The sequence below is a fragment of the Hippopotamus amphibius genome, chromosome 10 (genome assembly GCF_030028045.1).
Source record: "Hippopotamus amphibius kiboko isolate mHipAmp2 chromosome 10, mHipAmp2.hap2, whole genome shotgun sequence".
In the NCBI taxonomy this organism is placed as follows: Eukaryota; Metazoa; Chordata; class Mammalia; order Artiodactyla; family Hippopotamidae; genus Hippopotamus; species Hippopotamus amphibius.
Window position 1 is genome coordinate 75,313,956 of NC_080195.1, and position 60,948 is coordinate 75,374,903.

General features: G+C 36.7%; 1 protein-coding gene across 1 annotated transcript; it reads right to left on the bottom strand.

The window, feature by feature from the left end:
• Window positions 1–8,673: 8,673 nt before the first annotated feature.
• Window positions 8,674–60,409, bottom strand: NSUN3 (NOP2/Sun RNA methyltransferase 3). The gene is made up of 6 exons (XM_057697934.1): window positions 60,274–60,409; window positions 59,339–59,448; window positions 49,364–49,707; window positions 39,197–39,351; window positions 38,326–38,447; window positions 8,674–10,438 (listed from the first exon to the last, which is right to left on the bottom strand). Exons 1-6 carry the CDS (start codon window positions 60,286–60,288, stop codon window positions 10,168–10,170), a joined length of 1,017 nt encoding a protein of 338 aa, XP_057553917.1. The 5' UTR covers window positions 60,289–60,409; the 3' UTR covers window positions 8,674–10,167.
• Window positions 60,410–60,948: the final 539 nt, after the last annotated feature.

The window sequence follows — 60,948 nt, forward strand, 5'->3', positions numbered from 1 at the left end:
CTTAATATAAGCTAAGCATTTCTCTAAGTACCTAAAAGTATTATTTTATTTAGCTCACACAAAAAACCTATAACTATAAATATTATTATTATTATTATTGTTGTTATCATTTTTCTGATGAGGAAATTAAGATACAAAGAGGTTAAGTAATTCGCCTAACATCACAAACTCTGCAGTTTGACTCTGGTACATATACTCTTAACCAGTACATCTTCTACAACATGACCATTTTATTAAAAAAGGAGGATAAAGGGAGAATTAAAGCCATGTGGAGAATGGGATAGGTGAAGGGAGATTAAATAGAGATATTTGCTGCAATTGAACATAGAATTTAAATGTTTCTCCACACCAAGGCAAAATGGAAAATAACTCGATTTATAGAGGCTTCCTAATCTGAAAATATTCACTAAAATCTAAGAGAAATTCATAATTAGGGCCTTACATAGGGAGGACTTTGAATGACACAGTACACAATGTCTTATATGAGATTTAAGTGTTCTGAAATTGACTCTTAGTTAAACCAAGAACAAAATAGTAAATTGCAGTTCTGTGAAGGCATGTGAAAATGAATTCACAGGACAGCTGCACAGACTTTTACTCCATAAAGAAGGGAATGGCTGGTTAGCATTGTTTTCAAACTATAGATCACAAACCATTAGTGGGTCATGAAATCAACTAAGTCACAACCAGCTTTTTATATATGTGTGGGGGTGGCGCACATCTCAAGTTTAAAGGTAAAGGTAATAAAAATGTTTGTATGTCTATGGGTTTATACGTGTGTGTCATCTTATAAATGTGATTTTTTTAGAAAATTCAAAAGCCACTGCCTTAGCTTAGACTCTTCATCTTGACTATTAGTTATCTCAGCTGGGATCTTGTCAAAGCTCCATAAAAAATAATATCATATTGAAGTCACTAGAGAGTGTTTGAAGTGTAGCTTGAGTTGTTGATTAAAAGGAGATTCTCATGCTTTAGATTTCAGGCAAGAAAGTGGACAGGAAGTTATTTTGTAACTAAAAAGGCTTTTATTTGTGCTTCGATGGAGGAGCATCTCAGTTCCGCAGAGAGTGGGGACTGAAGGAAAGGGTACAGAAAGAACAGAAGTATTTTTCAATGAAGCGTGAAATCTACTTGATCTATTCAAATGCATGAGTGCCCGCCCTCACCCTGCCCCATGGACAGTTAGGGTGACCATGTGACTGGTGTGTCTGTGATAGTCCTAGTTACATCAGTTGTCCTTGTGTAATTAATAACTTACCCTTCCACTCTCAAAAATGTCCTGGTTGGATGATAAATTAAATGACCACCCTTTCTGTAAGCCAAAAAAAAAAAAAAAAAGTCCCTGGTCTGCAAAGAAATATTTATAGGGAAGGGCTGTGTACTAAAGACATTCTATCCTTTTATTTAAATTATGATTTCCACATGCTTGTCTTTCTCCTGGCAAATTCTCTGAGCCATATTTGTCAGAGGAAGCTCCACCTTCTCCTACTCAAGGATGTTAATAAAGACTGGATAAGTGTTTCTCAGACCAAAGCTCATGACTCTCAGTTAACTGAGAATCTATGAGAATTTGGGTAATTTTATATTTCATTTGAAGCTATTCTAAATTTTTAAAAACATATGTAGGGCTTCCCTGGTGGCGCAGTGGTTAAGAATCCGCCTGCCAATGCAGGGGACACAGGTTCAAGCTGAGCCGGGAAGATCCTACATGCTGTGGAGCAATTAAGCCTGTGTGTCACGACTACTGAGCCTGTGCTCTAGAGCACGCGAGCCACAACTATTGAGCCCAAGCGCTGCAACTACTGAAGCCCTCACATGCCTAGAGCCCATGTTCTGCAATGAGAAGCCACTGCAATAAAAAGCCCGTGCACTGCAATGAAGAGTAGCCCCCACTCTCCACAACTACAGAAAGCCCATGCACAGCAACGAAGACCCAATGCAGCCAATAAATAAAAAATAAAATAAATAAATTAAAACAAACGAAATATGTAGGCATACCCTGCATCATCTGGATGGTTACAATAATACTCCTGTGCTTAACGTGTTTCTGTTATTATTAAGTGAAAACCAAGCTGTACTATTTTAAATATTTGTGAAAAAATTAACCTAAAACGCCCCCAAAGTATTCTTAATAAACAAATTCTGTATTCATGGAAAGCTGGAGACAAAATGGCATCATACGACACCACAAAAATAAAGGTTTTTCTGAAGTCCAAATAGAGAAAATTGGTGGAAGAATGGAGAAATTATGGGATGCATGATAGGCAAGACACTGAACTCCAAAGCCTTACACCTTAATAACAGGAACCATGCCCAGATTTCAAGTAGCAATGCAGTTTCAACAGAACAGCATCATCTGAAATGTTAAATGAACACTACTTATTTTTCAACTTTTAAAATTTTTATAGGGTTTTCTGGATTTTAAAATTGTATAAAGTTATAGGTATACAGAATTTTGCACACAGGTCTGTTTATTTACAGTTAAATAAATAATTAATAAAAACACTGGGGCCCCAGAGAATTTTTTGCTCTTTAAAGGGTTACTTATATTACCAAAGTTTGAAATACATAAGAGTGAAAAATGTCACGCTTGGAAATAAAGACTGGCTTTCTACAAAAAAGCAACAGAAACAGTCAGGCTTCTCTGACACATCAGCTTAACAGACATGTTAGCAAAAATTATAATTGCAAAGAATGTGAACGAGCATGGGCAGTTGTATTCTTCAACTGGACTCTACTGCCTGCTTCTCGCTCCTCAGTTCCATCACCTACTCAGATCTTCCTCTTCTATTTACCAACTCTTAGACTTAAAATTTTGGTTCTTCACTATTGTCTTTCTATTTTCTCCCTAGACTTCTGTACCCAGTATTTAGCCCTTTACTTCAATCTCAATTACAGGTCAGAGCAATCTTTTTAAAAAGCAGAGATTGGATTAAATAAAATAACAATTACATAAAAATACTTAGAACAATGTTATGTGACATAGTAATAGCTTGAAACATATTCACTTCCCTTAGAGATAATCTATTTTACTTTAAAAGTTAGGCAACCAAGGTTTAGAAATTTTGAGACCTATTTACTGTCCAGATCAAGTTAAAGGCAGAAGTAGTTCCAAACAACATTAATTTTCACGTTTCAAAAAAAATTCTGGAGTAACTGATAAGTTTATAGAGAATAAGATTTTTCTATTGTTCTGCAAGTGCTACTTTAATAATCTATTTTTTGGCTGTCCTTGATGTGCTGAAGTACAATTTCTTTTTCTATTTTAAGACATTCTCATCTGCTGTTCTGCCCTTGGATATTCCTTGTAGGTTTGAAGTATCCTCCAGAAGACAATTATGGATTTATCCATTGGCATTCCAATCTTATTATTGAACCTATTTCATTTTGAAATTTTCCCACACTGTATGCGTGCCTAAGCATGCCCATAATATGGTGGATTTTCTATTTAATTTACATCTTTCAGTCCAATGCACAAGCTTTTGAAAATGGTTTGACTATTCTTTCCATTCACTGTAAAAAAAAAAAAAAAGTATTGCAGCCCAAAATATACCTCTATAGTTTTCAGATAGGAGTATAAGAACAAAAAGACTATATTTTAAACTGTCTAGATCACTTTGAAAACAATAACATCAGGTCTTCTAGTAGGACTCTAGCTAATTATAGAGTGGGAAACACAGCAAGTTACTTTAAAGAGTATCATAACCAATAAGCTGGAACACTTTATACACTGTGATAACAGGTTTCCTCAGTAGAAGTATTCAAATTTTTATGAAGTTAAAGAGGATGTAATTGTGTGTGTGTGTGTGTGTGTATGTGTGTGTGTGTGTGTACCTGTGTGAGAGATCTCAAAGTAAGAGGACCTAGTATGAAATATTAAAAGGGCCCGGATTTCATCCTGAAGGCACTGGGGAGTCACTGAAAAATTTTAAACAGGGTAATGACATAATGGGTTTTTACTGTAGGAAGAGCATTTCAGCAACCGTAGAGGGTGTGGATTGTCAGGTGTGAGGCAGCAGGTGGGAAGATGAATTGTGAAGAAAATTCAGTAGCTCAGGGGACCTTAACTAAGGCAATGTCAATGATGCTAAGAGAGAACAACAAAAAAAGGTAAGACTTGGTTATTATCTAGAAGTGAGAGAGAGGAATAGGAAAAAGTTGAACATAACTCCCAGGTTTCTAACTTGAGAGGCCAGATGAATGGTGGTGCTCCTAAATAAAATGAGAGGGAGTACGCACTAGGAAAGACTGTGGACATTCACTCTGATGGCCACAATTTTTCTCAAAGAACTAAGAGGTGGGAGCATCTTCTGAGAGAAAGGAGCAGAGTGTTTATGCAGAAGAGCTGTAGAGAATAGTGGAAGTTGGGAAAAGTCACTAATGAGAATGGAAAAGGAAGCTGGCCAAGCAATAGTTAAAATTATTAAACAATGTAAAAGTCTAAGGAGAGGCAAGTGAGCATGAATTTGTAGTGAAATCATTCTGCACAGGTGTGTGAATTTATAATAACATCAATCTGCACTAGTATACAATTTTCTTTTTATTCAAACAATGATCAGCCATCTCCGTTCATCAGCAGAAGCATGGACTACTGGACTTTATCTAGAGTTGCAGGTTTAAATATCAGATGTAGTGGAATGCAAAGCATGAAGGAGGTAAAAGCACTGTGAGAAAAAAGTTTTAAGTTATCAACCATAGGGTCCCCGATGGGTGAAGAAAGGAGACCAGGAGAGAAAGAACAGAAAGGGTTTAAAAACCAGGGTGTCAAGGAAATTGGACTACAGTTTTAATAAGAAAGAGAGAGTAAGAAAGCTGGAAGAACAGGAGGTACTGGGTTAAATTTTCCTAAATGGAAAAATTCTAGATCTGTGTTGTCCAAAATGGTAGCCACTAGCCACATGTGGCTATTTACATTTAAATTCATTAAAATTAAAAAATTATGTTCCTTGGTCACACTAGCTACATTTGAAGTGATCAACAGCCATGCATGGCTACCATATTGTCCATATTGGACAGAGCAGATAAAACATCACCATCATATACAAAGATCCACCGGAGAGTGTGGCTCCAGATAATGCCAAATTCTAAGAAATTTCCAGGAGTGTGAGTTGAAGACAGAGGGAGACAAAAGCCATTGGGGGAGAGGCAGTAAAGGAATCAGGAATGTGGGCTATTTGATGGGTTTCCCACAGAGATGTTGAATTCAGCCTGTGGCAGGAGTTTCAATGGGGAAGATACAAGCTAGATGCTAAAGTCGTCATTGAATGTAGGGGGTGTGACCAGATAGATGAACGTGTAAACCTCGTTGGCAGTTGTAATGTGCTTCCTAGGAGTGTATCTGAAACCCTTCATGCCTATCACAGCATCCTTTGCGTCTGAAACATGCTTGACTGACTCAATCTAGACCCAACCCGAGTGATGTTCCAGATCCCACATAAACCTCTCCTGAACCATTCTCCTGGTTCAAAAATCACCTCTGTTGAAACTATGTAAAGTTGCTTCAGCCAACTCAATACTGTGGGGTGAAAAGGGAAACTGCTGAGTTTATACTGTCGGGTTAACTAAATAGCTGAAAATAATGCATGTATGGGCATAGCTATAGCTTCAATGCAAGATTTAACAGACTACCTATTAGGATATATGACAAAAGTAATGGTTTTGAAGAACATAGGTAGTTTGTGTACATCTGTTGTGTTTATTAAACACATTTGTTATAATCTAGGACTTACACTTCAGATTTCTTATGATCAAGAGGGATGGCTATCAGTGAAGCTAGTTACGTTGGCTTTTCATAGCTAAAAATATGACATGAAACAATTTCCAGTGGCATCAGAGCTAGGTGACACCAAGCTTACCTTCTCTTAAGAGTTGACAGCTATGAGCTACAAGCCCACAGTAACCCTGCCCTACTAACATCAGTTCACGAGTCAACACAAGTTCTCCGGTCCTCTCAACCCTCCGTCCCTCACCCCAGAGATTACTGTAATACCAGAATGGGGATAAAGTTTGCCATTTTGCAAAGGTCATTACCAGCTTGTTTGGATGAGTAAATGAACAATCCTCTCTATTACTTAGTAATTATAAGCTAAAATAAACCCAGTTCCTCTTTTCTCCTGTTACCATGGCTCATCCCTCTTAACCATTCCCATTCTTGTTAATATCTGCAATTTTACCCTCACTTGTTTTTTTTTTTTTTTTTTTTTTTTTTTTTTAGAATTAACCATTTTATTTTTTTTTTTTTATTTTTTTTTATTATTATTTTATTTTATTTTTTTGGGGGGTACACCAGGTTCAATCAACTGTTTTTATACACATATCCCCACCCTCACTTGTTTTTAAGAACTAGGAAGAAACTGGGTGCTATAGTCCTGTTTCTTATTTTTAATAGGCTATACATTTTTAGTCTGTTGATTCTGCTAGGTTATATAGTTATTTGTGTGTAATGGGCTCTTCTACAGCAATATGCAGCAGAAAATTCCTTTTGACAAGCCATAGCAAGCTTAACTGAGTCATGACACATGCCATCAAATAGCTTCCAATGAGGCAAACAGTCCTTTTCCTAAGGTAGCATATGCTTTTGCTCAGGTTCCAACATGATTATAGGGTCTCACATGACAAAGGAAATTATTTTCTTCATTGTGAAAAGTTACAATAGGGCATGGAGTTAATATTTGATTGAGCTAGTAAGATTTTAAAGAGGTATATGCTCTATCAAACTTTCTTTGTCCTTAGATCTAGCAAAACCTAGTTTTTAAAAAATCTTAGCATTGAATTAACAGGTAAATTTTTAAGTTAGTTTTTTTCACTTTATAGTTTAATTATTCCCTAATGAGAATCCCAAATCAATTCTTTTTAAATTTTCATTTTATTTTAAATGTCATATAATAAGTAATATTAATAGAAATGACTCTGTCAAGATAGTATTTCTGATTTTCTCCCATTGACTTTGCAGCCTGAAGCCATTCCAAATTCTGACATTACTTTTAATGTTTTCAGGACAGATGCTGTTAGGGCTTTCAGCACAAGGAGTAGATGATCAGCAGACATTTAGTTAACTTGTGAACCTTCATCTGAATATCCTTCAGTTACCCAGGGGATCTGGGTGATATTATAGCTCCAATGTCAGCCTGAAGAGTAACATCAGTAATGGGCATCATCTTACTTCCCTCCCCAATGCAGCAATAAGACAAGGAAAAGAAGACTGTAAACCACTGATTTGAACCATATAAATGAGCTGAACATAAACCGTGCTAACTGCTATATTCGTCCCCAAAGCAAAATTTACCTAACATATAATACAAGTAGTCCCATTCAATTGCATCAAAAGACTTCTTGGCATCTAATAAAATTGTTGCCATTGGTTCCGATTTTCTCTTTGTATTCCAAATGAGTTGCATTAGCCTATGCAGATCATCTGATGCTTTTCTCCAGGCCTAAAGTCTTCTTGGAAAAGGGCCTATTAGATTTGTGATTGTTTAGTCATGTAGCAAGTATTCTGGTGTCTATTATTTTATGCCTAATATCCTTTTATCTTTGCACAAAAGGGTATTTTTCATAATACTGTTAAGGGGGGTAATATGCAATCTTCAGTATAAAGCTGTATGGATATGCAATAGGATAAAGAACTGTAGGCTGCCTTGATTCCAAGCCATATCATATCTGATGCTTTAAAAATTCAGTACAAACCATTTAAATGCATTACATTTATTCATAGTCTATTTCTGAAACTAGGGGTTGCTCAGTGTGCTGATGGCAGAGAGAAGTTAATGTGTTGGTAAGCAACCTAAATTTTTATAAAGCTATTTTGAAAGTAACTCAGTGCCATAGAAAGTAATATCAATTACTCCTTGCTTTTCAATTGACATTGCAAGGCTGCTCCAAATTCCTGTTCTTCAGTTTAGCATCTGCAAAGAAAAGGAAGGCATAGAATACCCCTATGGGAGATTTCTGGATATTGCAATCACAAGAGGTACTTCTTTAAACACAGCCTGAAATATTTCAAAATTGGGGTCTTTTCCCCACGAGTATTAATTAACCCTTTCATGCCCTGAGAATAGGGAACTGCATACAAGGGGAAAGCTGAGCAATGGAGAATAAGGATAAAGCCAGTTAATAATCTTGAGGATTCCTATAACCTATATCCTGTGAGACAGCATAGAGTAGTGAGAAGGACCTGGTCTTTGGGACTAGTTTTAAACTTGGTTCTATTCTTTACTTACCAGTGTAGCCTTGGCAAGCTAGGAATAGCAAGAAACTTGGGTTTTCTCATTCATAAAAGGTGGTCACAATACTCACTCCTGGAGTTGTTTTAAAGTTCAAAAAAGATAACATTTATAAAAGAACCTTATCGAATATCTGATGCTCAACAAATGTCAGATGTTTCATTATAATTACTGCTAATAATAAAGTGAGCTATATATGTATCTATATTTGCATTTTTCAGTAATCATAGAAAGGTCTAAGCCAATAGCACTTTGAGTCTTCAGATTAGGCTTCACGGCATTATGCTGGGAAAATAATGACATTCAACAAAGTGCACTGTGAAAATTTACTTTGTGAATAATCTACACAGAATAAATGCACTTTTTAAACCTACAGTATCTGAAGACAGGATTTCAAAGTGAAAAAACAAACCAATAAGCACAAACTAAACACACACACACACACAAAATCTTTTCCACTATTATTAATCTTCTGTATTAACTCAGTATATCTGACTGAGTCGAAGAGATTCAGCTTTTCTTCAAATATCCTGGTTAGGTATAAAGGGGAAAAAAATGGTTAATGCAATGAAGGTACAGAAATAACATTCTTCCTAGGACTTCCCAGTTCCAGGAACTTCCGAGTTACAGTTATACAGGCTTGCAAAACAAAAAAACAGTAAATGAGCAAATAGCCTCTAGTTTAAATGCACAGAATATAATAATTCAAGAGGATTCAGCTTCGGCAGAATTTTGTATTTCTATAGTCAGAGTTTTGTTTTGTTTTTTTAACTAATTTCTAAATAGAATTTTTGAAATATGCTACATAATTTTTCTTAATAGTTGGAAATACATGTTTGGACTCTGAAGCAATTTTTAGAGAAAACACATGATCAAAACCTGAGGCTAAAACCCTAAGTACGTATACAGAAATGTACACAATATTTCCAGGATATGTGTAAATAAGGAGAGCCACTTAGTAAATGGTATTGAGTTTTGGTGATAGTATAATCCACTCCCATTAGGCATCTCCCTCTTGTACATTAATATGTGACATCATACTCTCAGATAACATTTCATAATGGCGTGAAATAAAAAGCCCCTCCAGATTGCAACTGTAAGATAATCATATTCTGTAGTGCTCATTATGACTGCAATTATGTAGCAAAACTCTCCAAATATAGTTCAGTTATTGCGGTTATTAATCATTCTGGTTTTGTTTCAAGTACTTGCTTTATAGCCTGCTGGATAGACTCCATTTTTCTACAAGCTGAATGTCGAAAGTCAAACGTGCATGTGAATCTGCTGTTCTAATGGCCTTTCAACATAATTTACCCTTTCAATTTGTATTTGTGAATACAAAAAAAAAATGGGGAAATAAAGCTGGTGTCAATAGAGTCACTGACCTTTGCAGTAAACATAAGATAGTTCTTAACGAACAACAACTTGGCAAATGAGAAACCTATTTTGCTAGAACTAGAAATAGTGCTGCTTAAGAAGTTAGTCTCAGAATACCAATCCGTTCTTACAGAAAAGGGAGAAAAAAACTCAAAGAATCTATATATTTGGTAACAAAAACAATGATAAGAGGGTCAGAAAGTGTGAGTTTTTAGAGATTCAAAGCACCAACATTATGGATAGAAGGTATTTCTAAACATTTTATGAATAAAACCATATACTATGATTAATTTAACTACAAAATGCCAGGTAAAAGACAGTAGATTTATTATAGAGAACAAACACCATCTGCACCATCTTAAATCATTACTATAGATATATCTCTAGGAAACAAAAAAAAACACACCTGAAAAGTTTGAGATGCTAAAGTATTAACTAAATAGGATTCCAAACAGACCCAGGAAAAGTGACTCCATTATTATCTAAATGTTAACATGTAGAGAGCCTAGAAAAATAATACATTGATGTGTTATCGATGTAATGGTTCACAAAATGCATATCCCCAATTTCAAGCAGTCCATGATTTTTTCAATTTGGCTACATACATTGGGCCCCAGGCTTTGCCCTTATCTGGAATCACCAATAGCCCACATTCCTGGCCAGTGGGAGCAAATGTGAAGTCTTGGGAGCAAGTCCTTGCCATTTCCTTAATGTCCACAGGCATGATGTTACTGTAGGAGTTTAAAACTTCACTGATCACATCTTGATTTTCTGCCTTGGAAAGTGTGCATGTAGAGTACACAAGTAGCCCTCCAGGACGTAAGGCCTTAATTGCAGACCTGCGTGTAATCAGGAAAATGCAGAAGATTGGTTAGATACATTAAAAAGGAACTATGGGAGCTGAGGGCAAGAAAGCTTACATACTTGAAATTAACCCTACTCTGACTCTGACTGTAACAACCTGGGGTATTTTCTAGCCTTATAACTATTTCTTTCTAATGTATCCCTGGATGACTGGGAAAATGGTAATCAGACCAATCAACACAGGAAAGACAGAGTATGTTTGACTGGTTCATTGTTTTGTTCTTCTAAGGACGGAGGATGGAGGTAGGGCATGGAATAATGGGTTTGTCTTTGAATATACTGAGTGGTACTAATGGGTAAGTGGGAAGGAGCATCTGAATTTCAGGAAAGGGGTTAGGGCTCAGTGATAAATAAAGTCATGGGAATAAACAGGATTTCCCAGGAAAGATGATATGCAGAGAGAGGAGTAATAGTGAATGAAGAGAATAGAGACAGGACTACAGCCACAGAGGGCATAATAGGACCTGCAGAACTACAGAGGGGTTTGGGACCTGGAAAAGCTAGATGAAATGTGACAGGAGTAAAAAGTGAAAACAGCAATAGTAGTTCAAAGCATATGTAAGAAACCACAGATTTTAGACCCCCATGTATGGCAAGTTGGGAAGCCAAGTAAAAAGTTGGAAGGTTTTTTTTAATTGAAGTATAGTTGATTTACAGTGTTGTGTTAATTTCTGCTGTGCAGCAAAGTGATTCAGTTATACATTCTTTTCCATATTCTTTTACATTATGGTTTATCACAGGATACTGAATATTGTTCCTGTGCTATACAGTAGGACCTTTTCTATGTAATAGTTTGCATCTGCTACTCCCAAACTCCCAATCCATACCTCCCCCCACCTTCCCTCCCCCTTGGCAACCACAAGTCTGTTCTCTATGTCTGTGAGTCTTTTTCTGTTTCATAGATAAGTTCTTTTGTGTCATGTTTTAGATTCCACATATAAGTGATATCATATGCTATTTGTCTTTCTCTTTCTGACTTACTTAGTATGATAATCTCTAGGTCCATCCATGTTGCTGCAAATGGCATTATTTCATCCCTTTTTATGTCTGAGTAGTAGTCCATTATATATATATATATATATATATATATATATATATATATATATATACACACCACACCTTCTTTCCATTAATCTGTCAATGGACATTTAGGTTGTTTCCATGTCTTAGCTATTGTGAATAGTGTTGCTAGGAACATAGGGGTACATGTATCTTTCTGAATTATAATTTTCTCTGGATATACACCCATAGTGGAATTGCTGAATCATATGGCAACTCTACAGTTTTTGAGGAACCTCCATACTGTTTTCCATAGTGGCTGCACCAAATTACATTCCCACCAACAGTGTAGGAGGGTTCCCTTTTCTCCAAATCCTCTCCAACATTTGTTATTTGTAGACTTTTTAATGACAGCCTTTCTGACTGGTGTGAGGTTCTACCTCATTGTAGTTTTGATTTGCATTTCTCTATAATCAGTGATGTTGAGCATCTTTTCATGTTCCTGTTGCCATTTGTATGTCTTCTTTGGAGAAATATCTATTTAGGTCTTCTGCCCATTTTTCAATTGCGTTGTTTGGTTTTTTGTTGTTGAGTTGTATGAGCTGTTGGTATAATTTGAACATTAAGTCCTTGTCAGTCGCATTGTTTGCAAATATTTTCTCCAAATTTCATAGGCTGTCTTTTCATTTTGTTTATGGTTTCCTTTGCTGTGCAAAAGCTTGTAAATTTGATTAGATCCTGTTACTTTATTTTTGCTTTTAGTTCTATTGCCTTTGGAGACTGACCTAAGAAAACATTGGTACAATTTACGTCAAAGAATGTTTTGCCTATGTTCTCTTCCAGGAGTTTTATGGCATCATTCTTATGTTTAAGTCTTTAAGCCATTTTGAGTTTATTTTTGTGTAGGGTGTGAGGGTGTGTTCTAACTTCACTGATTTACATGTAGCTGTCCAACTTTCCCAACACCACTTGCTGAAGAGACTGTCTTTTTCCAATTATATATTCTTGCTTCCTTCATTGGCGAATAATTGATCATAGGTGTGTGGGTTTATTTCTGGGCTCTCTATTCTTGGTCCACATGTCTGTTTTTGTGCCAATCCCATGCCGTTTTGATTACTATAGCTTTGTAGTATTGCCTGAAGTCTGGGAGGATTATAACTCCTGCTTTGTTTTTGTTCCTCAGGATTACTTTGGCAATTCTGTATCTTTTTTGGTTCCATACAAAGTTTTGGATTATTTGTTCTAGTTCTGTGAAAAATGTCATGAGTAATTTGATATGGATCGGATTAAAACTGTAGATTTCTTTGGGTAGTATGGCCATTTCAATAATATTAACTCTTCCAATCCAAGAGCATGAGATATCTTTCCATTTCTTTGAATCATCTTCAATTTCCTTTATTAATGTTTTATAGTTCTCAGCACATAAGTGTTTCACCTCCTTGGTAAGGTTTATTCCTAAGTATTTTTTAGGGAAGAGTATGATTTTACAAGGTTTTTTTTTTACATTCCATTTCTGATATTTCATTGTTACTATAAAGAAATGCAACCAAATTATGTATGTTAATCTTGTATCCTGCTACCTTGCTGAATTCGTTTATCACTTCTAGTACTTTTTTTGTGGAATCTTTAGTGTTTTCTACATATAGTATCATGTTATCTGCATATAAGGACAATTTTATCTCTTCCCTAAAAATTGGAAGCTTCTTAATCTAAGAAAGTTGAATAAACTGTTTACAGAGACCTAAGGCCAAAGACCTCCAAACCAAAGACCTCTGCATTCAGCAAATCATAAAGCGACATCACCAGGCAAAAAGTGATCACCCCTAAAATAAACATCCTAGTAATTTACTGTCCCATTATTAAGTAAAAATGTACAACGAAGTATAACTAAGAGACAGAAATGCTTACACAATATGTGAGATAAAGAACAAAAGAAACAAACAAAAAATGGCCTACGAAGAAACAGAAAATTCAGGGAACAAAAGAGATATAACAAGACCTAATAAATGCAGAAAGATCAGCAAAAATACAGCACCCACAAAACAATAAGAGAATGCCATGAAACAGGAGTAAGAAGAGGGCTCTTAGGAATGAAATATATGTATATCAAAATAAAGAATATTTTATAGAAGTGTTTGGAAGTTAAGGTTGAAAAATCTTCCAAAAAAGAAGAATACCAGATTGACTGAAAACAAGACGGGGAAAATTAAGGTCCAAATTTAAATTAATAGGCATACTGGAAAGATAGTACAGAGAACTGGGGGAAGAGGGACTTGAAGTAGTGATAAAATAAGAATTTTCTAGAGATGAAGTGTTCAGATTAAAATAACTCATCAAAAGGCTAGAATATTCATTATAATTTATTCAGCATCTATTATGGTGCTGGGCATTGTTCTAGATGTTGGGTATACATTGAAAAACAACAACAACAACAACAACAAAATTCTCACTTTCACGAAGCTTACATTCTAGCTGGGGAAGACAATACAAAAATAAGTAAGTTTGTCATGGACTGAATTGTGTCCCCTCAAAATTCATGTGTTGAAGCCCTAACCCCCAGAACCTCAGAATGTGACTATACTTGGAGATAATATCTTTAAAGAGATAACTGAGTTAAAATGAGGTCATTAGAGTGAGCCCTAATCCAATATGTCTGGTGTCCTTATAAGAAGAGGAAACTTGGACACAAAATTACAGCGGGAAGACCGAGTGAAGACACAGAGAGGTGACTGCTATCCAAGCAGAGAGGCCTCAGAAGAAACCAACCCTGCTGACACCTTGATCTCAGACTTCAAGCTTTCAGAACTATGAGAAATTTCTGTGGTTTAAGCCATTCGGTCTGTGGCACTGTGTTATGGTAGTTCTAGTAAACTAATACAAAGTATTTGCACATATACATATAAACACATACACACACATAATAATATAAACACATACACACACATATATACGTATGTGTACATGTTTGCATGCGTGTAATTCCCCCAAGCAATCCTCCAATTCTCTGTAACCACTGACTGCATGTCCTACAATTTAGTTCAATTCTGACACCATGCACCTGGTCTCACAAGACTGCCCTTTGAATGGCAACTGCCACGTCCAAGTCTTTGGCACTTCTGACCCATTGGCTATAAAATGGGGGTTCCCACAAACCCCTCCTTGGGTTAAACAGTTTTCTAGAATGGTTCTTACTTACTATGCTACTGATTTATTATTAAAAGGTACCATTCAGGAACACCCACATGGAAGTAAGCCCTCTCCAGGCACATCACCCTTCCAGCACCTCTCCTCCACCCTGAAAGCCCTGCAAATCTCTTCAGCCATGGTTTTTTTTATAGAGGCTTCATTAAATAGGTGTAATTGATTCAATCATTGGCCAGTGGTGACTGAGTTCAATCTCCAGCCCTTTTCCCCTCCTTAAAGAGAAGGAGGGGTAGAGCTGAAAGTTCCAACCCTCTAATCACACAGTCAGTTCCCCTGGCAACCTGGCAACCAGCCCCCATCCTTAAGGGCTGCCCCAAAGTCATTAACATAAACTCAGGTATGGGTGAAAAGCGCTTGTTATGAATAACAAAAGTAGCTCCTTTCACCCTTACCAAAGCCAGATATTACAACAAAAAAAGACATTCCTATCACTCTTATCACTTAGGAAATTACAAGGGTTTTAGGAGCTCTGGCCTGGAACCAGGAACAAAGATGAAATATATATCCACAATATCACAGTTTGCATATTTTTTAATTTAGTGATAGGTTCTATGAAGAAAATTAAATCAAGGTAAGAGGATTAGAAGTGCTTGGATGGTAACAGGGATTGCAATTTTAAGTAGAATAATTAGAACAGGATGACACTTCAGGGAGTGATATCTGAACAAAGACCTGAGGAGGTAAGGAAGTGGGCCATGTTGATATTTGAGGGAAAAGCATCCTGCACAAAAGGAATAGCCAGTGCAAAGACCCTCAGACATGTATGAGGAAGGAGAAGGCCAGTGTGGCCGCAGCACAGGGAGGAAAGTGGTGTTAGGAGAAGATGAGATCAGGGAGCTAAGAGGAGAGGGTGCAGAGGGTCTTACATAACACTGTCAAAACACCACCCTTCTCATGAATGAAAAACATCCACACTTACATGCATTATTGTTAAATTTTATAACTTTGAGAACAAAGGAAAAATGCTAAATGCCTCCAGAGAGAAAAATTGGTCACCTCCAGGGTCCAGGAATCAGTCTGGCATCTATGGAATAGTGCACTCCAAATCCTGGGAAAAGAGCAATTTAAAGAGGATGCTATTTACTGCCACACTGTCAAACAAACATATAGGAGGGAGACAGAAACATTCAGATATCTAATGACTCAGAAATTTTACCTCTAGCAAAATGAGGAGGTAAATCAAGAAAGAAAAGAAATGTGACACAGAAAACAGTGAACGCCACATAGGAGGACAGTGAAGGGAGTGAAGTCCCAGAGTGATAACTGCATGGGCTCCCTTAGAGGGTAACTACTCCAGATTAGAAGGAGAGGCAGACTCCGGGGAGAAGTGAGAAGGGAGAGAAGAGATTAAATGACTGAAAACTGAGAAAACCTTGAAGATTTGGTACATGCACCTGGTCGGGGGCGGGGGGGGGGCGGTATGGGGGAGAGAGAGAGGGAGAAGGAGAGGAAGAGAGAGAGAGTCTGTTCCATCTAACCTGATTGAAAGAAAATTTTCTCAGCATCACTCTGATCACAGCATGGAACCAAAAGAGAAGGAAAATTAATTCTAACATGTTAGTCCATTCCGCAGTGAACAATATTTACAGAATTAAACAATATATATTGGTTATTGGTCCTCAATGTTCAGAATCATCCCATAGACTTATCTTAGTAATGTTTCAGAAAAAGTACTGTCAATCTTGACAACATAAATACAAAGCTGCATGTGTAAGACACTGGGAAGTAGAAGGGAGAAATGTAAGACAGGGTGGGGGTGTAAATATTGTAATATTACAAAAAGAGAAACCAAGAGCTACTGCCCTGATTATTTCAAAAAAAGAAAAAAGAGTAAAGCTTGAAGTGTGTTTAGAGATATTTTCCACCACTAATGGAACAAGAACTGTAGATCTAAGTGTCAAGTACTAAGTTTCCGAGCTGACTAAGGGAGAAACTGTAATAGCATGAGAATACAGGCTGCAGAGTGGTGTGAAGAGGTAAGGGAGGTATAAGTGAGATAAGTTCCAGCAAGAAGTCAGTGCAGGAACACCTCAGAGATATTGCAGGTTTGATTCCAGATCACAATAAAGCAAATGCCACAATAAAGTGAGTCACAAATGTTTTGGTTTCCTAATGCATGCAAAAGTTATGTTTACGCTATACTGTAGTATATTAAGTGTGCAATAACATTATCTAGAAAAACAATATACATACCTTAATTAAAAAACACTTTATTGCTGAGAAATGCTAACCATCATCTGAGTCTTCAGCAAGTTGTAATATTTTTGCAATAATAACATCGAAGATCACTGATCACAGAACACCATAACAAATATAATAATGAAAACTTTGATATATTTTTAGAATTACCCAAAAGTGACATAGAGACACAAAGTGAACAAATGCTGTTGGAAGAGTGGTGCCAATAGACTTGCTGGATGCAGGGTTGCCACAAACCTTCAATTTGTAAAAACACAATATCTAAGAAGTGCAATAAAACAAGGTGTACCTGTAGTCAATGCCTAAAGTTGATAAATAAAATAATAAAGGATAAACATATAGGTTTAGGAGTGACCTGCAGAATAAATAAAGTACAAATAATTATAAGTGGTTGCCTCTGAAGAGTGAGGCTAGGGGAAGAGAAGGGAGAGGTAGGGGTCAGTTGCTTTTAACTAGAAGCTCGTTTATATGTTTAATTATTTTACCCATGTCACATATTTCTACAATAATACAAATTAGAAGGTAGCTATGACAGTAGGATAAATATTAGAAAATTTCCCACAGAGGTCAGTTTTTTTTGTTCTTTTGACTATTAAGAGATTAATTCTCTAGAAAACTCATTCCCTGAGATCCAGAAACTAAAATTGTATGGTACCCAGTATTTCTAGTCTTCTAGTATCCATTCATTGATTAAAAAAAAAAATATTTGGGAGGTGACTACCACTGTAGGCCTACTTAATTTTCAGTGTTTGCTGTTAGTTTCCAAAAAAAGTTTTTTAATCTGTCTTCTTGTCAGTCTCCTAAATATTCTCCACAGAAACTTTTTAAAAAGGCTCAGATCTAGACACCAGAGATGTGAACTGTTAATGGGATAACAGCTTATGGGAGGAAGAATGATGGCCCACAAAGATGTCCGTATCCTAATCCCCAGAACCTTTAAACATGTCACATGGCAAAAGGGTATCTGCAGATGTGATGAAATTAAGGATCTTCAAATGGGAAGATTACACTGGATTATCTGAGTGGGCTCAATGTAATTACAAAGATCCTTATAAATAGAAAAGGGAAGCAGGAGAGTCAGAGAAAGAGAAGTGATGACTGAAGCTAAGGTTGGAGTGACAGGAATGCTAGCCAATGGCCACGAGCCAAGGAATATGGGCTGCGTCCAGAAGCTGGAAAAGGTAAGGAAATCATTCTCCCTGTCTTAGTCTGTTTGGGCTGCTATAACAAAAATACCATAGACTAGGTGGTTTAAATAATAAACATCTATTTCTCATAGTTCTGGAGGCTAGGAAGTCCAAGATGAAAGCACTGGCAGGTTCAGCATCTGCTGAGGATACCTGCCTCCTGGTTCACAGATGACCAATTGTGTTCTCACTTGGCAGAAGGGGGTAGGGAGCACTCTGAGATCTCTGTTGTAAGGGCACTAATCCCATCATGAGTGCTCCATCCTCATAACCTAATCATCTCCCAAAGGCCTAACACAATCATCTTTGGGATTAGGATTTCAACATACGAATGTTCGGGCAACACAAACATTCAGTCTACAGCACCCCCCTACAGCCTCCAGAAGAAATCGCAACTCCGCCAACATCTTGATTTTGAACCTACGACCTCTAGAAGTGTAAGATAATAAATGTGTGTTATTTTAAGCCACCAAACTTGTGGTAGTTTGCTATTAATAGCAGCAATAGGAAACTAACACACACCAGGTTATGGCTTTTTAATTTTTTTTACCGTGGCATACTAAGGCATCAGTAGATTTTGCTAAAATTGTATTAGTTACAACTACACTCATATTGGATCCTTTTCTACTGACTATAGCAATAGGTATAAGATTTTCTTTAAAAAAGTTAGGATATATACAACTTGAATGAAGGTATCCTTAAATTCCCATTAAAAGGATTTATTTTGATCCTAGTTTCACAATTAGCAAAGCCAATGCCTAATCAAGTAAGTATGATTCTTATTACAGTTGTACAAAAGTACATAGAAGCCTCATCATTTACAAACAATATGTTCCTGGCTTGATGCAAATTTAAATTAATTTCTATAACGTTGCCAACATTGGCTGATTCTTCTGCTCTGTTTTCATTCCAACATTCATAATTTATCTTTCTAAAATTAGGTTGGTATGACTTAACTGGCCACATGAATTTCTTAACAAGGAAACTATGTGTGGCAACACAAAGGCTTTTTTACAAATTGGGTTAATCTTAACGTCCTAGGGCAAAATGTTAGGGATTCCTATCAAACTGGTTGCTACCGTCTTGCTGACGATGACTGCCGTTCAAACATCATTTTTGTACTTTTGCTTTTAGTAGTTATAGATTTCAAAAATACCATAATTTTGTATTCAAAGATCAAGGAAAACAGGTAATATGAAAAAAAAACAAAACAAAAAACCTCTCACTCGCAGAGTTCATATAGCCAAGACTTTTCTATACTGAGAATTATTTTATTCCATAGTACCTAGGATAAATCATTTGCTTTCATAACCACTTACATATATTTTGAAATAGCCAATAAGAAACAAGTAATTATTATCTTAATTAATTGTTTTGGATAGGTTTTATCCAAGTCATGAAAAGAAGCATTTTTAAAAGCCTTTTTAAAAACTGTCCTTTTTATTAAGGACAGTTAGACAGTAGGGTGTGAAAAAGGTTGTGTTGCTTCAAGAGAGAAATTATAACAATCAGAGTAGAAGAAAGATACTGCTAAGTAAGTCTTAACAAGCTCAGTAAGAAATTTTAAATTCTGGAGGAGGAAAAACATTTAGAAGTTAGAGAGACTTGAATAATACTAATAAACTGGAAAAGTTGTGGCAATGACCACATAAAAACATAAGTCAGAGATACTAGAAACACATATCTGAGTTATCAGATATAGACTTTAAAATGTGATTAATGTGTTCAAGATTGTCGATAACAAGATGGTGGGGGGAGTCTAATATATGTGTAACTAATTACCGAAGGACAGAAAAGAGTGGGGCAGTGACAATATTTGGACACATAATGGCTGAGAGGTTTTAAAAACCATTCATAAGCAGAGGCTACCACAATAGTTCAGACATGAAATACAGAGGGTAAGGGCACTGGGCATAGAAAGAAATGGCAAACTGGTATTTACAAGCTAAAAACACTACACAACCAAAAAAAAAAAAAAAAAAAGTCAGGAATAGAGAAGAAAAGCATAAAAATGTTGGATCTGGGATCTGGAAGAAGGCAAAAAGTTGCTCTATGCTTACGTAAATTTCTGTGCCACGTAGGGGTTTTTTTGGTTATTGTTTTGTTTTGTTGTTTTTTTAATAAGGGGAGGTAAAACTAAACAACTAACTAAGCAACATCCATTTTGGCATAATGGTATCCTCTGCTAACCTTTTCCAAATGAGCTGTGTACCTTGGCTTCTCAAGGACTATAAGTCTCATGGCTTAACAAGATCCTGAATAATAGGGTATTTTTCACTTGTGCTATAACACTATCTATATTGCATGAAATTACAAGCTGAATTAAGACAGGCATTCTTTACTACTGAATTCTAACTGATGGCAGAGAGATGGTCAGCAGTGATTTCTAATATTTATCAGTAGAAGGAAGAAAAAGATGTCATGACTACAGTAGAGGAAGCAAAAATATTATTTTGATCAGATTAGGTGGAAGCCTACTATAACACTTTGAAATGGGAACTAGTATACATTATCTTGGGTTTTATATATTATTCGACACACAATGTCCAGCTATAATGCAGAACTGGGGGAAGTACTTCTATAGGAAGCAGAGTTGCCACATAATACAATCCCTCCAACGTTTCCCCGAAACATATATATTACCCTCAGAACCCTCTCGCCTAAGTGCTGATCAGGCTTAACCCTACTTGAAATATGAAATAAGATTCTATCTCACATCGTACTGTAGGAAATAAAGCTGATCTTGATTAATGGTGTAGGATAAAATACAGTGGTAAAGGCTTTTGTCACAGTACCCCTAACAGAGGAAGAATGATGGCCTTCTTGCCACAGAACGTATGCCACATACCCTGTTGCTTTACGGCAGACACTAGCTGTACAAATTTTTCCAAATCTTTCTCTTTCAGTGTGTTATGGAATAGACTGAAATGCATTTTGTACTTAAACCACCTAGTTAATGAAGCAACTCAAAACAAAACATATTCTTAAAAAAGAAACCATTAAATAGAATATAATGTTAAATTAAATTTTACCCATTTACAGATACAAAACCTTACTTGATATTTGGCAGTTCACAGAGTAGACCTCAATAGTACTTCAGATGTACTATCTCTTACATGTCATCGTGAAATCTAAAAAGTTCTGCAACAGCTTTTTTCTTAAGTTTGTGGCAGATTCATCTGGCCTCAAAATCTGACCTAAATTGATGTAAGGCTATTTATGGTAAAGACGGAGCCCACATAGTATAACTACTCAGTCATTTTGCTGAAACATATTAAAGTTTGATTGCAGGATGCTGCCCCAGATCTTACTAAGGGAAGTGGGTGGTGTGATGTAACAAATACGTACTATATCACCTTAAAAAAAAAAATCACAATTCTGAAACACATCTGGCCTCAAAGATTTTGAGTAAGATTTTGGGCTTATATTCTAGATTCAAATGAGTTACAATGTAAAGCTAAATAAAATATATTCTGTACTGTATCTACATGATAAGCTAGCCACATAGTTATCTGATGAGAATTTAATTTACTTTTTTAAAGTAAATAATTTAAATGTTAACTTTAAAAAGCATCAGATAGGCAAATCTGCAATCTATATGCAGAACCCAACAGTATTTTCTTATTCTAACATAATGTAAGAAAAAAAGCTAGATTATTTTGTGTTCTCTCAATACACCAAGGGTTCTTCTCCATCACCTCCTTCCAAAAGTGTTTGGATTCGTATGCTTGTATTTTTTAAAGAACACGTTACACAATCAATAATAAAGCCATTTTTTTCAGGAGTTCATTTTGTCTTTTTTTTCAGTGCTTTTCAATGAATTTCTCTATCCTTGAAAGATCTTAGAGAAAAACAGAGAATCAAGCCCCAAGAGACATTTAAAATACTGGCTTAGAAACAAGGCAAGAACACCTTGCTTTCCCAGCAAGAAAAAGGGAAACCACCTTTACATTTCCAGACTAGTTCACATCGTCTTCCAACTACCAACTAATAAAGTACAATGACCAAGGGAAAAAAAAGAAAAATGATTACCTGACTTTAACACCTTGAAGAAAAAAAGAGTATTGCCTTACTGAAAACGTAAGTTCAATGACCTTTAAAAACTAAAAACAAACAACAAAACAAAACAAAAAAACCTCTAAAACATGTTGGAACCCTGACAGCCATCAAAGTTCCAAAGCGAGGGTATTTCAAACCTAACCAAAACTGAAAATATGATGCAGCGTGTCCTGTTTTTCTTTTGGCAAGTCTCTGAGTCTCAGAGAATGTTATTTTTACAAATAGCTACTAAAACAACCAAATGCATTTGAAAATATAAATTCCATTTTCTGGTCTATTCTTCTGGTCTTTGATTAGAAATTTGACATTCTGTTGGAAGGGTCAGTGTTAATTAGATCACTAATTTTAACTGTTTTTTTAATTAAAAACAAAACAAACAAACAAACAAAAAAACTGAGGCCAAACTGCAGAAGAAAACAATCAGCACAGCAATACTGCCATCTTTTGACCAAAGCAGAAAAGTGATTTTTCTCTCCTTATATTGATTCTTTATGACTTACCATTAAGGAATAAACATCTTTTTATGTCTTCCTGAAACATGTTTGAAGTTACAGGCACAGTCTCCTCCTACAACAACTTCTGGTACAGAAGTAAAACAATCATAGACGTCTGTATTCTTGAAAAATTCAGATTACCAGTACACACTATTGTGATTAATATATATTTATTCCTCATCTTTCTTCATATCCCTTCTATCACCATTAAAGCATCAAGGCAACATCTATCATCCTTTCAGATGTAAATACGGGGAAGCAATCAAGTGAAATAGACTTAAAAATCCCTTTATTGACACAATATTAGCAAGCTTGTTCCCTTCATCTTAGAAACTCTAGCATTAAACATTTTTTTAAACCAAGTAAGAATATAGTAATTTTTTAAGCTCTTTATTGGAATATAACTGCTTTACACTCTTGTACCAGCTTTTGAGGTACACCAAAGTGAATCAGCTGTATTTATACATATATCCCCATATCCCCTCCCTCCCGCGACTCCCTCCCACCCTCCCTGTCCTGGCCCTCTAAAGCATCACCCATCATCGAGTTGATCTCCCTCTGTTATACAGCAACTTCCCACTAGCGATCTATTTTACATTTGGTAGTGTATCTATGTCTATGCTACTCTCTGACTTTGTCCCAGCTTCCCCTTCACCCCCCCGCCCCCCAACTCCGTGTCCTCAAGTCCATTCTCTACATCTGCATCTTTAAGAATACAGTAATTTTAAAAATTTTAAATGAGCACAGGAGCATCAATCCTACAATTGGTCCCTTGTAACCATTTAGTATTCAAGTAATGTTTCAGAAATTCTATAAAAGGCTACTTTATAAAGTTATTTGCAACTTACGTAAAAAACAGTTATATAATCAATATGAAAAATATATGAAAACTACTGGCAGTCTTTGTATCTTACTGTCCAAATGACAAAAACTAAGTCCAAAACTGAAAAAGGTGAAATGCTTCCAGAGGACACTGTGCACATAGTCTTCCGTGAGGAAATTCTTACTCTTTCTTTAGATAGAATATTCCTGAAGTAATGGGAATGTGGATTTGCTCCAAAAATCAAATGAGATGCTGATTCCTATGTTAACCAAATGAAGAACAAGTGATCAGCCTAATTAATAATGTTACTTATGTTTATTTGGTGCTTAACTTGAAGAGCACTTCACACATGGAGTCTTAATAAAACCTTATGAGTTGTACAGGGTGAATAGTCTGACCCAATTTATCAAATGGAGGGTCACAAAGATTTAGTGACTTGCCTGAAGTTACAAAGCTAATTAATGCAGCACAAAGACTGCCACCTTAATCTAATACCAGGAAAAGGACTGCAAGCTTTACCTCTGCTGTATACCCTGAGGCAAATTATTACGATTGCTAAAATAAGTATGGAATCTGGGGCAATAAGAAAGAGGATGCCACAAGCACACATTTTATCATCCCAACTGTCCCAAACACTCACCGAAGGGAAAGAATACCTGTAGGCCTTTAGGCACTTTTAATAAAAGGGAACTAGGAATTAGTAGGTCTGAAGCTATGACCTGACGATCTTGGCTACCTGCTCCTTTTATAGAGCATGCAACCTTCACCTATTAAGGTGTTATTGTGCTGAGTTTATGATAAGGTAAATGAAAGCAAGTATCTCATACTGAGACAAAATTTGAACCTCTTCATCTTAGACTGACATCAAAATCATAGTTTTAAAGAATTTTAACAAATTAGACTCAATGGTTAGAAACTCAAAGTCAGTTATTCCTTCATTAAAATTCCAAATAATTTGGAATAATTTGGTAGTTATTCCAAATAACCTGGTAAATTCCTTTAACCAAATTTTGTTTCCACAACTCTAAATGATAGATTAAGATATCTGATTTCCTTATAAGCTTATTGATAAAATGAGTACAAAGCCAGCCTAAGTTAAGAGGTTTATTTTCACATTCACCTCACCATACTATTTGATTCTGTCATTCATCCTCAACTTCGAGAAACTTTCTCTCACTTTGTCTTCCTAGACACTACTCTTTCTTTGTTCATCTCCTACTTCTCTGAGGTTCACTTTTAGCCTCCTTATCTACCTTTTCTCTTCTTCCTATCCCTTAAATATCAGTCTGTCCTACAACTTTATCCTTGGTTTATCTTTTTTCCTAAAGTTAGATGTTTTACATGTTATCTCATTCAATCTTTCAATTAGGTTATTATTCTCACTTTGCAGATGAGGTAACTTATGTGAGGCCACTCAGTAAGTATCCAAATCAGGATTTGAATACATGCAGTAGAATTCTACAGCTCATGCTCTTAACTCCAGAGCCAATCGGTCACCAAATCCTATTAATTCTCCACTAAAAATATCTTGCAAATCTGACCATGTATGTATATTCCCCTCCTATTCACTTAGTTAAAACCTTTGTCATATACTTCTTGAATACTGTAAAATCTTTCAAATTGGTTTTCTTGCCAAAGGATTTTCTTATTAATTTTCTTTGCATGCTCCAGTGTTATCTGATCAAGGGATATCCAGCTTGTGACAGACACTTCTATTGTTCTTCAATATCTGTTCTCACTTCCTTCTATAGTAATGGAATTTTTAACTGGGCACAGCTAAGGCTAATTTCCTACACTGCCTTTCACTAAAGGCAGTCATATGCCTAGGTCTGACCTATAAGATGTGAGTGAAAGTAATGTGAGGTGTGCTCTTTTGCTCCTTCCTACTATTTGCAACGCAGATTAAACAGTAAGGGTTGGAACTGTCACTCTGGAGCATGAGGTAGAAGATAGACAGGGCGTGGATCCCTGATGATTGTGCAGCTCCCTGATGATTCTCTGCCCCATCTCTCTAGACACTCAGTAAGTTCTAATGCTTACATAAATTATTTCTCAGTTTCCTTTTGACCAGGAGAACTTTTATTCATTTTTCCAGACCCACTGCAAAGCTCACTTAGTCTTTGAAATTTCACTGATCCCCCATGGAATTCCTCCCTCTTCTGTTTTTCCCTAGCAATAGATTTCCAGCTCCTTGAAAACAGGGTTTATGCTATATTCATTTTGTATTTTTTAATATAGCACAACTGGAAAGTATCTTCTCAAAATATATTTTTTAAAATAAGTGAATGAATGAATGTTACCTTAATCAAGAGGTGGGTCAACAAGAGAACTTTTCAGTGTAAAACAAAGGAATACATTGAGTTGTAACTAATACTCAAAACTTCTGAGTAGGGAACAGCTCGGGCAACCTACAACTCATACATAATAGAACTGATAGATATAATAGAGGCCAGAGGCTTCGTTTCGCAAAAATAATAATAATAAAGCTTTTGCCAACAAGTAATTTATAAAACTGAGAAAAAAAAGATTTTTTTCCTCTTGCCAACAATAAACTCCTACAGAAAGTAAAATAATCTGTTAATGAACGTTACTGCTTAGCAACTGTGCTCTCACTTCTCACTGAGTGGAACGGTTTGGTAACTTTTAGTAGGTGAACTTGACTCTATAGAAAACCATGGTCACTACTTTAAAGTTGAGATATGTGGTACCAAAAATGAAGTTAAGACATATTTAAAAACAAATGTTATCCCTAACACTGCCTTTGTAGTAACAGAAGGGAAATTAACAAAGGAGGTGGTGGGGGAGGGGGAGGACAGGTAGTCTGATCTAAGAGGGGAAAATAAATCTACTTTAAAAAAAACATTAGCCTAATTTTATGTACCAATAGAAACCTTTTAATTACTACAAAATTTAACAAATGGTAAAACTATAACTTTAACCAACTATATGTGCTCCATAAAGCTTTTATCTCTAAGTTGTTCCCTTTCTGTCTGTGCACAACCCTAAATGTTTAGTTCCACAACATTTCATATCTTTTCTTCCTTTAACCATTTTGGGGAGTTCTATTTCATTTATTTTTTTCTTAACATTTCATATATTTTTTCCCATGTTTCACTGTTGGCTTCTAGTATTCCTTTCCAATTCTTCTATTTTTGTTCCTTTTCAGCTATTCCCACTTCTTTCATTTTCCCACTGCGTGTTTCTCATCATATCACTCTGTTTGTATCAGTTTACTACTTCTGCTGGCAAACAGCAGCCTGGGCAAGAAAGCAAATAAAAAATCCCTACCACTATTATGTTCTACAACCAAAGAAAGCATTAAGGTGAAAAGCAGAAGTTCATGTACAATTTTATCAAATAAATGCAGATGCAAAATTAAGTTTCAGGTACTATAAGCATATAAAACACAGCTATTTCTAGGTTGATAGTTACCCAGTGCTATCATGAGTTTTAAATGTATTATTTTACAACCCTTGAGGGTAATCTTCACTGTGATCACAGTAAGTAATCAAATTTCTAGATATCAAAATGTTTATTATCAAAGAAGTTCTGTAAATTCAAGATAAAGAAACATGACTGAGCTTGCTATTTTCAGAGACACCACAGCCAGCAGCTATTCCTCTGTCAACCTAAGAAACAAAACCGTGCTGATAATTATCTTCTCCCTACTGGCAGTAAGTTTTTACCTTGAAGAAGAGATATTTTTTATATAATACTGGTAGAGCAGAGTAATGACACTAGACACTCCTGAAATAGATTATAAATGACAAGTTTTAACATTTATTATCGGTTTCTACTTGTACAAGATGTACAAGTTTAGCACATCTTCCCAACAGTTAATTACCTCATTAAGATGGGTATGGGAGGGTGGGTTAGGAATTAAAAGCTCTCTGTTAAGACTGAACATGAGGAATCCAGTTTTGTGTTGCTTAAATTAGAGAAGAGTGACAATAGATGACTTTAGGCCTGCCAAACTTTAAAAACAGGGTCTTTCATCTACTATCAGATATAGTCTCTTCACTTATACAAAAATTTGACAAACCTCAGGAAAGACTGATTAACAAAAATAAAAAGAAGACATCATTAAAAATCTTACAAATATTAAAAAGATAACAAGGAGCTATTGTGCACAACTCTATGTCAACAAGTTTGCAGGCTTCGATGAAAGGGAAAATTACTAAAACACAACTAAGCAAACAAAAACCCTCCAAACGCATGGAATTGATTCAAGAAGAAAGAGGAAACTTAAGAGTCTTATAACCATTAAAGAAACTATATCAATGGTCAAAATTCATCCCACAAAGAAAACTCTAGGCCCACATGGCTTCAATAGCATGTTCTATCAAACATATAAGGAAAAAAAAATAATTGCAATGTTACATAAACAATTCCAGAATATATAAATGAGAGCCCACTCCTCAATTCATTCTCTGAAGCTAGTAAAACCTTGATTCCAAACTCTAAGAATATTTCTCTCACTTAGGAACATAAATAAAAAAATCCTAAGTAAAATATTATCATACAGATTCTAGAAGTGTTACATATATATATTTTATATATTACATAATTGTGAAAATATTATTGAAAATCCAGATCTATAGATAAATTTTTAGACTTAATAAATTTACCAATATCGTGAAATAATGGAAAATGTCTAAAAACTCTCCAAATTGATAGACTTAATGTAATTCCAATCAAAATCTCAACAAGTTTTTCAGGAAACTGGACAAACTGATTCTAAAATATATATGGAATCTGTATGAAAACACCAAAGACCCTGAATAGCCAAAGCAACCTTGCAGAAGAAAAATGGAGCTGGAGGAATCAGGCTCCCTCACTTCACACTATACTACAAAGCTACAGTAATCAAAACAGTATGGTACTGGCACAAAAACAGAAATATAGATCAATGAAACAGGATAGAAAGCCCAGAGATTAACCTACGCACCTATGGTCACCTAATCTGTGACAAAGAAGGCAAGAATATACTATGGAGAAAAGACAGTGTTTTCAATAAGTGGTGCTGGGAAAACTGGACAGCTACATGTAAAAGAATGAAATTAGAACACTCCCTAACACAATACACAAAAATAAACTCGAAATGGATTAAAGACCTAAATGTAAGGCCAGACCCCTTAAATTCTTAGAGGAAAACATAGGCAGAACACTCTTTGACATAAACCACAGCAAGATCTTTTTTGATCCACCTCCTAGAGTAATGAAAATAAAAACAAAAATAAACAAATATGATCTAATGAAACTTAAAAGCTTTTGCACAGCAAAGGAAACCATAAACAAAACAAAAAGACAACCCTCAGAATGGGAGGCAATGAGGCAACCAACAAGGGATTACTCTCCAAAATATACAAACAGCTCATGCAGCTCAATAACAAAAAAATAAATAACTCAATCAAAAGATGGGTGGAAGATGTAAACAGACATTTCTCCAAAGAAGACATACAGAAAAGCTGCTCAACATCACTAATTATTAGAGAAATGCAAATCAAAACTACAATGAGGCATCACCTCATACCAGCCAGAATGGCTTCATCAAAAAATCTGCAAACAATAGATGCTAGAGAGGGTGTGGAGAAAAGGGAACCCTCCTATACCGTTGGTAGGAATATAAATTGGTATAGCCACTATGGAGAACAGTATGGAGGTTCCTTAAAACACTTAAAATAGACCTACCATATGGTTTTCTCTGGGTATATGCCCAGCAATCCCACTCCTGGGCATATACCCAGAGAAAACCATAACTCAAAAAGATACATGCACCCCAATGTTCATTGCAGCACTATTTACAATAGGCAGGACATGGAAGCAACCTAAATGTCCATCATCAGAGGAATGGATAAAGAAGATGTGGTATATATATATATACAATGGAATGTTAGTCATAAAAAAGAATGAAATAATGCCATTTTCAGCAACATGGATGTGCCTAGAGATTGTCATACTGAATGAAGTAAATCAGATACAGAAACATATATGTGATATCACTTACATGTGGAGTCTAAAAAAAGGGGGGGGTTACAAATGAACTTATTGACAAAGCAGAAGTAGAGTCACAGATGTAGAAAACAAACTTATGGTTACTGGGGGATAAGAAGGGAAAGGGATAAATTGGGAGATTGAGATTGACATATACATGCTACTATATACAAAACAGATAACTAATAAGAACCTGTTGTATAGCACAGGGAACTCTACTCAATATTGTGTAATGGCCTATATGGGAAAGGAATTTAAACAAAAAAAAGTGGATATATGTAAATAAATAAATATATATATACATATATATACACACAGAGAGAGAAATGCAAAGGGTTCAAAAATAGGCAACATACTCTTAACAAAACAAACAAAACAAAATGAAACAAAAAAACAAGGGAAGACTTGTACCTACATATTATGATGCTAATACTATAGTCATTAAGTTAATGTAGCACGAGCTCAAGGATCAATAAAGCAATTAAGTAGAATAAAGTCAGATCCTTGTTAATGTGGACATTTGATTTATAATAGAGGTCACAGTCAAAGTACTAGAAAAAGGACAGACATCTTCAACAGGACACAAAGACAGCATTAATCATAAAGAAAAATATAGGTATAGTAAATTACATAAAAAGTAACAACCTATCTTTGTAAAAAGCAAACACAAACAAACAAAAACCACCAAAAAGAGTAAAAGGGCAAGCCACAATATGGGAGAAGATATTTGTACTACAATGTCAAAAACTGTGAAGGGGCTGATATTTCACCCTGCTTGCAAGCTTTTTAATTAGCCCACCAGTTTCATAGATGTTGGCAGAAGACATGAGACTCCTGAAATAGAAGTGATGGACAGTTAATTATTCACAACAATAACCGTAGCCAAGTCAAACAAGGTTTGAATTTGCCCTGTTTACCACTGGTGTCTGGTGGTACTCAGTAAATACTTATAAAAAGAATAAATGGTTAGAGGAGAGCTATCACCATTCTTGCCTCAAGTTTCTATAAAGGAGGAGATTCCACCTTCCCTACCCACAAGGTGGCGGGTAGGCAGTTTGCTGGAGTGAAAAATTCAAGACTCTCTCCACCTATGTACTTGAGCCTCTTCAAACAAGGAGAGGAGAATGAGCTAATGCAGTCAATGAATGGTATCTATTATTATTATTTCTACTAGTGGATATAGCCAAAATGGAAAAAAAGTCATCATTCATGAGCATCACAACCTCTCTTGTTCTCTTGGACCTGTCTGAGATCTGGCACATTGGCTCCTATCCCTTCGTTCTCCTTTTTTTTAAAAAAGATTACAGCCAAGAATTTTTTTTCTATTTATACAGGATTTTTCCACCTTAAGAAAACTCTTAATAAATTCCCTTCATCCTCTTAATGTGTTTCCATGCAGAGGATATAAGGGGAAGGGCTATTACTTTATAACAGTTGGCTGGATGAGATTGAGTTCCAAGACTTAGATATGGGACTAGAATAAGAGCCTTGTACTTGGGACTCAGGTCCAAATCATGTTCTTCAATTTAGTTTCATCAGAGACAGCTAGATGGGGTTTAGGGATGAGCCTATGCAAAGGACTGAACTGTCAAATCAGATTCTCAGGAACCAGAGATCTTTCCTACTATCAAGCTTTAGTAAACTAATTTCAAGTATATAAGCAATCAAGCAGCACAAAAGAAGCAGGGACATCCAATGTGGCTTCCTAAGTCTTGCTTCTAGCTCAGAATGTTTTCTAGCTCAGAATTACAGATGATTTCTATAAGCAAAGCCAACAGGTCACCGCACACAATGGGGAACATTTAGGTTATGTCACATCTCCAATATACCTTAGGGAGTTGAATAGCTTGCATAACATTCTCCAGAAAGATGTGCCTCATAAATCTATAGATTCTAGGTCGTTTACCATAGGCAATCCTGACCAGGGACACTCTGCTCAAAGTATGCCATGAGTAAGAGTTCTCCTCTTAGCAAAATTCATTGGTCTATTTACCAAGGAGGTCAGTTATCAACATGTTTAACTGGGTCACCTGCCTTTTCTTTTTTCTGTGGGAGTGTCTCCCTGGAAATCAAAAGAGAAATGGATCACAGGCCAGCTACAAATCTTGCCTGGATCATTAAAAAAGCTGATGCTTTAATCTCCACTAGGATATGTTTTTGTAACTATTTCTTACATTAATGAGATCCCATCATGAGAAGGAGCAGTCTTCGATACTCTTAACTACATGAATAAATGAATGAATGAATGCATTCATTATAGGTGATTTAATATGATGTAGCCATTTGAAAAGTATGTCTCCAAAGATTATTTAATAATTAAAGTGTCCCTAATATAATTTGATATTTTTCCATTTAATTTATATCATTATGATTTCCATTATTGTAAATACTGTATGCAAAGGAAAAAAGTCTGAATAATAATAGCTTCTTTCAATGGATGGCTTACTTTCTTCTTTATATTTCTTAGTATATTCCAAAAGTTTTATGAGACCAGGTTAGTTTCGTGATTAGGCAAAATTATTAGAAAAATATCTTCAGCTTAAATATTTATCTGTTGCATATTTTGTAAAATGTACCTTCTTATGCCCACACCTCATCTTTAACCTGGGCAAAGTTAGGAGTCCCTCCTTTTGCACCTTCTGCATCCTTACTATTCCTTCTATTACCAAATTCTTACCATATTTTATGATAAGTGCCCTGAGGACCTTGAGAATAAGAATCATTTAGTATATATTTTAGTATCTTCAGTGCCTAGCAAAGTTTCTGACACAAAGTAGATATTTAATAAATGCTGATGAAATCTTATTTTCAACATTGTAATTTACACTGTCAATCTACCCTTGAAACATACTTTTATGATTGAAAAGTACAATAGCTATAAACTATAGCTATGGATGTCTTTTCAACCCTTTACAATTTCATTTAATGTGGAATATTTTTATCTATAAACTCTTATTAAAAAGAAACATGTACTTTGCCCAAACAAATTACAGCTTTTTAATCTCAGAACCTCTGACTCCTGCCACCTAACTTAATGAAAAAAGAAGGAAGAGGAGGAGGAGGAATAGGAGGAGGAAGAGCGGAAGGTGAAAGAGAATTAGCAGTAGTAGCAATAATAGCAGTAGTAATAGTTTTAATAGTGGTTAGTGTTTGTTTCCTGGATTCCAAACATATGACGAAGCATATGAAGGATGGTATGCAAAGTTAACTGAATTAGTTAAACTTTAAAAAGAAAATATATACATTACCGAAACAGTGGTGGAAATCTTCCATTCTGATAGCACATTATGTCCAAAGATTACTTTTTCTAATATGTACATATCAACTTTTTGGTCACTTTGTTGATGAATGATGAAGACCATGCTCTACAGGCATGAGGTATCCCTTATCGAAGCTCAAGAGCATGACAGAAGAGCTGTTGCTGATGTTTTAATGTTTCCTTTAAAACACAACTGTTGCTGTAAGAGCAACGCTTTTTAGGACTCTTATCTGGATGATTTATACAAATTTTCAAAACATTATCAAATAATCTAAGTTTCTTTTTTCAGTGAGTTCACAAATTGGATTTTACTTGTCAGGTAGTGAGAAAAGAAAATCAGAAGGGGGTCAGTATTTTAAATGTGACTGATTTCCTCTGAGGAAATGGGTGACATGATACATTACTGCAATAAGATACTTACATTTTTGTTATAAATCATCTCTTTGGTTCACGCTTTCTCACCTAAAAATCACATAAACTTCTCTTGCACAAACTTGGCCACTTTCTAAAAAGACTATGTATATATAATTTTTAGCATATTATCCCACTTTGTTTTTCCTAATATATTTTAATAAAAATGAGGCAAGAGAATCTGATTATGTAGTGTGCACATACATAGTATGTAACAGAAACAACTGGTCTCAGAAATTATTTTGAGAAATGATAATAAAGATATACTTTCAAATGGCATTTCATTAATAGAAATGGTTTACACTCAATTATTCCTTATATCCTTGTCACACTTTCTCATCTTCTGAAACATGTGAAAGAGTTGTATGTAACTTATATATTCATGTTGTACAAATTTAATAGAAGATTCTAATTTTTACATCTCTGTATGGATAAACTGAAGAGTCCTCAGTAAATGTACAATGAACTCATATGGTTTGGGATTTCCTGTCATCCCTGTGCCTTTCAATAAGCTTTTCATGCCAAAAAAAATCAGATTACTATTTTCATGATTATATATAATTATATGCATGCATTAATTTTTTAAAAGAATTCCCAAAAAACTATTACATATCTACAACATTACTCCTTTTAAAAAGTTTAAAAAGTTTAACATCAAGAAACTTCTATTAAATAAAGTATTGATTTTCATTGATGTATCACATTCATAAAAACATGTGCAAGATAAATGTTTGGCTGTAGAATATTTGGTAATAGACTTTGGGTTTTCAAAAGCTAAAATTCTGAATACTATGCAGGTTGCCTGTTTAATGTAAATATGAATGATTTCTAGTAAGGTGCATGAATAATAACCATGGAAGCCATAAAATATCTTTGAGCACCGTACCTGTCAGCAGACAAATACAGAAATGTACAAATCCAGTCTTTGACAAAATAGTACAAACAAAAAGCTTTCCTTATTTGCCGCTCAACTATCCTTCTCACTTCTTTTCTGCCTTCTGAGTGCCATCTTCTGTCTACAATATCAGGCTAGGCAATATTTGCTTGCTTGCTTTCTAATTGTTCTTTGCAAATGCAAATAAAGATCTGCTATCAACCCTTTATACACATCAATGTATTTACTCTCTTGCATATGCTTGCATTTAAAACCTATTTCTTTCTATGGAATAAAAGGATTGCCTTTTATTAAAGGATGATAAGGCAATAATGAGATGATAAGGTTTGGAAGAAAATAAGAGAAATTTCTTTGTATGTGATATAGTAAAAGAGATATCACTGATGAGAAAATTACTAGTCTTTTTTTTTTTTTTTTTTTTTTCATTTTTTGGAGTCAGGAGCAAGAGAGAAAAGAGATTGTGGCTGGCATTATCATTTGTTCCTTCATCTTTTTAACCCCCAAATTTATAATGTCAGGGAATTAGAACCATTATCTGTGACTATAGCTTGTGTATAATGCTCTTTCCGCTTTATCATCATAACCACACAGCCAAGCAGCTCAGAGTTTCAGCTGCTTCAAGTGGCTCCAAAACCTCTCACACAGACCAGGCATCAGAGGCAGGGAATACCGAGTAGCTGCTCAAAGAAAAGAACGGGAGGGGGCTGGTGTGATGGTCTTTCCCAATCACACACAATTACATGAAGACCTACACTCGTGATTGAGATGGCAATTTTGCACCCTCTTAATATGCTACTAAACTGATGTGGTGCTACAGCCATTTCTTTTGGGGAGTAAGATGATAGGAGAGAGGGGGGGACACTAAAGAAGAGCCCTACTCATTAGGGCACAAGACAGTGAGGATGTGAGGTTTACACTGATGCATGATCTTTGTGATGATGAAAACGCTATATGATGTTAAGGGAAATGTATTAGATGGGGGAAAAACCTAACCTGAAACTAAAACCATGCTTTGGTTATGTAAAAGAAATACTAATCAAAATAAAGTATGTGAATTGCTTTACATTTATGCCTAATTACCATGCAGTACAATAATGATTATATCATTATTTCTGTCAGATTAACTTTGCTACAAATTTAATCACGTGTGTAAACTCTAAATATTCAGCCCCTGTAATTTAGTGTTTTTAAACAATTATTTACTGACCCCCCTCCTACATGCCAGACAACAAATTGCATATTGGGAATAAAAACAATAAGACAATCCCTTCTTCCATGGGGCTTACAGTCTCGTTGAAGACACAAGTACTAGGCAAATGCCAAGCAGAGAAACCGGCAAACAATATATTTTTAACGAAGGTAACGAGAGGAATACCAATTCCAGTGCTAGGGAGTCAGGTAAGGCTTCAATAAGGAGATCCAGAGCTGATTCCCAAAGAACCAGTAGAGGTAGCCAACAGAAAAGGGAGAATGAGTTAGAAGAACTCTTAAGCAAAAGAAACAGGAAATGCACTGGCCTCAGAAGAAGGAACCATATTCAAAGAAGATTTCAATATCATACTAAGGAATTTGAAATCTTAACAGTAACGGGGGAACCACTGCCGACTTCAAAAAGGAGAGCGACATGATCAGATTTACATTTCAGATTAGATTTGGCTTCACTGTGGAGAGTGAAGTAGTAGAGCTCACACCTGGAGAGACAAGCAGGGTAGTCAGGAGCCATTTGCAATGATTTAGGTGACAGCTGGTGGCAGCTTAGGTTAGGCTATTAAGGATGGAAAGAATTGAACGGACTTGAGAAATACGTAATAGGTACAATTGAAATGTCTTGGTGATTGATTAGGTATAGGAGAAAGAGGATTTGAAGATGGAGTTCTGACTTAAGCAAATGCACGATGTTATGGCAATTACCGAGATAGAGACGAGAGGAAAAGAGGCAGGTTGATGGGGTTTCTATTTGATTTTTGTTGTTGTTGATTTTCACAGGGGCAGGGGACAGGGGAGCATTAGAAATTATGAGCTCCCTCTTGACAAATTCAGTTCTATGTATCTGAGGAGCTTCCAAATGGAGCTCTCTGATAAATGATTGGATAATAGGTTTGTGGCTAAGAAGAAAGATCTGAGCTTAGACACATATTTGGGAAATAGCATCTTATATCAGCTGAAACCATAAGATAAATAGAAAAGAGGGCCAACATCACACCCAAGGAAACCCAAAATTTATGGGATGACCTGATTAAGAGCAAATGAAGAAAATAAGTAGGAAGAAGGCCAGGAAAGCATATGATCACAAAAATCAGGGAAGGGAATATTTTAAGAAGGAACAAGCAGTCAGCAAAGTCAAGTACAACAGAAAAGGTAGACTGGAACAGTCATTTTAGTGAACAATTCAATAAAATGTATTTACTAAAATGTTTGATCCTTAATTCCACTTCCTGATATTTAATCAAGAAAAATGTTAGCATGTGTGTCCAATGAGACAATTTAAAAAATAGTTTGTAAAAGTAAAAAAGAATGTAAACATCCAAAAATAGAGTATTAAATAGACTATTATATTATAGACTAACCCTATGAATATTTCACAGAATTTGAAGAGAACAAAGTAGGTTTACAAGGAAAAGACTAAGAAATATTAAGTACAAAAAGCAGCCAGTTTCAGAACAATGTTTACACAATAACAGCAGGATTTTTTTAAAACATACTTCTCTATGTATATATAGTTATAAGAAAAGCTACAGAAAACGTTTGGAAGAGTATACACCAAACTTAAGTCCAACAGTTAACTTTGTGAAGAAAGCTGGTATTTAGTTCGGTCTGTGGTCAAGGAGAGCTTTTGATTCATTTCTTTTTTTTTGAATTTTTTTACAATGAAAATGCTTCCATGTAATAGTTGTATAATAAAATACATTTTAAAAATGCTATCGAGATCATGCAAAATTAAAATTGAGATCATTAATTAATTTAATGGGTCTTTAGTAACTTTAATAAGCATAAGTTTGGAGGAATAAAAGGAACAGAAAACAGATTACAATGAATTGAGATGAAACAGGTGGAAGAGCAGCAGACAATATAAAGCACAAAGCTTGGTACGGAACAGAAAGAAAAAGAAGTGAAGGAAGGATTTTTCACGAGAGGGAAGAAAAATGATATTCTCAGGAAGCCTGGTTGCTTACAGCTTAAAAAAAAATTAGAGGTCACAATGCTAATAAGCCACCACAAGATTTAGTGTCTGTTGTAGGTGTGAGGCATCACGACGGCAAAGCCCGGAGCAACGGGAATAATTAACTAAAGAGCCAGATCAAGAAAGTTTAGGTGAGAAAAAAAGACTTAGCGCTGGATCTATGTGACACCCCAAGAGGTAGAAGGGAAAGGTGGCATAGAATTCTCAAACTATCTTAGGGTTATAGTAAATGAAAGGCTGACCTTGGAAGAATACAGTCTAACTGCCAGGTGAGAAATGTTTAAGCACCTGCTGGTTGGTGCTACCTGGAATCACCAGAATGAGCTGAGACATAGTCTGGTACAAAAACAAGACCATACGAGTATTGGTTGTAATAATTAGGTAATAGCATATGTTTAGTACTGGTTGTAATGGCATATGTTCACTGCTGTGAGTCAATCAGAAGTTGGAAGTAAAGCATGTTGTCAGCAGTACATATAAACTGTCACTCATTCTCATTCCACATGACAGAAGTGATGAGTGATAAGGTATCACCTAACTGTATTTTAAACAGTCTAAAGAATTTTTGTTCAGCATTAAACAGTAAGAATTACTTGGGATTAGGGTATAAGTATAAATCGCTTTTGAAACCAGGACAGGATGTCCCAAAATGGCTCTGTTCTGAAGAACAGAGTGGTTTCAGTGGTCATGCCCTTCTGGAAAATTCTTAGAGGGGAGATAAGTGCTAACAACAAACTGCAACTTCCTACTCAGCCAGAACAATGTTTCCATTACTAAAAAAAATGTGTCCTGGTCCAAAGTTACTCTTATAGGGGGGCTGCTCATATTCTGGTGAAAGAATAGGGTGATGAATCCTAGGCTTGGAATGGTCCTGCTAAGCAAACTTTAAACCACAGAAAAATCATTTGTGTCCTTTAAAAGACAATGCACAGCAACACTAGATTTCATTGGGGGGAGAAGGGGGGTAGAGGTGACATTACAACACAAAAGCTAGAAGGGAAGAGGTTGAGAATTTTCTGGGTGCAGACTTTGGAGGATTAATTACTGACACCTACACAGGAAACCTTTCATTTGGGGGCTGCCCTGTGTCATGTTTTGTCATGCCTACTTAAACTATATTAGAAACCAAAATAAACTTTCGTATTAACAGCCCTCACCTTAAGAGTTCTATCTGCAGAAGAGGCAAATTCCTCCTTTGGCTTATCCTACAGGCTGCCTTCTGAGAATCAGAAGAAAACAACCAACTTCGATCATTTGAACACGGAGCATCAACTAACACCTATAGAAGAAAAAGGACACATAATGAAAATATGCACTGGAAGTATATCCGCAGACACAAAGTACATAGGGAGGCTACGTAAATCATGACAAAAAATAGCAAAAAAGTAAATTTATGTTAAAGCTAAAAATATACCATGGTAAGTTCTTTATGACATTTCTTCACTAATACTTTACAGAAAAATTTCCTGTGCACTTTCAGTGTTTGGGTTCTCTTTAGGGGGAGGGACAACGAGAGGACTAAAAGTCTACTAATGTCTACTAATATTTCATATTCTTGATGACTACAGCAAAAACTTTTACAAAAGTTACTCATTTTAAATAGATGTTACTATATTTCTGAATTCTCAGCATTTATTTTTAAGAACTAATAATTCAACTTCAGTTTACCGAAATGCTTTTTCTTCAACTGTCATACTCTGATATGAAATGTTACCAAATTAAAGCAATAAATACAGTGCACGTGTTTGTGTACTGACCCAAATAATATCTCATCTCTTTCTGAGTATCTCTGAGGTACCTGGAAATAAAAAGCATTCTATAATCCCCAATCCCAATGTTACCACTTCCTTTGAACATGCTGACCATCAAATGAAAACTGCTTCCATGTTCACTTTATCAAAATTTCCCAGGGTACTGAGAAACTGTATCAGGCTATATCTGGAAGCAGATGGAAAACAACAACAACAAAGAAACATAACAGTGGTATCACCGGGAGTCTATCAGTCTGTCACAATGTAATAAAAGTACCTTGTCAAATGTTTCAGGCTGGGCATTTCCCATTTCTCTGCCATCCAATTCAGACACTTTAATTACATTTACCAAAGGCTGTGGGATGAAAGATTCCAACGTTTGCCTCAGCCACCTCAATCTCAGACTATCGTATTCATTACAATGAAGATAACCTAAATATAAAGGATTAAAAAGTTTTAAAATGAACACAATGGAACTGTTAAATTTCCACTTTTGATCAAGTAAACTTCAGAAAGAAATTGGTTCATCATAATTACGCAGAAATAGGGCTCAGAGGTAAACATTACAATTCTCATATTTAAAAACAGAAATACACTCACAAACACTTAATAAAACATTTACCATAGCCACGCCTACATAGCCTCTCAGAAGCTCTCACCATTTACTCATGCAGATTTAATTTGGAGGTGAAAACCTTTAGAGAATTATGGATTCCTAAAGATATGCTATATAACCAATAGCTCAGACACAGTTCTCTCCTAAAGCTCTGAAGAGTAAATGATATACAAAGTTCCTCCCAGGACAGAACACCTTCATTTAAAAAAAAATAGTTCTTTTATTTATTTATTTATTTTTTTTGGCTGCATCAGGTCTTCATTGCAGCATGTGGGCTCTTAGCTACAGCATGTGGGCGTCTCTCTAGTTGTGGCTTGCGGGTTTTCTCTTCTCTAGTTGTGGCACACAGGCTGCAGAGTACACGGGCTCTGTAGTTTGCAGCACGCAGGCTTCTCTAGTTGAGGTGAGTGGGCTCAGTAGTTGTGGCTCACAGGCTTAGTTGCCCCGCGGTATGCCCTGCAGTATGTTTCCCTGATCAGGGATTGAACCAGCATCCCCTGTGTTGCAGAATGGATTCTTTACCACTGGACCACCAGGGAAGTCCCCAGAACACCTTCATTTTAAATAAAGGAAGGAGACTTCCTAGGTGGTGCAGTGGGTAAGAATCTGCCTGCCAATGCAGGGGACACAGGTTCGAGCCGTGCCCCAGGAAGATACCACATGCCGCAGAGCAGCTAAGTCCGTGAGCCACAACTATTGAGCCCATGTGCTGCAACTACTGAAGCCCACGCACCTAGAGCCCGTGCTCTGCAACAAGAAAGGCCACCGCAATGAGAAGCCCACACACCACAACAAAGGGTAGCACCCGCTCGCTGCAACTAGAGAAAGCCCGTGTGCAGCAACCCAACACAGCCAATAAAATTAATTAATTAATTAAAAATAAATAAATAAATAAATAAAGGAAGGTATGTGGTACGTGGAAAAAAGCATGTAAAGTGTAATTGGCTTTATGATAAGAAAGACATGGGCTCAAATTATTAGTTGTGAGACTTTGGGGAACTGACTTAGCTCTCCTCAAAAGCCTCGATTTCCTTATCTGTAAAATGGGGACTGTACCTAGTGAAGGGGTTCAGAACACACCACTCCAAAATATGCTGCTTTGACATATTGATTATTTTGAGCTTAAGGTACTTGAATAACAGCAGATGCAGGAAGGGCATTTTGACCTTTATTTTTCATCAGGAAAGCAGGAGATGAACTCCCATGTGAAAGATACCCTCCCTATACTAGGAGGAAAGAGACATTCTTATTGCAGAGACAGGGAGTCAAGGCCAAGAGAAAAAAAAAATTGTATGCTTTACTCCTGCTACTCTGTCTTATGCTGATCACAGGCAGAAGCCCTCAGAGGACAAAGGAAAAATTTTACCACCCCTACCTTACAAAGTGGTTAAGATTAAATGCTACACCTTGAAGTTACACACTAGTGTATGTCAATTATATCTCAGTGAAGCTGGAAGAAAAAAAACTTCAGTGTGATACTTTAGTAACATTTCTAGCATAGGACTGCAAAAGCAGTAACAACAAATGTTTATAATAATTACTAACAATTCTGGAGTCCCCATTAAGGGCTAGGCATTGTTGTAAGACTTTACATGCAGTAACACATTTAATCCACACAAAACTATGAGGCAGATAATTTTATTATCATTTCTCTTTTACTGATAAGGAAACTGAGGCCAAGAGAGGTTAAGTAATTTGCCCAAATTCACAGAGTAGGAAACCAAGACCCCTTGGTTCCAGAATCCTATCTACTTTTAAGCACCATGCTATGCTGCTTCTCAGCAACAGAAGGCATTTAACAAATGGTTCTCTCCCTAACAAAACAGCTGTTTTGTTTTTCCTTTACTTAAATATGTATTTATAAATATTTATACATTTATTATGTAGTGACATAAATTTCATATAATATATATTTAAAGATGAGCATATTTTTAAATGCATAAAAGTATAAAGAAAGAACATAAAAAATTACCTAAAACCCCGCTGTCTTCAGATAAGCACCATCTAACATTTTGATAATCATACCATATCTCTTTATGCCTCTACCCACATATAAAATTTATATAAATGGAATTAGATAGTATTTTTGTAGTGTTCTTTTTTCACCTTACTCTTCATCTACCCTCTCCACCAACCGCCCAACTACCCCATCAAAAGGAACCTATATTATCAACCTGATAGACATATGCTTCTATAATTGTCTACACATCCAGGATTATACTTACACACTTCTCTGCCCCGTTACTCTCCATATATGCCAGTATTTCAAAGGCAATACCACCAAGTCAATCAGTAGAGATATAAATCATTTTCAAAGGCTGCTAAATAGTACACAGAAAAAAAGTGGCCTCCTTTATTCAGCCATTGCCAATTGGAGGGCATTCACACTATTGTCACTAATAATAACATTCAATAAGCATCTTTATAAAGGTGTCCTTTCATAATGTGCTGTTATTATGAACAGGATATTACCAGTGGAATAGATAGGCTTGGGTAGGGGAATTTTTAGTTTTAGTAAGTACTGCCCTATCCCACCACCAAACTCTCACAGAAGTATGTTTATCATTAGTTTGATACGGCTTGTTATGCTGCAGTATAATCTTGCTGTCTAACACAATTCTTTTCATTTGTCTATTCACTATTTGGTTTTGCTTTTCTGCCAGCTGCTTATTCTTATCATTTGATCTTTGTTTTTTCCATCACACTATTTATATCTTTCTTATTAACAGGTAAGATGCATTTTCATATCTTGAATATTAACCCTTTATCTGCCATCTGATTTGTAAATATGTTTCCTAAGTTATTTTCTGAACTTACTTGCAGAATATTTTTAAATACATAAGTTTCACTATTTTTTTAATAGTCAATCACATCACTTTTATAATTTCTAGGGTTTTTTTTTATCTTATTTAAAGTGGTATTTTCAACCATGAGATTTTCAGGTCTAATTCAACTAAACATTCACATGGACCACATGTGGCATCATCCTTTGTAGGACAGAAACCACGTCTTTTACCAAGAGGGCAGGGTGAGACATTCCTTTTTTATGGAAGGCCCTGTGGTGGTCCACACAGGTGGTAATTCAGGTGCAAGAAGAAGAGCCTCACGTTGGGCAGGTACAGGAGCTATCCTGGTTTAAAAGCTTCATGTCCCACAGGAACCAATACCTCTTCTAACAACTCCACGGGCACAGCTTCCAGGGCCCCCACAGGGGACATGGCCAATTACAAGAGTCACTGCACTCTCACAGGGCCAAATTTGGCATCTCCATCAGGTCTTTGGGGTTTATTTACTCTTTTTCCCAGTGCACATGCATTTTTACCAATCAGGGTCATTTTTAACACAAGCCTGGGAACAAAGTGATAATTTATGTCAGGTTACCAGGGAAACAAATCTAGAGAACTAACTTACGTTGAAATTCTAATGAAGAGTGGGAAAAATTTTTGTAAACTCTCTGCTCAAAAAAAATCTGTGTATACAGTGTGTGTGTGTGTGTGTGTGTGTGTGTATACACGCATATAGATATATTATTGTTTTTCTGATTGTCACTCCACTGTTAAAAACTTGTAATGACTTCCCATCGTCCACTAAATAAAATTCAAACACCTCGCTTTAATAGGTCTGTAATAGTGAGATCTCAAGAGAATCTCAATTTTAACCACCACCTCAATTATTTCACCAAAATATTCTATTCTCCACCAAACCTGACTGACTGTTCTATTTCTCAAACATACTATGCACCTCTCCTACAATACGTAACATATTCCATGTGCGTTGCTTACCTTTGCCACTACCGGGGCTCTAAATTTCTATATGGAAGGAACTCAGGAATTGGCATCAATTTTGTTACTAGGGAAAGAAGTAGAAAATCACCTGAAAGCTGCATTTGTACAGATAGTACATTTTTTTTTAAATTTAGTTTACATTGTATATTTTGGGGTTTTTTTTGGAGGATTCATTATTGCAGCTTATGAACAGGTACTTAAAAGCTCTTGTCTTAGCCTGAAATCACTAGAAAACAGTCAAAGACAAAAGATTACATTACAGAAGGGGTACAATCCCAGGGACACAAGAGTGAGAGAGAAAAAATAAGTAAATCATGCAAGGAGGGGGCACAAATATAAGAGGGCTTGTAATAAACCTAGCTACGGCTTTGCTCAGTCTCTCAGGATATGTCCATACTCTGAAATTACTGACCCCTGGAAGAAACTGGGGTTTAGTGAAGTAGAGAGGAAGAACAAATAACCTACTAGCTTCTTCCTGTGTCCAGCCTCTCATTGGTAAAGTCCATTCCAAGAGTTGATAACTCCCACACACTTTAGGTTTGTTATCTGGCCCCTCCCAGCAACTACTAAGGAAGCCAGAGAGTCCCTAGCCCAGGTGCAGCAAGCACTCAGGTGTGGTGACCTCTACCTGTCCACTGGCACCCATCTGAAGGCACCTCAATCTGTGGCAGTAGTAGCAGTAGCAGCAGAAAACAGCAGGATGGCATCAGCCTTTGCTAGAGTTTCTCCAGTGTAGAAACAATTCAAGTGGCTCAAGCCTTAAGGTGAAGGGTAGCAGGAAAGGTGAAGCCAAACATATCTGTGATGGTGCATAAACCAAAGCCATGACAACGCTCAAAGTCACACCTTGTCTCCGCCCTGCCTAACAGATGCTAAGAGCCTCAAAGGAAAGAATCACGTCTTAATTTCATTCCATTTCTCTCTTTTTCTGGTTTAAATACTTTACATTCTATTTCTGTTCTTTTAGTGAACCCTAAAGATTTTAACATGCACATGTAAAAGAAAAATCTAAGTCAATCTCCACCCTTTTTCCTAAAAGATATAAGAATCTTATAACACTTCCTTCTAAATAAGATGCTATTGCTCTATTGCCATTGTGTGTTTGGGATTTATCTGGGCTTACCTTTCTTAACTGCATAAAATGTTATTATCATTGTCTTCCACGGTCAATGACTGTTAGATTTCCCCCATGTGTTTCCCACCTTCTCTGTTCTTCATTTCTTTTGTATCTTCTATCTCCCACCTAGGATGGCTTTCCTTTTTCCTTCAGAATTGTTGGGGACAAACTTATACTCCTACTCTCTCTTTGTCTAAAAAATATCCATTTCACTTTTGCTCTTCAAGGATATTTTGGTGAATGTATTTCTGGATTGACAGTCATCTTTTCTTAGCACATTGAAAACATCATTCTTCTGAATGCCAGCTTCCATTATTACACTCAGAGGTCAATACTCAGTCTGTGGTCCTTTGAAGGAAAACTGTCCTCTCTGGCTGCTATTAAGATGGTTGTTTATTTTCAATGTTCTGCAACTCACTATAATGGTCTATGCTGGCTTAGCTGTGGTTACAAAATTTCAGAGGGTATGTCCACTCCCCTACCACCAAAGCTGAAGACAGTCTTCCCTTCAGTCCCTTGAAGAGGATAATTTCTTCCTAGTTTACCTTATTGGAGGGAATAGCATTTTGGAGTCTCAGCTTTATGTAAGTTAGTCTCCTAGTAGACCCTCTACTTGAGAAGGTTCTGGTTTCTTCTTTTTTATTCCTACATGTTCAAGAAGCAATACAAATAAACATTCAAGTTTTTTGGGTGAAGCAAATGCTCTCAAGTGAAAAGCCAGCTTCGATGTTCAATTCACCTCCTAGGTTCCCAATCTCTTAAATTCTGGCCACTGAGTATTTGGAGATCATTGATGCATTTTAAAAGATTTTGTTTTTCTTTAATACCATAGCCCACATTTTTAAGTTATTTTCAGCATTACAGTTGGTTACAAGGCAGAGTTTGTCATACCACAGGAAAGAGAAGTCTTAGTTATCTCCATACCCCTCAGAGCTCTACACCTATCATCCAATGCCTCAAACGTAGTATGTGCTCACTAAATGTGGCAGACATGACATTATAATAAAGAATATTTAAATTGCTAAAACTAAAAATCAGGGCAGCTTTTCATTAAATTGTAGCTTTAGTCAAGATTCTCAATTCACCATTTTAAAATAACTCTCAGTTGAAATATAGCTTTATACTATATTACTGTTTGGTCTAGACATAGATTTTATTGAAATAGGCTTAGATCAGTTAAACTTTTTAAAATATATAAGGCATCACAATCCAAGATTCATATATATACTGAGACTCACTACATTAATTTCATGCTTAAATTGTCAAAAATACACCAAAACTTCTTTTTTTCCATCTAAGTAGAAAAGGGGGTGAATTTAACAAATTCTTGAAAAAGTCATTATTGTTTCTCAGGAATAGCATTTTGGAGTCTCATCTTTATGTTTTATTTTTTTTTACTGCATGTTCCAAAATGGTCATTGCTATTATTATTTCCAAAAAGAAGATGCACCTAATGCAGGGAGTTCTAGGGGATGTGGGAGCAGGAAAAAGGACAAAAGCAATTCAGTAAGGAAAAGAGTCTTTCTAATCTCTACCAGCAAAAGCTAACTACATTTAAAAAGGGTATTACTGACAGCAGAGAATTTCATGCCAGCCCTCAGCAAGAAAGTTGATCAAGCCACTCCATCAAGCTGGGTCATTCTTAATATGTTAATGCTTTCCTATTTAGAATCAGAATTGTTTTCCCTTTCTCTATCAACAGCAGGACATTACAAAGGCTATGCTGACAAAAACAGAGCAACAAAAAACAATGGACAATCCCTCACTGTGCTAACAGGTGGGAGCAGCTGGACCAGAAGAGAAGTGGACTAATTTTTTTAATCATCCTAAAATATGAGCTTTTTAATCATTCAGAGCTGTGAGCATCCTGGCCCAGAATAAAGGTCAGTACTGATCTAAAGAAATTCAGTGGTTAAATGCACATTTAGTGCCGCCATCATTTTAAGTTTTGCTTATAAAAGCTTTTTTTAGATAGCTTCTGCATTCCCAGTTCAAGCACTATAGCTAACCTAATTTGGGCTTTGAGCATCAGCATGAAGACATTTGTAATTCTTAGTAAACCATTATCATTAGCCCTTTTTAGATGAAAAGCTACTTTACTTGGAACACTGCCTGTAATTCATTGTCCTTGATGTAAGAACAGGAAGATTCTTCTTCATTTCAAACTCCTAGAATACATTTGCCTTTGGATTTCCAATCTGGAATTTTCTTACCATAAACATGTAAAATATTTATAGCCTACTAATGAGGATAATCTAGGATTAAAATGCCCTCTTTTCAAAATGATACCCAAATTTGTCATTTCTCTTCCATCTTTCACAATACAAAAAATTCTATATTCAAAACTGATGTAACAAACAAGAGTACAAAGAGCACACAGTGAAAGTAATAACAAATACTCCTTATAACACATGATTCCATAAAGTTTCATTTTCAGCTCAAATTACAAAAATAATAAAATAACCTTACAAAATAATCACTGTTGTGATTTCTTACAAAACAATACAGCAAGCTTCAATAACAGTTTTAACCACAACTTGAAAACAGTATGTTTTCACCTAAATATACAGTTAACTGATATATTTGTACCGATGCCTTGTACAATTGGATTCATAAAAATGTTTGTAATCTATGTCAATAAGAATGCTCTCAAAGGAAAATATAAAGTAGCAGTCTTCTAACTGGGATATACATGCCCGGGAGGATACATAACAACTTTTTAAGGGATAAGCAGGCTTAGATAGTTTCAAAAGAATCAATTTTCAGATCATCAACTTCTTAAAAAAGGAGAACACCTTTGGTCAGGGCTTCTCCTAGCACAACGGCCCTTCACCAACTTTACAAATGAGGCACAAGCTTCCCGCCCATCCAGAATCTTATTACAACAAGTTGTGCCAGGGCATAGAAACCTCCATAGCCCTCCAAACAAAGACAGTTCAACACACCGGCGCTTTGGCTGAGAAAGTGAATGAGTCTCCTAATTAGACAACACAGCTTTTTTGAATTGAGATACTTTCCAATCCTTTGCCTTCTTCAAAATCAGAAACAGACCTAGAGAGTGTTCACATAATAGATGATTAAAATAATGCTTGATGAAAGAGATCTATGTGATGTAAGGTTATAATTCAGGAGTTTAAAGAACTAGTGAGATTACCATAACACAATTCCCACCATTTCCATCTTTTTATCTATGTGAACAGCATATGCACTTATAAAAACAAAACCATCAACAAACCAAAACCAAACAGAATTGATGCTGAACACTGTCTCATCTAGCCATAAGTAATTTTCATTCAGGGAAACCTAAAGTAATAGTTTAGGGACTTCCTAGGTGGCTCAGGGGTTAAGAATCCACCTGCCAATGCAGGGGACACGGGTTCGAGCCCTGCCCCAGGAAGATACCACAAGCCGTGGCGCAACTAAGTCCAGTGCGCCACAGCTATTGAGCCTGAGCTCTAGAGCCCATGAGTCACAACTGTTGAGTCCATGTGCTGCAACTACTGAAGCCTATGCGCCTAGAGCCCATGCTCCACAATAAGAGAGGCCACCACAATGAGGAGCCCGTGCACCATAATGAAGAGTAGCCCCCGCTCTCCACAACTAGAGAAAGCCCGTATGCAGCAACAAAGACCCAACACAACCAATAAAATAAATAAATAAATTAATTAATTAATTAAAGTAAATTTTAAAAAAGTAATAGTTTAAACATACCATCCTCTCATTAAGAAAATAATTTACAATGAATGCATTACCTTTAACAAATATATATAAATGTATATTACATACATTTCATCATTTTTGTACTACTGATAATAGTAATGATAAGTCATTTCAAAAGAACTTTTAAAATCTTTAGAATTGCACTCTCCAATACTATATCCACTTGCCACATGAGGCTATGAGCACTTGAAACGTGGCTAGTCCAAACTGAAATGTGCTCTAAGTGTAAAATACATACCAATTTCTAAGACTTTGTAAGAAAATGAGAATGCAAAAATATTTCATTAATAATCTTTCTTTTGATTACATGTTCAAATAATATTGTGGATAGGGACTTTTCTGGTGGTGCAGTGATTGGGAATCCGCCTGCCAATGCAGGGGCACAGGTTCAATCCCTGGTCCGGGAAGATCCCACATGCCACGGAGCAACTAAGCCTGTGTGCCACAACTATTGAGCCTGATCTCTAGAGAGCCTGTGAGCCACAACTCCTGAGCCCATGGGTCACAACTACTGAAGCCCTTGTGCCTAGAGCCCATGCTCCACAACAAGAGAAGCCACCACAATGAGAAGCCCACACACCACAACGAAGAACAGCTCCCACTTGCCACAACTAGAGAAAGCCCACACGCAGCAATGAAGACCCAACGCAGCCAAATAAATAAGATAAAAATATTGTGGCTTTATTGGATTATAATGTATTATTAAAATTAATTTCACTTGTTTCTATTTTTAATGAGATTGCTCAAAACTGTTGAATTATATACGTATTTCATGTTATTTCCCTTGGACAAATTCTCTTAGAACCTTATGGTCCAATGATACAAAAAATGATTTTAAATATATGTTTTTGTTGCATAGAAATATGACAAGGATATCAATACAAGACTCTCAAATGTAAAGTAACAATAAAATTTTTAAAATCTTTGTCATTAGCTTATCAGGTTTCATATTATCTGATAGATTTGTGTTCACAAAATGTTGTAGTTTTGTTCCCAATTACTTGCTAGGATTAAGTAGCTGGGGAAAAAAAATGTTATTTACACTATTTCCTCAGCTAATATTTCCATTCTTCTTCTCACTGTCCTGGTTTTTAGGCTTTCAAAGTCTGCAAACTCAATCTAACATTTCTCCCTGCATACTTTAAAAGTATTTTTTAACATGTGGATACTTAAAAGTTGTCAATTGTGGAAAGAAAAGTACATTACCCGGATAAGCACACTGCAGCAGAGCTATCGATTTGCCTCCAGGGGCAGCACACAGATCCAGAACCTTCTCCCCATCCCTCAATTCCAGAGCCAGTACTGGGAGAAGAGAGGCAGCATTCAGGAGGTAGTATTTTTTTAGGTTTCCAATTTGGTGTCTTTCCGAAGGCATTCTGTGCAGAGTTCTGCTAAGGTAACATTTCACTGATTTGGGATAGTAGGGTAAAGATCCTTGAAAGAGTGAGTGATAGCCCTTCAGATGTAAATCCTTTTCCAGTTCAAAAGGATAATTGAATCGGTTAAGAAGAACAGCATATTGCCAACATGATGGAGATGTTAGTATATCCCTAGATAAAAAGAAAAACAAAGGGATATTAATATTATACACAGCAATACAGTTTTATACTACTAAGTGAGGGAATATGGTCCCAGTTTTACACTTTATTTACCTGTGATTTTCAGAGCCAGAAGCAGTATTAGTGACTTTTTCTTTTGCCTCAGGCTCCCATATGGCTCAAGCCAGCAGTGTTTAATCCTGTCTTATATTTAAAACCTTCATATTTTGTTCATCATGGGTTTTCTTCTTTCATATCAGTTTTGGTCATTAAAATAGTATTTATCTTGGTTACCAAATTTTAGGGGCTCTGCACCAGAGAGGAATGCCTCACTTGCCTCATTCTAGTCCCTCCCTGCAGATTATCTTGCCAAAAAAACACGGCCTGTCTTTAACATACCTCGAAATCCATCAAAATAGATTTTAGTCTATTGCTCTTTGCACAAGGAAGAGTTTTTCTTAGAGACAAAATTTAAAACCTGAATCTGTTAATATTGAAGGGAAAAATATTATCATTAAAGGGTGTTTAAAGGAGTGAGTGTGCAAGTTTTCCTCTGACGAAAAGTATGGAAAGCTAACTACAGTGAACAGTACAGTAACAGAGTTAACGAGGCGATCAGTGGCTCAGATAATACAGAACCAAGGAGGGTTTAAAAATCACTCATGGATTGATTGTGCAGGCTTTCCCTGCTCCCATCTCCCCAGCAGATTTACCTTCCTAATTTTTTACAGGGCCCAATAGTTAGATCTCTTGACAATCACAAGCTCACATCAACTGACAAGTGATACAGCAGGAAATATGTATTTACGAGCTGACCTTTCTAGCTATTTGGGAGCCTCCTTAACCATGGTCAATTAAGGAAATTCCAGCTGCTGCTCACCTCGGTGCTGCCTTATGTGAGGAATGACTGGATTGAAAGGTAACACTTGGGACTCTGAAGCGTGCCATGTGAATTTCAACTGAGGCTAACACGTGAAACTGCTTTCTCCTTTCACTGCCTCTTTACTGTGATGGTGCATCACAGAAGCCCAGTGTTTCAGCTGTACTGCAGGGTGACAACCTCTTTCTGTAAGAACATGCTTTGCAAACTTTAGCGTGCGTCAAGTGTCTATAAGAGACTGCTGGGCCCCATCCGGCGCTTTTTGTAGAGCCTGAGAATTTGCAGTTCTAGCCAAGTTCTCAGGTGATACTGCTGCTGCTGATGCCCAGGACCACACTTTGGGAAACACTGCATTAAAATGGACCCCAAAAGGAAATCTATGAATGCCACAGTTGTAAACCTCATGTCAGTCCATCGTCATCTTACCCTCCAAACTGGATGAATACCTACCCAGAGTTTTGAGTGATGTAGTAACAGGAAAATAATGCTCAGAAACATAATTTTATTAATACAGAAAGGAGTGGCTTGGCTTAAACCATGTGTCCATCCCTCAGCTAACAAAGGTCTGGACACTTTCAACTGGCTTTATACACTTTCAACTGGTTAATTTCTGGCAGAGCAAATCTCCAGTCTTTTTTCTTTCTTTTTTTTTTTTTTTTTTTTGTTATATTGTTTTGCAATAATACTTTTTAACTTTAATTTTTAAATTTTTTAAAATTTTTTTAAGAAGTGTATTGAGATATAATTGACATACAATAAACTGCATACATTGCTTTTTCTTCACAATTTCCAAAGCTTTTTTAGAATGTTTACTGTTTCAGATGAACATGAGACTTGGTCAATTTAAAATATTTTATAAAATATTTGTATAGATATATAGATAGGTAATAACTGAATAGGATTATATTAAATGGACTAAATTTGGGGAGAATTAACATCTTTATTGTATTCACTTTTTCCAACTTTCACCACATTTCTCCATTTATTCACATTTTCTTTCAGATCCCTTAGTAAAAATTATTAATCTTGCATATTTTGTTTAACCTCACTGTATAAAAGGACTGTTAGTTTAGGAACACTACTGATTCTTGTACATTATCCAATATGTTGAATCTTGAAGGATGAGGAGGAATTAACCACAGGATGAAATGAGAATAAGTTCCAGGGCAAAGGCCATAGCGTGTGTACAGGCACAAAGGTATGATGGAGGACAGTGCATTTGGGGAATTAAAAGTAGTCTAGTGTGGCAGAAGATTATATGGGTCAAGTATAAGATGATAAAGTTTTCAAATATTATCTTATAAATTTTAAATTCTTACAAATGCGAAATCATTGAAAGACTCTAGAGGGGAGAGCCACATTCGATCTAAAAACATGAACTTATGGCAGTGTAAGGCAGGAATCTTCAGAAGTTATTCTATCTCATTCTTCAACAACTATATAAAATAAGCCCTTGCTCAGAACAAGTAAATCTTCGGATCCCTCCTAACCTATTCGCAGCCTACTGAGCTGCCCGACTTTCCTAGAGCAAGTTCTCTTTAGCCTTTAACACTCAGCATACACTGCTCCCTCTGCCGACAATGACCTTTCCTCTCTCACTCCCTTCACCCTGGATCTCTCTCCTACCTGCTATTGATGGGGCAGCTTAGGCTTTACTTCCCCAGGGAAGCCTTTCTACCTACCACACCGTTCACCCACTCCGCCTCACCCTAATAATATTAATAATAATAAAAATTACTGATCAGATGCTTACTACGTGCTTTTTGCATGCTCGCCTCATTTCACCATCACAACCACCACGAGGGGCAGCTATTATGTTCATTTTAGAATCAGGCTAATTGAGGCGTCTGGAGATTTGGCAGCTTACCCAAGGTCACATCACTATTTAAGCAGAAGTCCCTGATTCAAAATCCACTGCCTCTAAGGTCTAATAGGAGTGTGAGGCCCTGGTGCTGTAACACAAGTGGTATATGACAGGAAGCAGAAAAGAATTTCTACGCCAATCCTCACCTAGTGCTAGTGGCCCCGACCTCACTCAAGTGGCCTCTTGTCTCTAACAATGGGAATAGCTTGACACAGGCAGCCCTTGAGAACCAGCTGCAACAGGACCCATTTAATGAAGTGACTGCCAAGGCTGCTCAGACTGGCACTTAACAGCCCTAAGAAAGCAAAGCTGTGTATTAATGTGGGTCAGCTCGGCCTACACCCACCTGCCAGGAACCTCCTCTTCCCCCAAACACACACACACACCCTCCAGTGCTGGCACTGGTGGGATGATGCCCTGATGCTGGTGCCTACCTACTTTGAAAGCTCTGATGGATGGGCAAGTAGCCCAGCAGACAGTGGAGGGAGCATATATTAGAAGACTCAAGAAGACACTGGCCAGGCACCACACTCCAGGTCTCCTCTCAAGATTCATGAGGAGAAGTCTGAAGCTGCTTCACTTACTGATCTCCAAGGCCAGAAGTTCAAGTGCATGAGCAGTCAGCAGAACGGGGACCTGGAAGATCAGTGACCTGCAAATGTCTTGCTAGTATATCCACTGATACCATTTTGAAAAAAGCTATGTACCCTCTGGAACATTTTAAATTGACATCAAAATCTTCACCATATGTTTAAGGATGCAATTTCTAGCATAGTATAAAAATTGACATTTTAAAACATCAATTATACTGCTTTTTAAAACCTATCCAGTGGAACCTAAATACCAGAGTGATTCTGAAACCCATCATTGTCCACTTAAAAATTCATGGACTGACTCTTCTTAAACAGATGGAAATTTTACACTGTTCCTTTCCCTTTTATTTACATTCTATTTCCCCATATAACTTTATCGTAATGCATTTTTGTGCTTTTAATCTTTATTACCCTATCATATATTTCTCTCTCTCTCTCTCATACACACACACACGCACATAGGTGTGTATATACTAAATTTTTTTCACTGTGGCCTTAAAGCTCTAAGTGTTAACATGGTAACTTCTGAATCAGTCATCAAGAAAATTATTAGTACAAAATTGGTTAAAATAACTTATAAATTTGATAATTATTAAAACATAAAAAGGAAAAATTCATAGGAAATGGATCTCTTAATGACATGAGCTTTTTTCCCTCATACATCCAGGAGTGAATAAATATCACTATACTGCTATAATGATCAGGGTTCAACATCAATTCCTATTTTGTTTTTTGAGAAAAACCTTCACTTAAATAAGTAGGTGAGAATTAAGTACATTTTGTTAAAGCAATGCGTCCCTTTTGTTAAAATTCTGAGTTATGATCTCAAATCACTAAATGACATACCTTTGTGAAGGTATATTTTAAATGCTCTGTTGGCTGACCACTCAACTGGAGGTCCTTTACTTTTGCTGAAAGGAAAACTTGGAGACTATCTGACCTGTCAAAGAATTTGGTACTCGTTAGTCCTTTACAATTACAGTCCAATAGTCTCTGGCAGGGGGACTTTTGACACCTTGAGGAATGCACTGTGGAAGAGTCAGGATGGTGAAAGTGTGACACTTTTTGTAAAGCAGGACAAAGACAATTGTAGAAGGGCAGGTTGGGAAAGGGGAATAATAACACCCCTTGAGGCAACAGGGGAGCAGAGCAGGCTTCTGAAAGAGCATATGTGAAAGCTGAGGCTCTGGAAGTTGACTGCTGTAACTTGCCTGTGCTCACATATCTCTTGAAAATTGCATAATATATTATTTGGACAATGTTATATGATAACATGATTTTCAACTTTGCTGTGATTTTCTTTTCTCTTACTATTCTATTCTCTATTCTACCTTCCTACCTAATGACGAGGACAAAGAATTATCTTATCTAGACATCACCAAGCACAATTGCTTAGCTCTGTATAACTGCATGGATTACAGAACCACTAAATGGTTATGGTTAAAATGCAGAAATCCCTTTTGTTTTATTGCTATTATTACCCACTAGAGGGCACTCATTCAAACATTTTAAAAGTGGTTTAGAAATCAAGAATAAATCAATTCATGGAAATGCATCAAGGTATGTTTTTGAACCATTTTATTTTTATTCCTCAGAGAGTCTAATAAAGAGCTGACTGTCTCCTACTCTTTCTTGACATTGTTTCCTCCTTGTTTCTCAGGGAAGGGCGATCTATATCCATATTTGTTAGCCACAGTACCTCAGATAGGAAGTCCTGTGTGAACGTTTGTGTTTCTGGTGGAGACAACAAAAGGCTGAAAATACTGCACACAAGGAGTCCCTTATGTCCCTTATATCAGGGACGGCATGACATGTGCATACACTCCCAAGGCTGGGACTCCAGACCCTTCACAACAGCACACTTAATAGAGGAAAAGGCACAGACTTTCAAGTCACAGGCTTCAGACTCGCCAGAAACTGAGACACCTGGAAATTTTTCTAATCTCAGACTCTTAAAGGGGCTAAAAGTTACTACTTCACAGGGTTTGCATAGATTAAGGTTAAAAATGTGTGTAAAGCCAAATAAGGGTCAAAATAGAAATCTAGATACTAGTTCATTTCTGTTTTCCTCAACCAGCCCACTCCACCCCCACCCCTCCTTTCACAGATTCTGGTAATGCCATCTGGTTATGTAATATTTTCTCCTTCCATATGTGAACTATGTGAACTCTGGGTTAATGAGGAGAATACAGAAAAAAAAAAGAAAAATTTATAGACAGGTCAGACTTAACTATGGCTTTTTTTTTTTTGCCTTCCACAAAGTGCACACAAAATCTCCAAAGTTCATAAAGATTTTGCTATATATATACGTGTGTGTATATATATATATATATATGAGGGCAGACTATATATAATCTATGTATATTTGAGGGAAGACTATATATAATCCACCTTTTTATTCCCAATGCTTAGCACAATGCCTGGTAAATAAACACTGCCTAAATTGTAAATACATACATAGACTACTTGCACAAGTCTTAAGGTACGGGTTCTTCAAGACCCTCCATTGTCATGCAAGACACAAGCAAGTCAGTAAATTATGACAATACAACCTTGAAAGAATTACAACAATTGTATCAACAAAATGCAATGGAAACACAAAGGGCAGAACTAATTTTGCCAAGTGCATATGGGACAGCTTGATGAAGAATAACAGTAATAGCAATAAAAATAATTCTTACATGTATTGAGGGCCTACTATACGTCAAATGACACTAAACGCTTTGTTTTTATATGTAAATTCATTTTCTCTTTCCAATTATGTACATGAGATAGATACTATTTCTCCCATTTTACAGACAAGAGTAGTGAGGCACGGACACATGAAAGAACTTTCCTAGGTCGCAAGCTACAAGATGCAGAGGTGGGATTTGAACCCACACTTTAGCTGCTGTACAGAGGGAGAAAGGAGAGCATCATACCTGGCAGAGGGAACACCATATTCAGTCCTGAAATGATGAAGGAGCCTGTCTAGTCATGATAAGATATTTAGTCCAAATGTAATACTGCAGACAGTGGGGGAGCAAAAGAGCCTGGTATCCCAGGAGGGACACACTGGAATATGGCAGCACAGAGAAGCAGCGTGACAGTGGGCAAGGCAAACTCCCAGGGCTTTTCCAAGTGGGAGCTGCGTGTCACTGGGCAAGTTACTTAACCTCTGTAACGCCTCAGCTTTGCTATCTGTAAAATGGAAATAATGATAACTACCTCAAAGGGTTCTATTGGATTATGTTATTATCTGTAAAGTGATTAGAACACTGCCTGGCATGTAGTGCCATAAAAATGGTTGCTAAACTAAGCAAGTAAATAAATACTACAAGGGAGAGACTATGGAAAAGGGCTGTTGCAATATGTCAGTAAGAAACAACCAAGGCCTAACTAAATAGTAACAGTGAGGATAAAAAGGAGATACAAATTAAGAAACTTCTCAGGTAAAAGCAAAAGCACTTGGTGGGCATTTACATTTTGATGGGGGCAGGGTAGTGGTGTGCGGTGGTAGTACACAGTTAGGGGGACCCCAAGACCACCCTTACTTCTGACACCAACTATAAGTTCGGGTTCCCCAAGACCACTCTCAGGTTGATTATTAGCTAAAAGCTATTTTATTAGCTATATTATAAGGTATAACTCACTGTTACACTCATGGTTATGGTTACAATTTATTACCGTGAAAAGATACAAGTTAAAACCAGGCAAGGTCAGAGATGCATGATGCAGAGTGCAGGACAGTTCAAAGCATGAAGCTTCCAGTTGTCCTCTTCAGTGGAATCATGGACAAGGATAACTTTTCCTTGTTCATGATGTGTGACGATACACACAAGAGTACTGCCAACCAGGGAGTCTTGGTGTCTAGCTTTTACTGGGGCTCAGTCACACAGACATGACTGACTACCCACTCAGCTGCTCTTCAGTCTCCAGTCCCTTCAGAGGTTGGAGGCGGAAACCCTAGCTGATACAGTGGCCCAGAGCCCCCACCATAGATCACATTGTTAGAATGTCCCATGTTGCCCAAGCCCCCAGGTAAACAAAGACTTTTAGGCAGGGCATTCCCAGGGCTTAGAGATCACTTCCAAGGAGCTGAGGGCAAATGTCAGACCTATCTCTGAATACGGTTCATCCTTTACTACAAAGGTAGTAAAAGTGTGGAGGAGCAAAGAAGAAACCGAATTGACAGTGAGGCCTTCAACTGAGATAGAATATGCAAGCAGCAAATGACAACATAGGTTTGGACAGGGAAAATAATATGCTTTTGAGTCTGCCTGGTACAAAACTAAGTACCAGAAAACACTTAAGCTTGGGAAGGGCTGCACCACTTGAGACGACAGCACACTGAGGGAAATTTAGAGCCATGCCATGAATGGGCTCACCTTAAGGAGAACATCCTAACAAGCTGGGCAAAAATTGAATCTGGGTAAACTCCAACTTCAAAGGGCTGCTAAGTGGGTGATGGCAAGAGGGGTTTTTTACAAAATAATAAAATTAAAATAAACACTAAATCTTCCCCACTACTACAGGAAACTAAAAATATTGAGTAAAGTATTAGCTTTCTAGATAGAACAAAAATGCACTTGCCTTTCCCTGGAAGTACATAGACTCTGCAAACACAATATTATGTCTTGCAAATAAGTAGTTAAAAAACAAAAATATTTCTGTTCTTATTTCCCCATGCCAGCCTCCATGCTCAGACTACTTTCTAAGCTGAGACTTTATTTTGCCTATGGCAAATTTAGCATATGTTTATGCAAAACTTAAATTACCATGAAAACCCAACAAAAAGGTAGATGAAGCAGAAGGCATGGCTAATCAAATGGATTTCAGGTTCACTGTTCATTTTGGTTAGGGTCAAATAACAATTTATAAATCTGTCTGAGCACTTTAAATAGAAAAATAATTCATTACAGGGTCTGGGTGGCCAGATTACTATAAAGTCTAGAGACAATACACCTCTTGAAATCTTTTTTTTTTAATCATCCGTTTACACCCAATTACATTCCAGGTATAAGAGGCATACAGGATAGAAGTTAGCAGTGGGGGGTCATGAACCAGAGAGCCTGGGCACAAATCCCAGTTCTGCGACTTACTAGCTGAGTGAACTTGGGCACATTACTTAACCTCTGTGCAATGACCTCATGTGAAAAGTGAGACACAAACCTCAGAGGTTTGTTCTGAGGATCGAAAAGTCAGTATTGCTTAGCACATAATAAGCATGCTGCAGGTGTCTGGTTATTTGGCTATTCTATTTGAGTGACTGCATACTGAAAACCTCATGAATTAATTACACACTTCACTATTCATTCCTCTTGCTTCTCTGTGATAGAAGACACCCATTTAAAAATCTAGTTTTGAAATAAAACTACAACTATAAACTACATTTTCATGTTACAGTATTTACAAGTTTCTAAAACATTTTAATTTGTCTAAAATTATTTCAGAACCACTTCACACTTTATTAAATCACCAAGACCTGACTTCTCCCCCGGTCTTTGCTGCCACGATCAGGCTTTGTTAGATAAGACTAGGTACTCCTGCCACTTTCTATTGGGATACTTATGGAATTCACAGTTTATATAGCTTTAATCATGCACCTCCTCCCCCATGAACACCAGACGGTCAGAAAACTGGACATGGGGACTGTCTTGCTCTTTATATTTCACAGAGTAGGGTATACTATATCAGGCACTCTATGTAAAGAATCCACAGATTAACATACTGACCAAACGCAAAACTTACTAAACATACAAATCGAATTTCTCTCACATCTAGACATTAAATTATTTCTCATCTGTTTTCTATAATACATTTAAATAATTTGTGTGTGTGTGCGTGCACAGGCATGTGTGTTCAAAACACAGCCAGCTATAGACATAGGGAAGAAACATGATTACCAAATAATGTGACTTTAGCTAAGATAAAGCAGTGCTGGCTTTAAAGATTTGTTGCATTATCTCCTGAATTTCAGAAACTAGTCAAATATCCTCATAAGTTCTCCTTCAGATTTTTCTGTTACAGTATTATTAATTTTGTCAAACTGGTGGGCAGTCCTGTTTCAAAGATCAAAGCGATTTCTTAATGCAAGGGCATAACAATTTTTGCTTATAACAAAATTATCACTAAAAAGTTTTCTTTCTCCCCTTTCCATCTTCCTATGATTCCATCTATTTCCTCCTCCTTCTCCCTTCTAAAGCCTCAGCAGGAAATATCAGCCAGGTTTAGATTCCTTTAATCTTTTATTTTCACAGCACCCCTCCCCTAGATGGGTTTATTTCTTGTTCTATTATAAAGCATCAAGAGATGAATTATACTAACCTTACTGTATTCCAGGCATCTCCAAGTTCTTTGGAATATTGCTTTTCAAAATGATCCAATACAACTTTGCAAATCTGTTTTGCAAGCTTTCTCTCTGATTTTGCTTTCAGCTATGATAATAAAAAAAGGTTGCTGACACACTCTGATGTTACAAATTTATTGAACTTCAACATTATTAGTACAGTCTTTTTTCTTAAGATAACAACACTTTTTTTCTCCCGATAATTACTAGCTCTTACAACAGGAGCTATACTTCACACGTAACAAAATGGTACTGAAACTCCACCTACTTATGAAAAAAGATTTCTCCAAATGATTACTGCTCAAATGTAAAGAAAAAGGTAGAGCAGAATTGCTGTGTTAACACAGGAATGTGTGTCAAAGAAACAAAATTAACTTAAATAAGCCACTCTAGGTGTTAACATTAGGGGAACTGGGTGAAAAGCATATGGGAAGTCTGTATTATCTTTGCAATTTTTTTGTAAATATAAAATTATCCCAAAAGAAAGTGTACTTAGAAGAAAAGTCACTCTAGTTTCCTCTGGAAATTTCCTTGCAGTTCTATTTCATTTACTAATCCAAGAAACAGATATCTATGTAACAGATATCCTTTAAGCTCCCAGGATAGGACAGTAGTGACAAAGTCTCAGCCCTCCAGGATCTTGCACTGTTCTCAAAGCTGAAGGGAGTGGATATTAAAGTCTGCAGGCTGGACTGCAGACAGGTTATTGGAGGATGTGAGTCTTGGGAGAAAACGACAGAGAATGCTCACGAGCATGCGTCTACCACACAGCATTATTCTAGGGCTTTGGACTGAAACTAGAGAAACTCAGAGATCACCAAGTTCCCGCATTCCAGCCCCCTCCCTCGCCACGTCGTCGGTCGGTAAGGGTTCTGGTTCAATCACAGGTACCCGGCTGGATCCCAGCCCTCACCCGGGTCAACATCATTCCGTCAGGAGGGGTCAATCAAGAAGTCAATACCACCGGCCATCTGAAGCTTGCAGGGAACCAAATGATCAGCCTGCCTTCCGAGTTTCGCCGGAATTCTCTCCCATCCCGCACTTTTCCGGTTCAACTTCTCGCGAGATTCTGCTCTCCCCGAGTTATTGAAATCTCACCAAAAGACGTAGGTCCCGCGAGAGACAAGCGGGTGACCGAATGAGGAGGTGCCTACCTACTCCGGGGGCTTGGCTGGGACCTGTGGGCGGAGCCTTGGGTAGCCTGTACGCAGAAAATCACGCCTCACGCCGAACAGTCTCTCACTGATGTGTGCTTGAGGCTCAGTCAGAGGGTGGAAGTGTTTGCCAGTATTAGGTTCGTTGTATGATCGTTGTTTTAAGATGTTCTCAGAAGCGAAGCTAGTTACTGTTAATCTAACAAATCCGAAGATTCCCCCCCCCCCCCACACCATTAGCCCAGATATTCAGGACAAAGTATGAAAGAACGGATTTGATGAAAAAGAAATTGTCACGCATTTCCTAGAGATGGCCCATTGGATTAATCTCTCTCTTTTAATAGGGAGGGTTGCAGGATCCAATTCATTGAAATATACAGGTAAAGCGTTTAGCATTAGAGGCTAGGAAATAGTAAACGCCCAAATGTTGGCTG

Coding starts and splice junctions, on each gene's coding strand:
- NSUN3 (XM_057697934.1), bottom strand. Junction 49,708..59,338: donor GATGCCTGGAATACAGTAAG/GTTAGTATAATT, acceptor CTTTTTATCTAG/GGATATACTAACATCTCCAT. Junction 10,439..38,325: donor CTGCAGATAGAACTCTTAAG/GTGAGGGCTGTT, acceptor GATTACACGCAG/GTCTGCAATTAAGGCCTTAC.